The sequence below is a fragment of the Cherax quadricarinatus genome, chromosome 10 (assembly GCF_038502225.1).
Source record: "Cherax quadricarinatus isolate ZL_2023a chromosome 10, ASM3850222v1, whole genome shotgun sequence".
Lineage (NCBI taxonomy): Eukaryota > Metazoa > Arthropoda > Malacostraca > Decapoda > Parastacidae > Cherax > Cherax quadricarinatus.
Genome location: NC_091301.1, coordinates 382,050 through 454,138, shown reverse-complemented (window position 1 = coordinate 454,138; position 72,089 = coordinate 382,050). Strand labels below are relative to the sequence as shown.

The following is a 72,089-nucleotide window of genomic DNA, read 5'->3' as shown; positions in this document are numbered from 1 at the left end:
CCTTGTCCACACCATATCTCACCGTGTCCACACCATGTGTCATCGTGTCCACACCATGTGTCACCGTATCCACACCATGTGTCACCGTATCCACACCATGTGTCACCATATCCACACCATGTGTCACCTTGTCCACACCATATCTCACCGTGTCCACACCATGTGTCATCGTGTCCACACCATGTGTCACCGTATCCACACCATGTGTCACCGTGTCCACACCATGTGTCACATTGTCCACACCATGTGTCACCGTGTCCACACCATGTGTCACCATATCCACACCATGTGTCACCTTGTCCACACCATATCTCACCGTGTCCACATCATGTGTCATCGTGTCCACACCATGTGTCACCGTATCCACACCATGGAAGGAATGGTCCCAAATCTGCACACAGAAATCACCCCTACGAAAGTAAAAGACTGGGCAGGCGATGCAAAATGCCCCCAATAAAAAGTAGGGGCGCCATTGGTACACTAAGAGAAAACACCATAAGTGTCCGGGGCCCAAGACTGTTCAACAGCCTCCCATCAAGCATTAGGGGAATTGCCAATAAACCCCTGGCTGCCTTCAAGAGAGAGCTGGACAGATACCTAAAGTCAGTGCCGGATCAGCCGGGCTGTGGCTCGTACGTCGGACTGCGTGCGGCCAGCAGTAACAGCCTAGTTGATCAGGCCCTGATCCATCGGGAGGCCTGGTCATGGACCGGGCCGCGGGGGCGTTGATCCCCGGAATAACCTCCAGGTAACCTCCAGGTATGTGTCACCGTATCCACACCATGTGTCACCGTGTCCACACCATGTGTCATCGTGTCCACACCATGTGTCACCGTGTCCACACCGTGTCTCACTGCGTCTATGAGACTGGGCACTTTTATTTAACATCAGTTTTGCTTTTTACCAAAAATATTTTAACTACAATTGTAAAATTTTAATTTCCTCAGAATGACAGAAAATTCCCTGAAAACTTGAGAGAAATCGTGGAAATATAAATACAAAAAAAAAAAAATCCCCAAAATATCAGCAGACAAAAATCACGAAATATCAGATATCCACATCCGTAATTCAGAAACAAAAAATTAGCTCGGAAATATTTTTTATCCTACGAGAAGTCAGAACAATTACCCTCAGAGGATCATGTTGTGTATTGATATAGAGAGAGCGCGAGGCAGTAATCGGCACCCAGCTTCCTTAATAGGCACGTGGCGGCTTTTAATTGGTGAACCGTAAATCTGACCCCCGGGGGAGTTGCTGCCCCCGCCACCTGTGACGCACCTGTTTAAGCTGCTCGGGTAAGGCATTTTTTCTGCTCCTATTGAATTCGGATAATGTACGGGAAGGGTAAACACGGCGGCTTGTTAATATCACATCTGTTGGCCTCTTGCAGGTGGTGTGCGTCAAGTGACGTGCTGTAAGTGACGTGCGTTAGGTGTTCTAGTGTAAGTGACGTGCGTTAGGTGTTCTACTGTAAGTGACGTGCTCTGAGTGATGTGCGTTAGGTGACCTGCTGGGAGTGACGTGCGTTAGGTGACCTATCGTAAGCGACGTGAGTCAAGTGACGTGCGTCAGATGACTTGCTGTAAGTGACGAACGTCAGGTGACCAGCTTCGGTTGACCAACTTCAGGCGACCAGCTTCAGTGACTAGCTTCAGGTGACCAACTTCAGGTGACCAACTTCAGGTGACCAGCTTCAGTGACCAGCTTCAGGTGACCAGCTTCACTGACCAGTTTCAGGTGACCAGCTTCAGGTGACCAGCTTCACTGACCAGTTTCAGGTGACCAGCTTCAGGTGATCAGGTTCAGGTGACCAGCTTCAGATGTCCAGCTTCAGGTGTCCAGCTTCAAGTACAGAAATAGGTCGAATTGCTTAGATTATGTTAGACTAGGTTGTTAGCTTACTGAAACCTAGGCAGCGCTTGCAAGAGCACCAGGGAGACGTTCATATATGGACGAATGTCACTCTTGGTGTGCAGGAATTTGTTGCAGATGCATGGGAAGAGCATCAGTAATGGTTGTTAAAATACAGACGAAGACTCAATAGTCGTTAAAGCAAGGTTGAAGCCTCACTGATGGTCGTTAAAACACAGGTGAAGCCACGTTCTTGGTCATTAAAAGAAGGTTAGTGCCTCATTGGTGGTCGTTATATTAGGACTGAGAAAATTCTATTTGCTAAGGCCACACCAGACCTGGTCACTAAGATCACGTCAGACCTGGTCACTAACGCCATGCCAGACTTGGTCACTCAGACCACACCAGACCTTGTCACTAAGACCACACCAAACTGGTCACTAAGACCACCCCATCAGACCTACTCACTAAGACCACACCAGACCTGGTCACTACGCCCACACCAGACCTTGTCACTAAGGCCACACCAAACTGGTCACTAAGACCACTCCACCAGACCTACTCACTAAGACCACACCAGACTTACTCACTAAGACCACACCAGACCTGATCACTGAGACCACGCCAAACTTGGTCACTAAGACCACACCAAACTGGTCACTAAGACCAAACCAAATTGACTAAGCCCACTCCACCAGACCTACTTACTAAGACCACACCAGACCTAGTCACTAAGGCCACCCCACCAGACCTGGTCACTAAGACCACACCAGACTTACTCACTAAGACCACACCAGACCTGGTCACTAAGACCACACCAGACCTGGTCACTAAGACCACACCAGACCTGGTCAATAAGACCACACCAGATCTGGTCACTAAGACCACACCAGACTTGGTCACTAAGACCACACCAGACCTGGTCACTAAGACCACACCAGACCTGGTCACTAAGACCACACCAGACCTGGTCACTAAGACCACACCAGACCTGGTCACTAAGACCACACCAGACCTGGTCACTAAGACCACACCAGACCTAGCCACTAAGACCACACCAGACCTAGTCACTAAGACCACACCAGACCTGGTCACTAAGACCACACCAGACCTAGTCACTAAGACCACACCAGACCTGGTTACTAAGACCACACCAGACCTGGTCACTAAGACCACACCAGACCTGGTCACTATGACCACACCAGACCTAGTCACTAAGACCACACCAGACCTGGTCACTAAGACCACACCAGACCTGGTCACTAAGACCACACCAGACCTGGTCACTAAGACCACACCAGATCTGGTCACTAAGACCACACCAGACTTGGTCACTAAGACCACACCAGACTTGGTCACTAAAACCACACCAGACCTGGTCACTAAGACCACACTAGACCTGGTCACTAAGACCACACCAGACCTGGTCACTAAGACCACACCAGACCTACTCACTAAGACCACACCAGACCTGGTCACTAAGACCACACCAGACTTATTCACTAAGACCACACCAGACCTGGTCACTAAGACCACACCAGACCTGGTCACTAAGACCACACCAGACCTGGTCACTAAGACCACACCAGACATGGTCACTAAGACCACACCAGACATGGTCACTAAGACCACACCAGACCTGGTCACTAAGACCACACCAGACCTGGTCACTAAGACCACACCAGACCTGGTCACTAAGACCACACCAGACCTGGTCACTAAGACCACACCAGACCTGGTCACTAAGACCACACCAGACCTAGCCACTAAGACCACACCAGACCTAGTCACTAAGACCACACCAGACATGGTCACTAAGACCACACCAGACATGGTCACTAAGACCACACCAGACATGGTCACTAAGACCACACTGGACCTGATCACTAAGACCACACCAGACCTGGTCACTAAGACTACACCAGACCTGGTCACTAAGACCACACCAGACCTGGTCACTAAGACCACACCGGACCTGATCACTAAGACCTCACTAAGACCGCACACAGACCTGGTTACTAAGACCACACCAGACCTGGTCACTAAGACCACACCAGACCTGGTCACTATGACCACACCAGACCTGGTCACTAAGACCACACCAGACCTGGTCACTAAGACCACACCAGACTTGTCGTACAATATAAAAATTACATCATGTGGTGTTAATCTCTCAATAAATGGGAAAAAGAGAAGTATAATTAGTTTTTTATGTTAGGGATAAATTATTGGCTCAGACTCACGACAGAAGACCAACACCAAACACTGATCAGTAATAAATAATAACAGTAGTAAGTATAATTTACAATAAAAAGATATGACATGACCTCACATATGAAATGTATATCTATCTATCTATCTAACTATTTATCTATCTATCTATCTATCTATCTATCTATATATATATATATATATATATATATATATATATATATATATATATATATATATATATATATATATATATATATATATATATATATATATATATATATATATATATATATATATATCGTACCGAATATGTGAAATTGGTCAATTAGCAAGAAATCATTTCAAATTAAGTCCTTTCTAAAATGATCTTTTATACGTTTAAAGATATATTTTTTCATTTATGTTAGTGTAAAAATTAATAGTTTTGTACCAATAGAACCTTAGAAACTTACCTAACTTAGCCTAATTTAGCCTAATCCAACTAAATATATTTTAGATAAGTTTACAATAATTAATAATAAATAAACACAATGAAATATATTTTTTTCGTTAAGTTCGGAATAATGGTTACAATATTCTCACGTGGTCGTTGTTGATATAACTCCTTTCGATAAATATTAAATAATTTAAAAATAAAATTCTAACCCTCATTAAAACTATCTGTATATACAAATTGTCACTACATATACACGCGTTTTGGCTAAGTTCCCAGATATTTGAGGGTATGTATGCAATACCTCACAAACTTGAGCCAGTTTGAAAAACCTAGTTCCTTTCTCGAATTCAACAACCACAAAATACCCTAAATACCTTCAAATATCTCTGGCAATGACATTTATCTTTTGTTGGCCAGTGCAATAATAATACTACCAACAAAAATAATAATAAATTAGTACCCCACCTGTGCCAGTGAATTTTTGCCTGGTCTGGTAGCGGGCCTCCTGGGCGGTGAATATCAAAATGGTATACAATACCGACAGGTTGGTAGGTAAGACATATAGGCAACAGTTAGGCAACTTTATTCCGAAACGTTTCGCCTACACAGTAGGCTTCTTCAGTCGAATACAGAAAGTAGGGAGGAACAGTAGAAATGTGAAGACCATGTAATCAGTCCATCACCCTTGAAGTCGTAGATTTGAGGTTGTCACTCCCTCAGCCTGGAGGGACTGACAACCTCAAATGGTATTGGTACAACTTGGAAAACTTTTTCAAGTGAGAATTGTTTGATCTGAGAGGGACGTGACCTCTCAGTGGCTGCGTTCTCACTACTACTGCTCTGCACCTCTCCTTCCGACAGTATTTTAGTCTCCGCACTGTCGCTTCATCTTCAGATAGTTCCAGACTATGGAACTGAACTTCTGCAGGCTGGGGGAGTGACAACCTCAAATCTACGACTTCAAGGGTGATGGACTGATTACATAGTCTACACATCTCTACTGTTCCTGCCTACTTTCTGTATTCGACTGAAGAAGCCTACTGTGTAGGCGAAACGTTTCGGAATAAACTTGCCTAACTGTTACCTATGTGTCTTACGTACCACTCTCCTGAACGGTCTTGGATATTCCCCCAAATTCTTCCCTGCTCACCCAGGAGCTGGCGTCACCTCTCCTAACCTTACACTTATTTCTCCTGCCCACCCTTCCTCAGTCATGGTAAGTACATACTTACTATAGATTTCCCCCTCCCTCACCCCTCCCCCTCTATCACCACTTCCCTCGGTGATGTTACTAGATTATATTTTAGTATAATTAGTCTTTATAGGAGTATAATAATTTTTAGTGAAGTGCGTGCATCCCTTAACTAATAAATCCCTTTCTGTTAGTTAAGTGGATTAATAGAGAGGTAAACAAGAGAATTAATCCCTATTTCGTCCCCTTTCCGATTAAACTGAAATCCCTCTGCCTTACTCCCTCACAGGTTGTTAGGGGGAGGACAGGGAAGGGGGTGTCGAGAGGTGCGTCAAGAGGGTGGGGGGGCTATGGGAGAAAGGTGATGGGTGGCATCATGGGAGAGGAGTGAAGGGTGGCATTATGGGAGAGGGTCATGGGAGGGTGTGGAGGGTGGGGTCAGGGGCAGGGGTGGAGGGTGGCATCATGGGAGAGGGGTGGAGGGTGGCATCATGGGAGAGGGGTGGAGGGTGGTATCATGGGAGAGGGGTTGAGGGTGGTATCATGGGAGAGGGGTGGAAGGTGGCATCATGGGTGAGGGGTGGAGGCTGGCATCATGGGAGAGGGGGTGGAGGGCGGCATCATGGGAGAGGGGTGGAGGGTGGCATCATGGGAGAGGGGTGGAGGGTGGTATCATGGGAGATGGGTTGAGGGTGGTATCATGGGAGAGGGGTGGAAGGTGGCATCATGGGAGAGGGGTGGAGGGAGGCATCATGGGAGAGGGGTGGAGGGTGGTATCATGGGAGAGGGGCTGAGGGTGGTATCATGGGAGAGGGGTGGAAGGTGGCATCATGGGTGAGGGGTGGAGGCTGGCATCATGGGAGAGGGGGTGGAGGGCGGCATCATGGGAGAGGGGTGGAGGGTGGCATCATGGGAGAGGGGTGGAGGGTCGCATCATGGGAGAGGGGTGGAGGGTGGCATCATGGGAGAGGGGTGGAGGCTGGCATCATGGGAGAGGGGTGGAGGGTGGCATCATGGGAGAGGGGTGGAGGGTGGCATCATGGGAGAGGGGTGGAGGGTGGTATCATGGGAGATGGGTTGAGGGTGGTATCATGGGAGAGGGGTGGTAGGTGGCATCATGGGAGAGGGGTGGAGGGAGGCATCATGGGAGAGGGGTGGAGGGTGGCATCATGGGAGAGGGGTGGAGGGAGGCATCATGGGAGAGGGGTGGAGGGAGGCATCATGGGAGAGGGGTGGAGGGTGGCATCATGGGAGAGGGGTGGAGGGTGGCATCATGGGAGAGGGGTGGAGGGTGGCATCATAGGAGAGGGGTGGGGGGTGGCATCATGGGAGAGGTGTGGGGGGTGGCATCATAGGAGAGGGGTGGAGGGTGGCATCATGGGAGAGGGGTGGAGGGTGGCATCATGGGAGAGGGGTGGAGGGTGGCATCATGGGAGAGGGGTGGGGGGTGGCATCATAGGAGAGGGGTGGAGGGTGGCATCATGGGTGAGGGGTGGAGGGGGGCATCATGGGAGAGGGGTGGAGGGTGGCATCATGGGAGAGGGGTGGAGGGTGGCATCATGGGAGCGGGGTGGTGGGTGGCATCATGGGAGAGGGGTGGAGGGTGGCATCATGGGAGAGGGGTGGGGGGTGGCATCATAGGAGAGGGGTGGAGGGTGGCATCATGGGAGAGGGGTGGAGGGTGGCATCATGGGAGAGGGGTGGAGGGTGGCATCATGGGAGAGGGGTGGAGGGTGGCATCATGGGAGAGGGGTGGAGGGTGGCTGGGAGATTAGTGAGGGCGGATAGAATACAATTAAAAATGAGAGAGGAAAAAATGCGACATTGTATATATTTGCAATAAAAGATAACTGAGTTTCATTTACACTGTACCTCCATTTTCCTATTTATTTACTTTTTGCCACATATGTTCCTTTTTATTTATTCTATTTTCTCTGTTAATCACCGACAGGAGAAAAACAAATCATGTAAGAAGTTTTTAAACGGTGGCACCCACATAGAGACATCAGGTAAATAAGTCACTTCGTCTGACTTTTTTGGGATTATACTAAGTAATCTACACATATGCTGCTATGGATGATAATTTATGTAACTGTATTTATGTGTACCTGTACCTGAATACACTTACTTATTAATGAAACACGACGTCAGAGGCAGAATACTTGACCCTCTCATTGACTCACAATTATCAAGAAGAGAGAAAATGGTAAATGACCATCAGTATGGATCCATCATAATAACTTAATAAAGAGAAACCATCTGACTAATAGAACAGTCTATCGTGTGTTTGTTTTGGTTTCAGTCGCCCCAGACTTGTTGTGTTTGATGATTTACGCACCAGCAGATGTAATCATGTTACGCCTTTATGTCAATATTTGGCGCACAGGTCATCATCTGGCCAAAATATTAATCCAGGACTGCATATTAGAGTTGCAATATGCTATTTTCTCATATATCTGAAACTGAAAAGCCTTCGGAAAACTGATTAATCACTTTGTGTATATATCTTGATGTGTAAGATAAGATTTTGTTCGGATTTTAATCCCGGAGAGTTAGCCACCCAGGATAATCCAAGAAAGTCAGTGCGTCATCGAGGACTGTCTGTCTTATTTCCATTGGGGTCCTTTTACCATATTATTATAAAATAAAGGTGATATTATCTTATTATTATTCTATAATGGAGATAACAGCTTATTATCGTACTATTAAGACAATCTACAATACGAGGGTCATTAAGACTATCTACAATACGAGGTTCATTACTAGGAATAAAGTAAAATTACACGTGTGTTAGCTAAAAATAAAAATAAAAAATAATTCACCTCCCTTTCTGTAGCTACATTCATCAGACACTTTTTGTCACTCTTCTTGAACTGGTTCATGCTATGACTGGCTTTGACATGTGCGGGCAGTCTGTTCCATTCCTTTATTACCGCTGTCCAATAAAAGGTGTTTGAAGCCTGGTTGTAAGTATTATGAGATACAGATGTCTTTATTATATATACAAATGCAATTCATTATTATATAGTACTGCCATAATTAAACCTACATATATATGAAAATACAGACACTTCGTCTATGACTCCCTCCACCCTTACCTTTGAAATGGATTTTGATAATAATAATAATAATAATTATAATAATAATCTTTATTTTTACAAGTACATACATGTACAAGGTATATAGGCCAAGTTGACATTAATGACATACTACTATATAGAAAGCCCCTTGTTATGCAGGGCATTTCAGGCAAATTAGGTGAGGTTTTTACCCTAGGATACGACCAACACCAGTCGATTAACACCCAGGTACCTATCTACTGCTAGGTGAACAGGGACATCAGGTATCTTAAGGAAACACGTCCTGATGTTTTTCATCACTGTCCCAATTAATATGCAAACTACTGTAGTCGAGAACAGATAGTAACCACTTGATTGAGTTGTCGTCCTGACTTTTAGGCAGCAAACAAAGGGGTCTCGTCCATTTCCTATATGGTATACACACACACACACATACAGGGCCAGGAGCTAAGACTCGACCCCTGCAACCACAAATAGGTGAGTACACACACGCAGCACCAGTCTGGAACCCACACCTGGTCAAGCACGTCAAGAAGTTAGAGAAAGTACAAAGGTTTGCAACAAGGCTAGTCCCAGAGCTCAGGGGAATGTCGTACGAGGAAAGGTTGAGGGAGATCGGACTGACTACACTGGAGGACAGAAGGGTCAAGGGAGACATGATAGCGACATACAAGATACTGCGGGGAATAGACAAGGTGGACAGAGATAGGATGTTCCAGAGAGGGGACACAGGGACAAGGGGTCACAACTGGAAGCTGAAGACTCAGACGAGTCACAGGGACGTTAGGAAGTATTTCTTCAGTCATAGAGTTGTCAGGAAGTGGAATAGCCTAGCAAGTGAAGTAGTGGAGGCAGGAACCATACATAGCTTTAAGAAGAGGTATGATACAGCTCAGGAAGCAGAGAGAGAGAGAGGACCTAGTAGCGATCAGTGAAGAGGCGGGGCCAGGAGCTGAGTATCGACCCCTGCAACCACAATTAGGTGAGTACACACACACACACACACACACACACACACACACACACACACACACACACACACACACACACACACACACACACACACACACACTCCGAATGCTCAGCCAAATCCCCATTTTTTCCATATTCAAAAAATGTGTTCCGTAATTGACGAAGAGGCGAGAGGTAGACCTAATTTACGCTTCTAGAAAAAAAAAGTGTCGTAATAGGCTTGTTCGACACCAATTCCATTAAGCAAATAGGCTGACTCCTCCAGAGGCAGCAGCTGCCAATTATAACTTGACTATAATAATGTTGCCTTGACGGGTTGGTAATCTAACCTTTGTGTTATGACGACGCTCTCTCTCTCTCTCTTTCTCTGTCGCACATTTTATATTCGCATGAACTGTTATTGTAAATACTTGTCTTCATTCACCGGGAATACAAATGTTTTTTGTATTTTAAATTTGTTATTGATAATTTCCTTAGAGAGAGAGAAGATAGAGATAGAGAGAGAGAGGGGAGCGAGAGAGAGAGATAGAGAGAGAGAGAGAATATGCACGGCGAATCAATGGACTGAAACAGCGCTTGTACAGTAATTGTTCGACTTGAAACTGGTCACTAGATCCCCCATCCCTCGTTGCAGTTGCAGGAGTCATGATAGCAGTGCTTTCTTCCTTTCTCTGTTCCCTTTGTCGTTTCTGTCACATCGCTGCCACAGTTATGTCTCAGCTACGGCATGATGTATCATAGTAATTTTTATTTCGCGAGTTCGTGGTGATATACAGAATTTCGAATTGCAGAACGAGAGATGGATGGTGGCGGTGTTTTGTTTCTCAGGAAACACGACAGCACCAGCATCAAAACTACTCAGGTCTTTGGTGAATTCCTGTGTAATGTGAATTCCTATGTAGTGTGAATTCTTATGGAGATAAATGGTATAAAATACCGACATGATGGAAAAATATACATAAATGCAGTATATTGCGATCCTTTATTGACTACGTTTCGTAGTCAAAATGTAGTTACAGTATTATAATCGGCTTAAAAAGACACGTGAGCAAATACTACGTCATATTTATAATAAAACGTTTCGGTCCTGGGACCTTGACACTTGATACACTAAATCTCCAACTCTCAGATCTCTACTCAATCATATATCCTTGAAGAATAACTCACCACAGTCATTAATTAAACATTCCACAAAACGTTAAAATCATTAATATTGAAGAAAGAAAATTCTTCAAGCTGTAGACATGAGGATCCGATAATCTCTAAAACCACAAATCTACGAAGTCCCGTTAATCCCCAACAGGAGCAAGACTTCAAGGACCATAAAGTCCAGGGAGAGCAAATCCACCGTGCCGCCTCCAAGATGTGAGAAACTCGCAGCAATGTCCTTAGTTTCCACTCCATTGAGATCGAAGGGACAGGGAGGGAAGGAAGAAGAGAGAGGAGGCGTGGAGGGGTAGAGAGAGAGAGAGAGAGAGAGAGAGAGAGAGAGAGAGAGAGAGAGAGAGAGAGAGAGAGAGATGGAAGGAACCAGTGATGGTTTGCTGGGTCTTAAGTGGAAACCAAGATGGCTATTGTTCCTCCACTTCCCCCTCACTCTCTCTCCATTCCTTCCTTCTCTGCGATGCTGACAGTTGCGTTACCGCCTGCGAAAGGCAATTTTCGATAGACACTAGGCCTGTTATGTGTTGCAGTTACCTTGGTTTTGTCTGTGTGTATGTATGTTTTACCTTTTCGTATGCAGTTCCTAGTTCACTTCTTGTAGTTACCTGGGTATAAATTTCACTAAAAGCTGAAGGTTAGGTTAGGCAAGATTCGTCAGGAAATAGGACAAGTGTTTCCAGACGCGGGGACTTAGTCATATGATGACTCACCAGTAGAGTTTTTAGTCACCTGACCGAGGCCTTCAGGGTGTCTGCACAGTGTGCTCTGTCTAACGAAGATAATGAAAGAAAATATTCTATTATATTAATTAATCAGGTCTACATCCTTGTCACTTCTATATGTCTATCCATGAGGAAGTTTTATCTGAATTTTTTTTCTTATCACTATTGGTGTCTTTAATTTTTTTTTTTTTATTATCACACCGGCCGATTCCCACCAAGGCAGGGTGGCCCGAAAAAGAAAAACTTTCACCATCATTCACTCCATCACTGTCTTGCCAGAAGGGTGCTTTACACTACAGTTTTTAAACTGCAACATTAACACCCCTCCTTCAGAGTGCAGGCACTGTACTTCCCATCTCCAGGACTCAAGTCCGGCCTGCCGGTTTCCCTGAATCCCTTCATAAATGTTACTTTGCTCACGTAAGCCATGCGTGTCGTATGAGGCGACTAAAATGCCGGGAGCAATGGGCTAGTAACCCCTTCTCCTGTATACAATTACTAAAAAAGAGAAGAAGTCTTTAATATTAGAAATATTTTACAGAAAGTAAAAAGGTTACGTTAAAAGGTTACGTTAAAAAATAAAAAAAAAATATATAACTTCTTTAATTATCTTTGTGAATCGCTGAGTAGTTTATGGGCATGTTTATAATCAATATGCATTGCCTTCTTCCTGCTAAGGAAAACTGCATTGATTTTAGACAAGATTTTATACCATTTTTTCATCTGAGAATAAAAACTTGAATCTGATGTTCTGTGTCATATAGTATATTGTATCTAGTTGCCAGTAGTCAGCTGTTTTAAATGTGTATACACCTAGGGTGCATATACACCGAGAGATGTATATACATAATGTAGACCTTATTGGTCGGCTTACATATTGAAGCAAATATAAGGATGTATATTCCGCGTTAACTGGGGAAGCGAGGCGGTGGCGGAGAGCCTCTGCAATGCTAAGGTCTGATCGAGGTGTGTGTCCACTGCCAAAATGGGAGCAATTAGGGAAAAGGTTCCTAGAGTGATGTGCTCTCACAGCTTGGAGACGAGCAGTCTCCCTGTTCGAAGTTACAGCAGCAAGCAGTTTGGTCTACAACTTTTCAGCAATGGGGCTATACCACCTGAACTGTTTGTAGGCTAGTTATCAATATAACGGGTTTCGACGCTATACATTATTTCATTAATGGTTCTGGCGAGGCATTCGACCCATATTTTAATCCAAATAATTATTGAATTTATACATTTATAATCATAGGTGACGTGTACTTAGCTCTCAGTGGTGACGTGTACTTAGCTCTGAGTGGTGACGTGTACTTAGCTCTGTGAAGACCTGTTTGTGTGCTCTCTGTGAATCTGAACCAGGATGCCCTCTCTTGAGCAGCTTTACCAGCAGCTGAGAGAAGAACTCAGAGTTGCTAAACTGGAGATACGGCGATTAACGGAGGAGAACAAGAGGATTCGTAGTAATCCTCCTGTTGTGAGTCCCCAGGTTAAGAGGGGAGCTTGGTCAGTGGCCGGGCAACATGGAACCAAGCTGAAGATCAAGAAAACGGTTGGAGAGGCGGAAACAACGAGAAACCAGAAGACTACCGTGGAAACTTCCAACTCATTCTCGGTGCTACCTGACGAATGTGAGTGTTCTGCTGGGAATGCCACAACGAGCACCAAAGAAGCATTGGCAGACGTGAGTAAGACATCCCTAGAAACCCCAACGAAGACCATCGAGAACGTCTTGACGAATTCTACAAGTGGTGTAATGCTACCTGGCGAATGTGAGTCGACTACTCGGAGCATCACGACGGACGACGCCAAGGAAGGTAAAAACATTGTTGTTGTTGGGGATAGCCAGATTAGGTACATGGATAGGGCATTCTGTTTGAAGGATAGGAGTAGGAGGCAGAGAGTGTGTTTTCCTGGGGCTGGGATGAAGGATATTGTTAGCCGTCTGGATGACATCATGAGAGGTAATGGGAGCAATCCTATTATCTGTCTCAGTGCTGGAGGCAACGATGTTGGCAGACGTAGGAGTGAGGACCTGATTAGCAGGTATAGGTCAGCAATAGAGATAATTAGGAGGAAGGGTGGGAAACCTGTCATATGTGGCATTTTGCCAAGGAGAGGAGTTGGAAATGAATGGTTGTCCAGAGCAATTGGTGTCAATTGCTGGCTGGACAAGTACTGTAAGGAAAATGCGGTAACATTCATTGACAACTGGGACCTCTTCTATGGCAGAAATGACATGTATGCCAGGGATGGGGTTCACTTATCTAGGTGTGGGGTGGGAGCACTGGCCAACGCAGTGGAGGGAGCTGTTAGGTCTTTAAACTAGGAATAATTAGTGGTATGGGTTTTGGCGGGAAAACTGTGAAGTCGCAGGGTAGTAACATGAGTACTAGGAGAACTAGTAATAGGCAAAATGAGGAGGATATTGGAAAGCCAGTGGCACTAATTGACAAGGACAGTAATAAGTTTAGTGGAATAACAGAAAGGAGCAGGAAGGGTAAAGAGAGTGGAGGGTCCTTAAGTATATATTACACAAATAGTCGCAGTGCTAGGAATAAGATGGACGAGTTGAGACTAGTTGCTAGTGCAGGTAACATAGATGTATTTGCCATTACTGAGACGTGGTTTAACTCAAAAAGTCGGGACATGCCTGCAGAATGTCACATTCAGGGTTTTAAATTGTTCCAAGTAGATAGAAGTATCGGGAAGGGGGGTGGGGTGGCATTGTATGTCCGAGATCGCTTGAACTGTTGCATAAAAACGGGTATTAAGTCTGAAGTAACACATACAGAGTCTGTTTGGATAGAATTTTCAGAGGGGCATGAAAAATTAATTTTAGGTGTGATATACCGTCCCCCAAATTTAGATAGGGACCAAGGGAGACTACTATGGGAGGAAATTGTTAGGGCCACAAGGCACGATAATGTAGTAATTCTAGGAGACTTTAACTTTAGTCATATTGATTGGAATTTCTTGACTGGGAATTTAGAATCATACGATTTCTTAGAAGTAGTTCAGGATTGTTTTTTGAAGCAGTTTGTGACAGAACCTACAAGGGGAAATAACCTGCTTGACTTAGTTCTGGCAAACAATGAATCCCTTGTTAATAATTTAGAAGTTTCAGAGGAACTGGGTGCTAGCGACCACAAATCAATTACATTTAGAATTGAATGGAAGTATGATAGTAGGGATAACTCAGTAACAGTCCCAGATTTTCGCTTAGCAGATTACGATGGGCTTAGAGAACACTTATCATCTGTTGACTGGGGTAACGAAGAGAGCTATCAATATGACAGTTTTCTGAACACAATACATGCTGCTCAAAGAACGTTTATCCCTTATAAGGAAATTAGATCAAATAGAAATGACCCAAAATGGATGAATAATAGGCTGAAATATCTACTAGGGCATAAGAAAGGAATTTATAGGCGTATCAAAAGAGGCGAGGGTCATCTTATGAATCAGTATATTGACATTAAGAGGGACATTAAAAAGGGGATAAGAAAAGCTAAAAGGGACTATGAAATTAAAGTTGCTAGGGATTCTAAAACTAACCCAAAAAGTTTTTTCCAGGTATATAGAACAAAAGTCAGAGATAAGATAGGTCCCCTTAAAAATAACTATGGGCATCTTACTGACAAAGAGAATGAAATGTGCTCGATTTTAAATAATTATTTTCTCTCGGTTTTTACACAGGAAGACACTAATAATATTCCGGTAATTAATTTTTATAGTGGATCAGAAGAAGATAAATTATGTAACATCACAGTCACTAGTGAAATGGTTGTGAAGCAGATAGACCGACTGAAGCAAAATAAGTCACCGGGTCCTGATGAGGTTTTTTCAAGGGTTCTTAAGGAATGCAAAATGGAAGTCTGTGAACCATTAACTAATATTTTTAATTTATCTCTTCAAACAGGTGCAGTGTCTGATATGTGGAAGATGGCTAATGTAATTCCTATTTTTAAAACAGGGGACAAGTCGTTACCGTCAAATTACCGCCCAATAAGCCTGACCTCAATTGTAGGCAAATTACTAGAGTCAATTATAGCTGAGATTATAAGAAGCCATCTCGATAAGCATAGCTTGATTAAAGATACTCAGCATGGATTCACAAGAGGCCGGTCCTGTCTAACTAATTTATTAACTTTCTTCAGTAAAGCTTTTGAGGCTGTTGACCACGATAAAGAATTTGATATTATTTACTTAGATTTTAGTAAGGCATTTGATAGAGTTCCTCACCAAAGACTGTTGAAGAAAGTAGCAGCTCATGGCATTGGGGGAAGGGTGCTCTCGTGGATCGAATCATGGCTCACAGACAGGAAGCAAAGAGTGTCCATAAATGGGGTTAAATCCGAGTGGGGATCAGTAACAAGTGGCGTTCCACAGGGATCAGTCTTGGGCCCGTTGTTGTTTATAATATATATCAATGATCTTGATGAAGGAATTACTAGTGATATGAGCAAATTCGCCGATGACACGAAGATAGGTAGGATAATTGATTCAAACGTAGATGTTAGGGAACTTCAGGAGGATTTAGACAAACTCTACTCTTGGTCAGAAAAGTGGCAGATGCAGTTCAATGTAGATAAATGCAAGGTTCTGAAGCTCGGGAGTGTCCATAACCCTAGCACTTATAAGTTAAATAATGTAGAACTTAACCATACAGATTGCGAAAAGGACTTGGGGATTATGGTAAGCAGCAACCTTAAATCAAGACAGCAATGCCTAAGCGTACGTAATAAGGCAAATAGATTACTGGGATTTATATCAAGAAGTGTAAGCAACAGAAGTCCAGAGGTCATACTGCAGCTTTATACATCATTAGTAAGGCCTCACCTAGATTATGCAGCTCAATTCTGGTCTCCATATTACAGAATGGACATAAATTCGTTAGAAAACATTCAGCGTAGGATGACTAAATTAATACATAGCATTAGAAATCTTCCTTATGAAGAAAGATTGAAGACTCTTAAGTTACATTCACTTGTTAGACGAAGAATGAGGGGAGACCTGATCGAAGTGTATAAGTGGAAGATAGGTATTAATAAAGGGGATATTAACAAGGTCTTGAGGATATCTCTCCAAGAGAGAACCCGCAGTAATGGATTTAAATTAGATAAGTTTAGATTTAGAAAGGACATAGGAAAGTATTGGTTTGGAAATAGGGTAGTTGATGAGTGGAACAGTCTACCTAGTTGGGTTATTGAGGCTAGGACCTTGGGTAGTTTCAAATTTAGGTTGGATAAGTACATGAGTGGGAGGGGTTGGATTTGAGTGGGACTTGCACATCAGAGCTTATTTCTTGGGTAGCATTGAAAATTGGGTTGGTCAAATGTTTGTTAGTGGGATGAATTGTAAAGGACCTGCCTAGTATGGGCCAACAGGCCTGCTGCAGTGTTCCTCCTTTCTTATGTTCTTATGTTCTTAGGTTCAAAGAACCGACATGTTGTTAAATTAGACACATGTGCAACTCTTGGGTATCTTTATTGAGGAAACGTTTCGCCACACAGTGGCTTCATCAGTCCATACAAAGGATAAACTTGAAGAACAGGAGGAAAATGAGGTAATCAGTCCCTCAGCCTTGAGTCGATGTGGTCAGTCCATCAATCTTTTCCTCAATAAAGATACCCAAGAGTTGCACATGTGTCTAATTTATTTCCGAGTTGTTTCTGTTGATTTAAGAAATTATTCACGACTTACTCATTATGTAACACATATTTAACCGCATACAAGAAAATTATTAAATATAAAAGGTCGGCGACACCTTTGGCAAGGCAATAAAAGAATAAAGAATAAAATTTTATTTCTTTGCAAAGGTTACAATGTGTAATTGCAATTTTGATTTGTTAAGTACAAAGCGACAAACATGCCGGGGCATTTCGGGCATGATAGGGCAATTCCAGGAAACGTTCAAAACTGCATGCCTGTCACTGGTGGTGCGTGACTGGGTTGCTGTCTGATACAGCCGAGTGAGCTAACAAAAGAGATAGAGTAGAAAAAGTGCTACTGAATGAGGACTTCACTGAGACAGAGACAAAAATATAATCAAAGACTCCTGGCTGTCTTTAAGAGGGATATGGACAGACACCTAAAGTCAGTACCCGATCAGCCGGGCTGAGGATCGTATATTGGATTACGTGCAGCCAGTAGTAACAGCCTGGTTGATCAGGCCCTGCTCCACCGGGAGGTCTGGTCTAGGACTGGGTCGCGGGGGCGTTGACCCCCTGAACGCCCTCCAGGTAGGTAGAAATCTAAAGCCAAGACAGCAGTGCCTCAGTGTGCGCAACAAGGCCAACAGATTACTTGGATTTATCTCAAGAAGTATAAGTAACAGAAGTCCAAAAGTTATTTTACAGCTCTATACATCACTAGTGAGGCCTCATTTAGATTATGCTGCTCAGTTTTGGTCCCCTTACTACAGGATGGACATAGACTCATTAGAGAACATACAGAGAAGAATGACTAAAATGATTTACTGTGTAAGGAACCTCCCGTATGAAGATAGACTTAAAGCCTTAAATCTCCACTCTCTGGAGAGGCGTAGAATGAGGGGAGATATCATTGAAGTGTATAAGTGGATGACGGGCATAAACAAGGGAGACATTAATAAAGTACTGAGGGTGTCGAACCAGGTAAGAACCAGGAATAATGGATTTAAGTTGGATAAATTTAGATTTAGAAAGGACATAGGTAAGTACTGGTTTTCTAACAGAGTTGTAGATGCGTGGAACAGTCTTCCCAGTGGGGTGATAGAGGCTAGGACCTTGGGCAGCTTTAAGAAGAGACTGGACAAATATATGAGTGGGAGGGGCTGGGTTTGATTGGTGTTGGGGGGTGCGAGAGTTGTTTCTTGAGTAGCTTTAGGTAGATGTCGTTTTGATAAGGACCTGCCTCGTATGGGCCAGTAGGCCTTCTGCAGTGTTCCTACATTCTTATGTTCTTATGTTCTTAGAAGTCTCCCCCCCCCCCCACACATCAAGAGCTCTCTATGCTGCTCCACTGACTTAAAGCAGCGGAGTTAATTTAAAAATTGCAGTGTAAAAAAAACGCAAAAAGGCGGAGGCACTTTTTTTTGTTTACCTCGCTGCCACAGCCAATGAATGCAAATGATCGAAAAAAAAGAATATTGTCTAAAACAAAAATAAAATCATTAAAATGCACTGTTCGGCTTTGCCAAACTGGTGTGGACGATGCCGCCGCCTGGGAGGAAATGTGGAATGGGCTGAGGGAAGGATCAAGTGAGGGAGGGTTGGAAGCCTGGAAGGAGGAAGGTGAAATAAAGACAGAAATGCAACACTTAAGTTATTTAATCAGGAGACATTTCGGCAATATAAACACAAATGCAGTATAATGTGATCCTTTATTGACTACGTTTCGCCCACACAGTGGGCTTTTTCAAGTCACAAACAGAACTACCTGGGGTGGAAGGAACGCGAGTATTTATAGTCCGGCTGAGGTCAGGTGAAGAATGCTGCATCTGATGATGTACCGAGTTGGGTTGTAGAGTCTAAAAACTTGGGTAGCTTGGAAAGGAGACTGGACAAGTTTGTGAGCAGACCTTCTACAGTGTTCTTATGTGGGATAGCGATGAAGAAGTTTCTTGGCAAGTGGTTCCGCTATGTTATAGAAGCCACTATTCTGGTTGAAGTTGTCGGATATAGAAATAAGTGATGATTCCAGGATTCTTCGGTATTGAGTGTTGTCTTCTGTGGCGATAAGTCTTGAGTTTCTGTAGTTTATCAAGTGGTTGTGTGAATTACGGTGTTGTACACAGGCATTCCTTGTGTCGTCAGACCTGCTTGCGTATTGGTGTTCTGAAATACGTGTTTGGAGGTCCCTTGATGTTTCGCCCACGTATAACTTGTTGCAGTCATTACAAGGGATTATGTATACCCCTGCAGAGGATGGAGGCTTGTCCTGCCTACTACTGGTGATGTCCTTGATGGTCGTGGTTGTGGAGGTAGATACTTGGAATGATGTTTTGGCAAAGATGTTGGAAACATGTTTGGCAATGGAGTTGGTGGGAAGGACTATGTATCTCTTCTCGGCAGTGTCTTCTCTGGGTGTGTTGAAGATGTTTAGTGCTCGCCGTCTGCAGTCTCTGATGAAGTGACGAGGATAGTGGAGTTTGGAAAATACCTGTTCAATTATAGTGCATTCTTCCTCAAGGAACTCGTTGCTGCAGATTCTGAGTGCACGCAGGAAGAAGCCTATAATTACACCACGTTTGGTTTTGGTGTCGTGGTGAGAGTAGAAGTGGAGAAGATCGTTTTGGTTGGTGGGTTTTCGATAGACTTTAAAACGAAGTTCGTGGTCAGCTTTGCAGAGTAGAACATCAAGGAAAGGAAGAGTGTTGTCGACCTCTTCTTCAAGTGTGAACTGGATTGAAGGCTCGACCTGGTTGAGCTTGTCTTGGAGAGCTTGAACGTTGAAGCGTTTAGGAGTTATGAGGAGAATGTCGTCAACATAACGGAGCCAGGTGACAGACGAAGGAATAATGGTGGAGAAACGTTCGGCTTCTAGATGTTCCATGTATAGGTTCGCTAGGACTGCACTGAGTGGCGAACCCATGGGTAGTCCAAAAGTCTGCTGAAATACTCGCGTTCCTTCCACCCCAGGTAGTTCTGTTTGTGACTTGAAAAAGCCCACTGTGTGGGCGAAACGTAGTCAATAAAGGATCACATTATACTGCATTTGTGTTTATATTGCCATTGTGTCGGTATTTTATACCATTTGTTTCCAGGAGACATTTCGCTAATTAGACGACGTTTTCAATAAAATACTTAGAACAAAGAAACACAGAATATGTAGGGGTACTAACTCAGGTGAGCTAAATAGGGTCAGGTAATATTATGTCAGGTGTTTGAGCATTCGGGTAGAATCAGCTTTGTAAGCACTGCTGAAAAGCCATAGCTATCTGAATTTTGGGCTACTGTTGTCTTTCTTCATGAATTACATGACATCTTTCCAGCTTATCAAGTGCTCTTGCAAACTCCTGTGTATTATGCAAGACCCATTGTGTCTACTGCATGCGTTTTTGTGTTCACGAAGGCACTGGTTCAAGTTCCTGTTACTGCTAGAACCATCACTAAAACTACTGGTGCCATTCCTTCCACCACACTACATTGGTAGTGTCAACACCGTTTACACTACCAATTCTACTACCAGTACTACCAGTACTACTTCTACTACCATTATCTTACCCTTCCTCACTACTCACTGTAGCTCCGTGATCACCCTCGTGAGCTCTTCTCTGTTCGTAACAAATTGACCGCAACGGATCAATTAAGAACCGTGGAGACGAGTGTAAAGATTTTAATTACATTGCTAACTCAATTACCTGATGAGCGACTGATGACTGTGATTCTGACCCAACCCAACAGCCTCTTCCAATAGGCCTCTTCTAGTCGCCTTAGAAGCATGCTTCCACACACCTTTCTTTCTGACCTCTTAAAGGTAAGCCTCTTTCAGGCTCCTTATTGGCAGGCCTCTTAGTCACCATAAAGGTAGGTTTCTTTCAACCCCTTTCAAGGTTAGGCTTCTTCTAGACCCCTTATTGGTAGGCTTCTTCCAGTTCATTTAAAAGTATTTGGTAAAGCCTTGTGCAAAAGAAACGTCGTAGCAATAAAGATGCCCATTTGCCAAATTTTTCATTTTAACTAGGCCTCTTACAGGACGTATATTCGAAGCTCCTAAAAACTTATCCTCTTGCAGGCTTCTTTCAGTAGTCTTTCCAAAACGGCCTATGTTAATAGACCTAATACACCAAGGTTCTTTCAGAATGACCTTTCTAAACTTCTTCCAGTAGGCCTCCTCTAGATTTCCAGTTGGTCTCTTTCAACAGACCTATGTTAGCTGTATTTTTCCATGAGGAATCAACAAAGAGGCCTGTCTGCCTGTCGTAGGCTATTAAGCCTTCGCTTTTTAAAACCCTCTTCAGATTTTTCTCTAACCCTTCCTGGTTTGTTCCTTACATCTTGAATTCATATCACATTAATACACCCTATTTATAAAACTTCTATTTTTTTGCTACATGAGATCTAAATGACCAGACTGTCTCAACAGCCCTTACCTGAAGTATACCTGGTGGGTGCTTCGGAGGTCAACGCCCCTGCGGCCGATTCATGACCGAGTTTCCACTTCCTGGAATATTCCAGGGCTTGATAAAGCTCCTGGAGAGCGAAACGTTGCCACAATAAAAATGTCACATTAGTTGCACTTGTGTCTTTTTACTTTACATATTCCAGTCATGCCACTTTACAGACATCATGTTCTCTACATTACACTCACACCATGACAGACATGACAACATTATTATCATCTCACAACTCTCCTCACCACACTTCCCTTTTCGCCACTCTTTCCCTCTCGCCGCTCTCTCCCTATCACCACTCTTTCTCCCCCTCTCACTGTCACTCATTTTCTCTCCCTCTCATTCTCTCACCCTTCTCTCCCTCTCACTACTCCCTCCTCACCACTCTCCCTCTCGCCACTGCCTCGCACTACCGCCCATCCATTCCCCAGGTTTACGACTTACTAATGTAGCCGTAAAAGTAAATCCCGGAGCGAAGTAAAATAAATCCAGCAACACCAGTAATCCCCCCAGATGGAAACTGCGGCAGCCATGATGGATTATTTATTCAATTAAGTCGCTGAGTGAGGCGTGTGGCACGACCTGAGATAGATAGATAGAGAGAGAGAGAGAGAGAGAGAGAAAATGACTTACAATTTTCTCATCTTTTTTGTTATAAGCCTCACAGTGCAGTCTTCTAAGCTCTATGGTTCTCATTTATAACTTGAGAATGACTCATTCGATAGAATTCAAATTACCGGAGCCGGTGTACCGTAACGAAGAAAGGCTTGTTCAACTATTGGTTTCTGCCACTCTGGTTATCGTTACATAAAGTAGAACATTCCAGTTTTTTCTTTTAAACATATGCACATACTATTGCCGGCAAGGTTTCTGAGCTTGCCAGCTGTCACATTAACGTTTAATTGCTGTTTGACTGCAGCATCACCGAGAGTAATGCACTGTGCTCTTAGTGAAGCCTTCATTACGTATGGTCCAGGAGAGGTCGTAGTGAGGGTTTCCCTGCGGTGTCTTTCTTGCTACCTGTCTGTCGACTTACGACTTCGTCTATCCAGCAAGTGTTGTGCTTCTGGTATACGCGGAAAACTTGCATGTTGTTATATCTTGGAGATTGGTTATCCTGTGTTATTTAACTATTGTAAGAGAATATGATCATCACTTAATATTATAGCGCGAAAGTTCCCGTTTATAGCTAAAATAGAGACTTTCGGCATTATATTATTATCTGTTAATATATAAAAAATACCATGGTATTATCACTATTATTTTATTATTGTTAGGTAGGATTTCTTATGTATATAGAGCATAAGTCTCGGAACCATCCGGTGAATTGTTCAATTGTTTATGTCCGGCTGACTGACGTTTGGGTCAGGTGATCCAGCCTGACGACGGGTGGAAATAAATGGTATAAAATACCGACACAATGGAAATATAAACACATGTGCAGTATAATGTGATCCTTTATTGACTACGTTTCGCACACACAGTGGACTTTTTCAAGTCACAAACAGATCTACCTGAGGTAGATCTGTTTGTGACTTGAAAAAGCCCACTGTGTGGGAGAAACGTAGTCAATAAAGGATCACATTATACTGCATGTGTTTATATTTCCTGACGACGGGTCAACAGACTGGCAGGTAGTCAGTCCGCTCCCTGTTCTAGCCTTGACAACTGATCGTATATTGGTTCTCTCTTAGGGTGTACAGTTTGAATGGGTTTGAGAATTAGTCTCTAGAGCTGACTCAGTTTGTTCCTCATTGCTCTGAAGATTGTTTTGATATATATATTCTTGGACAGTTCAGTAATCCATAGAGATACGTCTTCTCAAACTCTTGCTTTCTACTTCCTTTACGGCCGGATTCAAAGGTCTTGTTGAATCTTGTACATTTTGTAGTTTAAGACAAAGACGTAAATGTTAGTGAAGACTTAATTAGAGGAAGAATAATTAATCTTCCTTATTAATGTGATACTTCCATGATTTTGAACTAATATATATTATTGTAAATTTATTGTACAAAGTATTAAGATATAATATTAAGTACAAAGAAAAGATAAAGTATTGTATTTAAATACTTTAATAAATTTGAATATTCTATGGAGTTTCCCAGTTGAAATTATTTCCCCTAGACTCTAAAATACCTTTAACTCTGATCCAAAATCTTGTTGCCTATGAAGAAATTAGTAACAGACCACTTTCTGAAGTTCTTTATAAAAATTTCTTATTCGCAACACATGTCAAGTAGCTGAGAATACTGTTAGTCGGGCATGACGGTGCCGGAGCGCCACTGAGTGGTGGTCACAGCTAAAAATTATTCTTTAGGTACGCCACAATACATTCTTCAGTTTCTTCGTTGTTCTGTTCGTCGTCGTTTTCCATGATGTGGTCTTCAACTTCCGTCATCTTAATTTTTTTATAGGTATTTGCAGTTGTGTCATGGATGCCATAAAATCGTCCGAATCCTGATCTCCAGCATGAAAATTTTGTACCATTGCTTCAGATTTGTTATGAATGCACAAGTAACCCGCACTTAGGAGAATGAAAATTATGACGGCGTTTCAGTCCTTCTTGGACCATTAATTAGCCACCAAAACGTCGCCATGAGTTTCCTTCTATGTGCGGGTTATTTGTATATTCTTCCAGTCACGGCATTCTGCCTCTTTATTCTTTTTGATACGAATGATTTGACACCATCGTCCCACTGGTGCTGCTTCACAAATATCCATCTTGTCAGCATCGTTAGAGTTTTACACGATGAGTTACGAGGAAAGGTAAGCGAAGTGTCTGTCAGACTTAGACATATGATAACTAAGATACATGCATACATACTTGGGTGCATACATATATACAGTCTAGCAAATTCATGTAACTATACAAGAACACAGGTGTACTTACATATACATACAAGAATACATACATACATATTTATACATACAAGAATACATTCATATTAATACATACAAGCATACATACATAGTTATACAGACATCTATAAATATACATGCAGCCATATACATAGGAATACATAAGCAAAGATACACATACAAAGTATACATATTCATACATAAGTATACATGTGCATATATTAATACATACATGTATACATACTATTTGTTGTTCATTAGCATTTTATGACCGACCGCACTATTTCTGTCGCTTACATTGACGTGGAGGGACCTGGGGCTTTTGAGATGTGTGTGGCCATCTCTTTTTTTTTCGGATCGTACCGACACACATTAGCTCAGCTTAATTCTGAGTGGTAGATATATATATCCAGATTCTTAAAATTCTCTAAGGCACAGGTGCGTGTTTACGGAAAGAGAAAAAATTGTCGGTTTCTTGTCGAGGTGATACGACACAATCTGCCTCGGCCAGATTATGACTTGTTATGTTTGAGAGTCACAGGATGGAGAGTCCGGTATTCTACACACTTAACACAATTTCACTTTTAATTTCATGCTACACATTACTGTGTGTGTACTTTGTGTCATTATATTGTATGCGTATATTCGATATAGATAGTATTATTTATCCTTAGGCATCCTCAAAGGACTGCCTTAAAGTAGCGGCCGCATTGTTTTTTTTTCTTCATCTCAAAGTTTTCGCTTATAACTTGAGAACGCCTCTTGCAATCGCGTCAACTTTTCAACGTTGGTGAACTGCAACTACAGAAAGATTCATGCAACTGTTTGCCTGCGCAGGAGCCCGTTGGTGGATGTCATATAGACAGCCCGTAACTGGTTTTGGTTTTCGCGGAATAAATTCTGAACGCGACCTCCCAAGAAGAAAACTGCTGAACACCACATAGGAAAACTATGTTACTATTGTTATTGCAAAGTGTGGGTGCCAGTTTGCCAAACAGCTTTTTTTCTAGAAACGTCTGGTATTTTTTCCGCAAGATATATTGACAAGGTCTCACTTAAGACCAGTATACTAATATAGTAAAAAAAAAAAGGAATCATTAGATTTTTTGCATTCTTGACATTCAGTAACTGAAGAATGCCTAGTCAGATCGACTTCAACGCACATGTATACACGTGAGACAGTAAACATAAACACATGTATACATATGATATATACATATGCACACGTATACATGTGAATATATATATATATATATATATATATATATATATATATATATATATATATATATATATATATATATATATACAAGAGTGAAAGAAAAGGCCTAATTAAAGTGTTTACGCCCCACTTAAGAGTAAGAAGGTTGTATGATTTATTTTACTAAGTGCCCTGAAAAACTTAGTATATTCTTAAATAAAATCCGGAAAAGACCTTAAAGATCTCATTTCGTCTTGTTTGACTCAGATTGAGTAGTGCATCGATACTTCCTAGCACCTAAATAACAAAAAGGCACAATACCGTGACTGGAACGATACACAAATAACCCGCACATAAAAGAGAGAAGCTTACGACGACGTTTCGGTCCGACTTGGACCATTGACAAAGTCACACTAACCAGAGGTGGAGCAGGACGGCTATGTATAGGCAGGAAGAGGTGGAGGTAGTAGTAGTAGTAGTAGAACAAGAATTGTATATAATACCGACAAGATGAAATTAAGACACATGCACAACACCCGGGCATCCCCATCGTAGACGTTTCGCCATCCAGCCAGCCACTGGATGGCAAAACGTCCACAACAAAGACAAACAGACGCCGCACATGTGTCCTAATTTCATCAGTAGTTGTGGTAGTAGTAGAAGAAGAAGAGGTAGTAGTAGTGGTAGTGGTAGAAGTGGGAAATAAGGATGACGAACCAGTCAAATACAAAGGAAGGGGAGCACTGCAAGAGAGCTAGATGCCCACAGAGGGAGAGCAAGCGCACAGAGGTGCGTGAAAGGGCAAGTGGTGAAATAAATGAAGAAGGAACAGAAACACGAGACAGGAGAGAGAAAGACAACCCAGAGGAGAAAAGGAAAGAGGAAAGGGGAAGAGGAAGAAGAAGAAAAAGAAAAAGAAAAAATGAGGATTCAGGTTAAGTCACGGGTGTTCTGAAGTTTGGAGCATTTTACAATGTAGTGGGAGAGGAAGGCATCTACAGAGACGAAGCCAGGGCTAAGGTTCATACAAGGAAAGTTGTGTATTAGAGAGGATTCAACTAGACGGCGACTGTTCGAGTTGGAAGTAGGGAAGACAGTTTTAGCAGAAGACCAGTCAATAGGATGGCTGTGATCTCTGACGTGACAGAAAAGAGCATTGTTAGTGTCGGCAAGCCTAACACTATTTTTGTGCTCCCTAAGTCTGTCAGAAAGAGATCGACCAGTTTCTCCGAAGTATTGAAGAGGACGGGAGGAGCAAGAAATAGAGTAGATACCAGGAACATCTGTAGAGGGAGGAGAGGTATGAACGAGATTAGTGCGAAGAGTGTTAGTCTGGCGGAAGGTAAGCTTGATGTCTAAGGGACGGAGAGAATTGTTGAGATTATGTTATGATAAACACTAAACAAGCCATTGGTCTTTAGGCTAGAATCGTAACAATATGTATCACATGTATACATGTTAAATCGGAGGCTGCCATAGTGAAGAACTCTGTTCCACAAGGCACAGTACTCGCCCCCATCTTATTCCTTATCCTCATATCAGACATAAACAGAGATATACACCACAGCACCGTGTCATCCTTTGCGGATGATACTAGGATCTGCATGAGGCTGTCATCTGCTGAGGACGCGGTTAATCTCCAAGAAGATATAAACAAAGTTTTCCAGTGGGCAACGGTAAACAATATGATGTTCAATGAGGACAAATTCCAACTACTCCGTTATGGAAAACTGGAGGAGATAATAACTAGAACAGAGTATACTACTGACTCCGGCCATACAATAGAGCGGAAAAATAATGTAAGGGACCTGGGAGTAGTAATGTCTGAGGATCTCACTTTCAAGGATCACAACAGTGCCACGATCGCACGTGCAAAGAAAATGATAGGATGGATAATGAGAACTTTCAAAACGAGAGATGCCAAGCCCATGATGATCCTTTTCAAATCACTTGTTCTCTCTAGGCTGGAATACTGCTGTACATTAACATCTCCATTCAAAGCAGGTGAAATCGAAGATCTAGAGAGTGTACAGAGATCCTTTACTGCACGTATAAGTTCTGTCAAGCACCTTAACTACTGGGAACGCTTGGAAGCACTTGACTTGTACTCGTTGGAACGCAGGAGGGAGAGATATATCATAATCTACACTTGGAAAATCTTGGAAGGAATGGTCCCAAATCTGCACACAAAAATCACTCCCTACGAAAGTAAAAGACTGGGCAGGCGATGCAAAATGCCCCCAATAAAAAGTAGGGGCGCCATTGGTACACTAAGGGAAAACACCATAAGTGTCCGGGGCCCAAAACTGTTCAACAGCCTCCCATCAAGCATTAGGGGAATTGCCAATAAACCCCTGGCTGCCTTCAAGAGAGAGCTGGACAGATACCTAAAGTCAGTGCCGGATCAGCCGGGCTGTGGCTCGTACGTTGGACTGCGTGCGGCCAGCAGTAACAGCCTAGTTGATCAGGCCCTGATCCATCGGGAGGCCTGGTCATGGACCGGGCCGCGGGGGCGTTGATCCCCGGAATAACCTCCAGGTAACCTCCAGGTATGTGCATATGTTTACATGCTCACGTGTATACGTGTGCGTTAAAGTCGATCAGAAGAGGCATTCTTCAGTTACTGAATGTCAAGAATTGTGGAAACGTATAGCCAACCAGTGACTTTTTCAGTCCAATACAGAGAAGAATGGTTGAAGATTAGAAGGAATTTGAAGTAATCAGTCCCTCAGCCTGGAGTCAATGAGATCAGTCCAGCTACTGCCAGAGGCTGACAGACATTTCTGACGTGACCCAGATAAGAGACAGTTTTGAAAATGAAAGTTAAGACACTTGTGCAACATCTGGTGATCTTTATTGTAGACGTTTCGCCATCCAGTGGCTTTATCAATACAGATTCTTGGACATAATTAGAAAACAGAAGAACTATATACAAAAGATGAGGTAATCAGTCCCTCAGCCTTGGAAGTGGTGTTTACAGCACCATAGTTGTAGAGGTTCTGAAGCACAGGTAAGGAGACTGGCGCTTATATAGGCGTCAGTGAAGAGGGACGTGTAGCAGACGAGGGCATAGTCACTGGTAGGCGGGATTCCCCAGTGGAAGTAGGTCCTTCCCAAATTGATGGGCTAGTTGTAGAAGTCGTGAAGAAGGTCATGTAGATGTCCTCTGAATCAAGATACCATGATGTTGCAGTGCCTGACAAGTTGTGCAAGACAGGTATACAATACCGACAAGATGAAAGTTAAGACACTTGTGCAACACCAGATGTTGCACAAGTGTCTTAACTTTCATCTTGTCTGTATTGTATACCTGTCTTGCACAGTTTTGAAAATACAATATAAATATTGTTTATCAAACATATGACCCCAAACACTCTTCCTCCCTTACTTCCACAACAGGAGGGAGGATAAAGAAGGGTGCAGGAGAAAGGTCACTGTTCCCTTTCCTTTTATCATTATATACATGGATGCCTTTCAATTAACACATGAATAATTCCACCAGGTACTGGAGTGTCTTACACAGGATTGGAGCGTTTTCTCACATAGAATGTGATTATTATTATAAAAAGCGCAAAACCTACAAGAGTTATACAGCAATAGAATGTGATGCTCCAGCAATAACTGGAGTTTCTTTCACAAGACGAGTATTTTCTGACACAAGATGCGATTTTCCAGCAAGACTGGAGTTTTCTTACTCATTTTTGTGCCTGGATGCTACCCACAACAGCCAACTAACAAACAGAAACCTGTTTTTACTGCTAGGTGGACAGGGGCCGAAGGGATTATGGAATTTTGTTCATATGTTTCTCTGTGAGAGGAAATCGAGTCTAGGACCATGCTACAGGGAGTCGAACGATCTCTCTAGTAAAGACAGAGGATGGTTGGGAAGGAGAGAGCTCAGTTTCCCTCAGGAGGGAAGGTAGTTAGTGAGGGAGGGAGAGAAGGAGAGAGTTCACTTCACCTCAGGAGGGAGGGTAGTTGATAAGGATGGAGGAGGAGAGCGCTTTTCCTTCCAATAGGGAGGGTAGTTGGTGGGGAAGGAAGAGGAGAAAGCTCGGTTTCGTGAGGAGGGAGGGTGGTTGATGAGGAAGGGAGAAGAGGAGAGAGCTCATTTCCCCTCAGGAAGGAGGGTGGTTGGTTGGGAAGGAGAGAGCTCACTTCCCCTCAGGACGGTGGGTGACTGGTAGGGAAAGGAAAGGAGTGAGCTAACTAGTTAGTGAGGGAGGCGTCACTTACATCGTATATTTCACGCTGCATCATCAGCTGAGCATCTTCCAAGTTTATTGTTCTCTAAATCCATTCATTAAATTCGCTCTGCCACTTCATGCGTCGCCGACCAATGGCGTGCGTGAGCGGCCAATCCCCTTTTGCTTCTAAATGACCGCATCATCTAATCGGCCAATATTCCTGGCCACAATATCGACGACTTAGGGAGCAGATTAGACAGTTTTACGTGGGTCTGTAGCTCTCCCAGAGGCGTTGTTTACGTCCGGGTTGCTAGGGTAACTTGGGACGCCACTAGTCTCAGAGCTATTGTTTATTACTTCTTGTAGTTAAAGACACATGAGCAAGCACTTAAAACATTTTATGATGGAAACGCCTCGGCCTTGGGAGTTTGTTCACCTTGTTCAGAGTGAACAAGATGAACACTTCTATAATGAATACCCTACGTGTTCGTTTGTTCCTGTGTCTTTAATGACAGCAAAACTCGTCGGTATTACATACTTATTGCTTGTTGTTATCTTAAGTATGGAAGTAAATTACTTTTCATATCTACAATTTATAACGGATATAATTAATTGATATAAAGTTGAAGCTGTCGCAGTTATTTGCCGACACATCATTACAATTATTGTTATTACTATAACTTTTATTATAATTATTAGATTAATGTGGAAAGAGCTAAAACTGTAAGCTAGCGCCTATTCCTTTGATCAAGAGCCTTCTCCAGCAACAAGGCACCAACCTCAGTAAGTGCTCTAGCAGTCCCTTGAGCATCTCTTGCTCTCGGTCCGTGATAGCTGGTGCTGGTTGTGGTGGCTTTAATGGTCTTTGGTGGCTGGAATGGCTGAAAATGCTGTGATACATCATGTCAGTGCAAGATATATACGGTGTGTTTACATGCGGGGAACTGTGTATTCACTCTTGATTTAACCTTTACATGTAAGTAAATAAACAATAAGTACGTAAGGTGGAATGGGAAGGGGAAATTTGATGCAGACAGGTTCGAGGATAGTTCCAGTTCCTTGGATCAAGAGCCCTTCGCCATCATCTAGCCCCTCCCCCCCCTCTTTTGAAGAGACGCGTCGATGTAGCTGTCAGTTCCTTGTCTCATCTGCCACTAGCATTTTCTCCTCTTACACTGTTTATCTTTTTCTTTCTTCTTGCTTGAATAGAACTAAATCATCTTTCAATTAGACGGGCATGAAGAACAAGGTAAATAGATATTATCGTTATTTTATTATCTGTAAGATATAATTATAACTATTTCGCGCCTGGAGAAAGGAAGGTAATCAGGGTTGATCCAATTAAGAGGGGAAATTCAAATCTATCGGATCAAAAGCATTTCCTCAGGATCAAGGCACGCTCTCATCTTCGGATTATTATAATCGAAACTAAGCGCTAAACCCACCAGGGTCATACAGCCCTGCAGTAAACTTCGGATAAAGACAAAAATCCAAATTCTACAATGAGGAGCTTTTTGAGAACACCCACAACCACCTCAGCCTCCTACCAGCCTTAATATTCCCCATAGAAACGTATGCGAGTGTTATTGTATGTTATAAACTCACAACCCTTTATAACTCAGCAACTACACACGACCATCAAACATTTTTATTAGTTTCAGGTGCGCTCTTCTCAGCAGTTAAAAAGCGTTGCTCAACGTTCATCTTTGTCCGTCAGGTTATCTGCCACATACCATGATTCCCCCGTGGGATCACATACCATGATTCCCCTGTGGGATCACATACCATGATTCCCCCGTGGGATCACATACCATGATTCCCCTGTGAGATCACATACTGTTGCTATTGCATTATTAAAAAACAAAAGCACGACTGTATGAAGGGAAGTCTCAGACAGTGTTGTTTTAACAAACGTTAACAAATATGGCGAACATTACTACTTTTTTGTATGGGTCAGAAAAAAGTGCCACAGCTGGCAGCTAGCGACCACAAAAGACTATCGTTAAACCGCATATTATGGTCGATGAAAAATACAAAAGCCTTCATCATATCCCTCACACCCTGAAAATCACACAAGCTTGAAGAGGGCATAAAAACTTGGATTTTACGAGGGGGATGCAGTGTTTTATAACCCGGCTGTAGGGCCACAACCAGCGCTACTTTCTAAAAAGATTGTTTTAGTATTGCCTCAAAGGTAGTATGCTGTGGAAATTTCAATAAATTTTGTAACTTTAAATATTCGCGAATTTCTACCATATAAGCTTTTACATGTCAAATTTTAGGAGTAATGGAATATAAATAATTTCATAATCATGACACATTTCCTCACTATTTTTCACATTTTGTTTGCTGTCATTCATGTTGTTTGTTTCTTTATAATTCTACGAGAATTTTGAAAACTTATGACAGAATTTAACTTAAAATATTATGTAAACAAAGAAAATAAAAATGGTATGCTGATAAATTTTAACATTTATATTTTATTGACACTTGCTTCATATATTATTTGAATTGTAATGTATGAGACTGGAATTATTAAAATCAGAAAAACTGCTTTTTTTTTGGTTTGTTAGGTTTAATTCCTGTCGCCATTAAAGCTTCGCGTCACTTGCTCCCCAGTTTAAGATACATTATTCCATAACCCCTTCTACTGTATACATTACTAAATTTAAAAAGAGAAACTTTAGTTTTTTTTCTTTTGGGTCACCCCGCCTCGGTGGGATACGGCCGGTTTGTTGAAAGAAGAATTTATGAAACTTTATAGCAGATATTAATTCTTAACATAATTAATCGTGGCTATAATTATTTTTCAGAGTACTAAATGTATATAGTGAAGTGAATATTTCTAAATCAAGAATACGTACTTCAGGAGGTTGAGAGTATACTTTTTATTCCTTATTCACAGGTTACTGTATTCCATGGTGTACATGTGACATGCAGCCTTAATAACTATTGTGTATTCGATAGGTTGTAAACGACATTGTTGAGCTTCTTGGTAACTCATTTTTCATGTGGACGCTAATTTCATTTTCAACCTGCTGTTGACAGTTGTTGATGGTAATACGTTGTTATTTACAGCTCTGGGGTAACCTGAGCTCGGCTTAAGGTGGGAAAAGCTCCTGGGAAGAGATAGCAACGATATGAAGGGATGTATTAGTGGGGATTAAGTTACACGAACAACGTATGTACGTGAGAGAGTCTAAATGTACATACCTTTAAATGTACATATATCTCCATGTACACATTCGTATGTCCATGCCTTGCTGTGTACAAGCAGTCCACTGTGTATGCTTTCCGGTGTACTCGTATTCATATGTAAATGTGCGGATACTCCCTTGTGCACGCATTCGAATGTATATACATTCGTTCGATAGCTTTTTGAACGTTCAAGGTCCCATGGTAGGGGGAAAGACTGGTAGCTTCCATACCACAGGTTTTTCACTGCTTCCATTCCACAGGTTTTTTCACTGCTTCTGTACTACAGTTTTAATAAGCTTCAGTACTACAGGATTTTCGTCACACGGCTGAGTTTCTTTCATAGAAATTAGTCACTATTCTCATTTATTTTGTTATTTCATCCCTCGAGCCTCCTTCTCCATCCCCCCATATGTTGATATCACTATAAATCCTACAGACACGCCATAGACACCTGAACCCAATCAGAGGATCAGTATTCAGTACTCCGTCTTGCAAGCCTTTAAGGAGATCGTATCCTCCGTTTCTGGGATGCTGTATTGAAGTTATGATCAGATATTATGTCGTCTTCAAGGGAGGTTCCGAACGTCTGTGATGTTAATGTTGAAACTTAAGTGTGCTAATCTTCAGTGTTAAAACAGTTGAAAGAGAAAACGGAAGATATAGAGCTGAACGGTGGTAATAACCTTGGCAGGTTGAAGAGGTTTAAGCTCTGCAAAGGAAAATAATTATCTTTATTAAACCAATAAATATTTAATTGCAATGAAACATTTCGACATCCGTATGAATAGGTAGCTAAGTTATTTTTTTTTTTTGCGATTTACACATAAAAATGCAAAAAATATTACATTTATTACACATTTCTCTTAATATTAGAAACCAAGTCCTATGTTGTCCCTTCCCTCCCGTTTACTGTTTTCCAACTATGGTTTCTTTCTGTTTCTGAAATACTCTTAAGTTTAGAAAATGGATCTGATTTACTTTCTCATATTACTGTTATCAGACATGAATACCCAACATCCTTTCAGCCCTCAGCATTTTGTATCGCGTTATGTAGATAAAGTATGCAAGTTAGTTATTATGATAGCCAATTCTTGAACAAAGAAGGAAAATAATTATGACAGTAGATTACTTCAGAATCTTTTTTCCATTTAAAATGTTAAATGATTGATGAGTCCTAGAATCTTTAAGTCTTCTAAATCGCTCAATCAAATCTACTCATTCATTGAACAGCCACATACCCTCTCTGTTCCTCGTACGTTGTACGTTCTGGCATGTTTTTTTAAACGGCCAGCGTTTAACGAGACCTCGGTGAACATTTAGAAAAAAATGTAATTTCTTTTCTGTGGATGTTGGACCTTTCTTCTTATAAAGAAATGTATTTATTGTCTGAATGCTCCCCTAGGTAGATTTTCACTTAATTGTTTATCACTGGACTTTAGATTTTTAGATTTTGTCGCCGAAGCGGCAAGTTTATTGTGCACCCCATATCCATCCTGTGGACGGTAGCGCAAGAGTATATGAATACACAAAAGGCCTAGGATTTAAGAAAATAAAAGGGTTAACAGATACACAAAAAGCTTAGGAACTAGGCCTCCAAAATAAGTTAGCAGAAGTACGTTTGGATTTGTATCTGCTATTGTCTTATCTGTTGAAAGTAAATTTTTGTTAGCAACATTATATAAATTATTAATAAAATACTTAGATATATTACACATGTTATGATGCTTTCTATTTCTATATTCCTCCAAAAGTGGACAATTAAGCACATAATGTTCAAGAAAGTGACAGTATGGTTCACCATGTGCTTTGCATTTAATGTGATCATCATTTGTGCTTCTACCAAACTGCCCGAAGTACTTGTAATCAAGCCTAAATCTGGCTACTAAACATCATTATTGCAATCTTCAATCTTCAACTGTATCCTCAGATTCCTGTTCTTAGCTGACAAGAGAAGAACCTGGCGCGATCTGCTGCTGTATCCCACCTAATGCTAGGTTCAACGTGTTCTGTATTCAGAAGTGCTCTTCTTCACACCACAGTTGTAATGCATGTGTATTTGAGTTTTCTCCAACAGAACTGCTGCTCTAGACATTGTTGTATGGAAATTGTGAATCAGCAGTTTCTGAGATACCCTGCATGGCACCAACAATCATTCCACAGTCAAAGACCCTTAGGATCACATTTCTTGCCTTTTCTGGTGTTCAATCTGAACAAACAATTGAATCTCTTGATAATGTCTGCATGTGCTGCCACGTGATTGGCTAATTAAATATTTGCGTTGACTAGCAGGTGTACAGGTGCACATTATTAAGTGGCCAATATATATATATGTCGTGCCGAATAGGTAAAACTTGCGATTTTGGGATAAATAGCAACGTTCTTTTTGATAAAAAGAACAAGAGAAAATTTGTGTTTGCAATAATTCCGCAAAAATCATTCTGAACCAAACGAAAAAAAATATTTCATTATGTTTGTTTGTTATTAGATTATTGTAAACTTATATAAAATGTATTTAGTTGGATTAGGCTAAATTAAATTGCGCTTGTTATAATAAGGTTAGGCAAGTTTTCTAATTTTTTTTCGGTACACAAATTATTAATTTGAACATTAACATAAATGAAAAATATTTCTTTATAATTAATATATATATATATATATATATATATATATATATATATATATATATATATATATATATATATATATATATATATATTATTTATATATATATATATATATATATATATATATATATATATATATATATATATATATATATATATATATATATATATATGTCGTGCCGAATATGTAAAACTGGTCAATTAGCAAGAACTCATTTAAAATTAAGTCCTTTCTAAAATTTTCTCTTATACGTTTAAAGATATATTTTTTTCATTAATGTTGATGTAAAAATTTATAATCTTGCACCAAAAGGAACTTAGAAAACTTACCTAACCTTATTATAACAAGCGCAATTTATTTTAGCCTAACCCAACTAAATATATTTTAGATTTGTTTACAATAATTTAATACTAAACAAACACAGTGAAATATATTTTTTTCGTTAAGTTCAGAATGATTTTGGCGAAATTATTGCATGCACAAATTTTCACTTGTCCTATATGGCAAGATGAGCGTTGCTATTTAAGCCAAGATCGCAAGTTCTGCCTATTCGGCACGACATATATATATATATATATATATATATATATATATATATATATATATATATATATATAATATATATATATATATATATATATATATATATATATATATATATATAATATATATATATATATATATATATATATATATATATATATATATATATATATATATATATATATTTCATTTTTTTAAAGATTGGGGTCCACCTCTGGTGTAAATTGTGGGACCCATAGCCTCGGAGAAGTGGATAAAAAGGCTTCAAGGAAGAATATTTGGATTTCTTCCTGAAGCCGTTTAAATATTCCACTTCCCCTACCACCCCATCTTTTCATTCTTTTTTTGCAAATAGGAATATTTTATTACATAATATGGTACAGAAGATTTAAGAGATACATTGTTGATATAAAGGTGGCATATACAGTACATGTTGTTACGTGTGTATCACCGATTATAATGCGAAAATCTCATCCAGCTCCTCAGAACTGGGGCGCGTGCCCAAAATACAACAGGCATTACCCCTTTGAACAGCCGCACTGAGCCGCTGGAACAGAAAACTAGCTGCCCTGGGATCCCTAGTTACCCTGATGAGTCTTTTCCCCAGCTCGTTAAGGAATTTAGATGCACTCTTTCCCCATGAGCCAAGGGTCTCTGAGCCTATGGGAACGAACATATAATGATGGGCAAGTTCTCCATATTTTCTAAACTTTTGGGACTCCCTGAAGCTGGCAGCTACCCCTCCTTCCTCCCTGGTGTATTGGAGATAGGAATCAGCCAAGGTAGATGCACATGTATAGTCCCAAACCACCTGCTTCCCATCTGTCCAGGCTTGAAGGGTGATACCATCTGGATGCTTCTGGCTGCCATCAGATCTGCATAGCTGAGGTGGCTCCTTTACTGCTGGGCATCCAGCTGTTGTGAGGCTCCTCTTGATAATATTATTAACCTCCTCATGTCTTGCAATCTTTCCCTCGGATTTACGGCACACAAGACCATGGTACCCGAATCGGTCTGGTGCTTCACTGCCACAAATACATCTGTGTTCGGCGAGAATAGGGGCGGCAAGTCGAAAGGCAACACCAATGAGGATGGTCTGTGGGTCGAGGCGTGTGCCAAGGCTGGAGTTGGGAACAGCCAACTGAAAGTCCACTCCTCTTCAAGGGGGGCTCCTTGGCGCGGTGAAGAGGCTCTTGGTCTGAGGAATTAGACCTGTCAGTCTCCTTCCTCAGACCGAACCTAATTACCCCCCAATCCCCCCTTCCATATCCCATCCTCCCCTTTTTTCTTTCCTCCTCCCCACCCCTCCCTTTTGCCCTTCCTCTTTTTGGCCTTTGGGATTTTTCCCACAGGCACACTAGTTCATAGGTAGGGGGAAGGGTACCGGGGTCCATCCCATTCTGTTGAGGTTCTTGGCAGTGGCGTAGTTTGCCGTGGGATCTGGATCGCCTGGGGATGTCCCGATCCCTCTCCGGTATCCCAGAGGGTGGCTTTGGATGTCTTTCGGGCGACGGGTGTATCTCTGGAAGCCACCTTTCGGATTCCGGGGGTGGTGGCTGAAGGAGGTATGCTTTGTGGCGGATATCCGGCCGCCCTCTCTTTTGTCCACCAAGGTAGCTCGGCAGATATGAGGTTGCTATCTCGGATTGCTGGTTTACTGGCATGAAGGGTAGGGTATGGCACGGGTTCCATGCTGCATCTGTGCTACTTGCGGTGCTGAGGTCCATTTGGGAGCAGAGGGAGATTTCTGGCCCTTTCATTCCTCCTAGGAACTATCCCTCCTCGGTCTTCCCTTTTTTTATTCTTTTTTTTATTTTTATTTTCTTCTTTTTTTCTTAAAAACAAAAAGAAAGAAGTAACCTAACCATGGAGTCCCAAATCCATGACCCCGCTACCCCCGGGCCCCTTATTGTTACCGCACCCTGCTCTGACCTCACCTCGTCTTTTGGCCACTCTTTGGACACTCCTAAGGCCCCTGTACCTCTTGCTGGTGCTGTTTCCTCATCTGCTTCAGGTACCGGGGCTTCCACTGACTCTTTCGATTTGTCTGACCTCCGCTCTCCTTTGACTATGCTTCCGGCCTCTCCCTCTATGGTGCGACGATTTTCGAATCGCCAGCCCGTCTCACGATGGACCGACTCTGGTCCCACTTCTAAACGCCAACGACAATCTCCAGACGATGTTACTTCGTTACCTTCCCATTCTACTCGGAAAAGACCGACACGTCATGTACTCCCTCTCCACACTCAGTTTCGGACCACACAATGGACTAAATTCTTTACTTTATGACCTACGCCACGTTGGTAGAGATATTTCCTTTCATGCTCTTATGAGTGGTACGTGCATCATCACAGTCCAGAATTCTACCCAAGCTCATGATCTTTCTCTTCTTTCACATATCGATACTATTCCTATCACTATCGAAAAACATCATTCCCTCAATTCTTGTAGTGGTACTGTTATTCTGCCCCATACCATAGTCCAACAGAATTTCCAGACATGTGGCAATGACATTCTCTAACAGCTGGAACTCCAGGATCTCCCAATTCTCAAGGTAGACACTGATGTTCTTCCTGCCCACGGGTGAAGACGATACCCTTGCAATGTGGCTCCTTTAACTTTTGACAGCCGTGAACTCCCATCCTCTTGTTTATGTAGCAGGACATCGGTTACAAGTTCGGAAGGTGATCCCTACACCGCAACAGTGTAGGAATTGCTGGCGATTTGGCCACCCAGCAAAATATTGCAGATCTATAGCCGAATGCCCAGTCTGTGATGCCGATGACCATTCTAATACATCTTGCAGTCGACCTCCCTCTTGCCTTAATTGTCATGAGGCTCACCCTTCGTACTCTCGTCGTTGCCAGGTCTACTTAAATGAGCGGGAAATTCGTTGCCTCAAAGAGGCAGGAGGTCTCCCTTATGCTATGGAAGTTTCTCATCTCCGCCTCCAAGGGAGACTACCCCGTGTTTCTTATTCTCGTGTTTCAAAACGTCCCCCCACTTCTGGGGTCCCATCTTCTGCAGCCTCCTCTGCGCTTGCCAGTCCCATAGTCAGTCCTGTATCTAATTCTTTTGCTGTCCTGGGCTCAGACGTCTCTACTTCAACACCTCGGTCTGTCCTCACTTCTTGTGTTCTCCCTCACAAACCACGGTATCGACAAGACCTCGTACGACACCTCCCAATCGTCCCTCTACTTCTCAGAGATCCAACAAATCTCCTTTAACCCCTCCTTCCCTTCATCCACCTCCACATTTTCCCTTCCCGGTCTCTGCACCTAGGTCTTCCCCTTTCACTGTCTACGTTACAAGTGTGGAGGTTCATCCTCCTCCTCGTACTGTATTTTATATATATATATATATATATATATATATATATATATATATATATATATATATATATATATATATATATATATATATATATATATATATATATATATATATGTATATAATACTATTTATATACGTATTTCCAACTTTTAGTGGACGACCGACTAAAAATTTCCTACCTTCTCTAATGACTGATTTTTCTTTTTCTCTATCTAATACCTAATTCACCCTGAGGCTAAAGCAACACTTAACAAGATTATTTTTCCTATTAATGTGAGGTTCATCACACAGCACGAATTGAAAACAATCTTCGTCTTCCCTGAGGGTAAGATTGTTCTTTTGTAAAAATTAATTAGTAGCTCGGAAATGTGAAGGATTCTTGTTCCGACACACTTTTTTTTTTTTTTGCTCTCGTTCTGTAGACTACGATAATCATCAACCATTTCTCTCAGTTTTTTGTTTGTTACCCGTCTTTCCACTCTTATATCTCATAGTAATAATGTAGTTTCATTTTTCTCATGCAGTTGAATAGTAATAATACTGTATTTATTGTATTAATGATGTCGTATAAACCTTGGTAATAGATACCAACAAATTGGTTTAGAAAAACACGTGAACAAACACTAGGCCATATTTGTTAGAAAACATTTCGGTCTTGGGCACGTCTCACTCACTTATCACATCATTATTTCTCTCACCTCCTCTATATTGAGAGGGAAGTGGGGGGGGGGGAATACTAGCCACCACACAGGAAAATAAAAAGTTCCTGGGAGGAATATAAAGTGTACCATCTGGGGAGACGCTCCTGCAGCCTAGCAAGCTTGACTCTTTGTTAATGTTACCGACATTCCTTTGTATTGTCAGGTGTTGCGATTTGTGAATCGTATTATATATTACACCATGAATGTTATGGGACACTAAATAATGTTTACTTTAAATGTTTAGGGTGTTACGTATACTTGATGATATCTGGGTGAATTGAGTCCTGACAGACCATTGTGTTGTTTTTAGTAATTGAATAAATACTAACTAAATTAAATCTCTGTGTTTGAAAGTTGATTTATTTTGACACAAACGAAAATAGTATAGAGATTCTGGTCCAAAGTGGCAGGGAAAGAATATCTTTACTATTAAAGTATTTGAGGAGTAGCATGACCTCTAGGATGCTGTGAGTGACATGACCTCCAGGATGTTGTGAGTAGCATGACCTCCAGGATGTTGTGAGTAGCATGACCTCCAGGATGTTGTGAGCAGCATGACCTCCAGGATGTTGAGTAGCATGACCTCCAGGATATTGAGTGACATAATATCCTGGATAATTAAACACTGAAGCCATTCTACTGCATTTTTTCCAATTACAAAGTCATTTTCAAAACATGTTTCAGTATTATATATTTAAACATTTATTTTACTTTCATTAGTAAGCAGGATTTTCTTAGGCTTACTGTCTTACCTCAGTATCCACCAACACTCAGACCTGCCAACTCTCTCAACTCAACAAAGAGCTGGCTTTATCACACACCCATGTGAAGACATCACAGTTCAGTGTAGAAGTGAACTCAAGCCTCAGCCTTGCAATGTTCCTCCTGCATCCTCCTTACCCTCTTCGCTTTCTTACGGGTACCAGGAGGAGAGACAGAGTCAAAATGGTAGATTTACACGTACAACAGGATATTACTGCCTTAAATGTACGCCTTGATACGCTGAAGAAGAGACAACTCTATGCAATGCAAGAACTCTACATGCCAGATAGAGAACATCCTCTCCAAGTTGAAAATACCACTGACTATATCATTAATACTCCTCCTCACAGGACCCAAAGAATGACTCTCCCACAGAGGCTGCGTCGCTTCATCCATAAAGAGGATTACCATCGACCAATGATCTTGAGCAACCTTCCTGCAGATGAAGACGATTGGGTAACACCAGAACCCTTCTATGTCTACTAAGAAAATTATCGCCCCTAATTAGGGAGACATCTTGTATAACAATATACTGATATAAACTCGCTACATTTACTATGGCGGGACACCACCTTGAAAGAAGCTAACATGTCAAGTAATTCTTCATGAGTTCTGTAGACAATTACCGCCTTGCCTTGCCGTTTAAATATTCGTTATGCAATCGCTAAAAAAAAAAAAATTGCAACTTGTATATCTACTACCAATAATTCAGAGTCATGTACCTATATATCTGTTATATCTATGTGACTCTGATGGGTTAGTATTATACCCCTTCAAGAATTTTCTATTATTGCACATACACTTTTTAAATTGCACCAAAGTGGTTGTGTCACTTCCCTTTTATATCCTACCTCACTCCCCCCTCCCACCCTTTTCCAATAATTCTATCCTTACCCATCCTTCTTCCTTACCCATCTTACCAAAGACTCGGGTCATGAGAAGCGAAGCGAAGCCTCCTCACCCACGCCACACAACACTTGTGAAGTCCTTTTCTTCCCGTTACTGCAGTTGTTACCATTTAAATTGCCCTTTCACAAGAGGGCGACTATAATTACAAAAATGATATACCAACTGCATGAGAAAATGCAATTATTTATTACACTAATAATGAAATTATAAGGAATATGTTATTACTCTTATAAGATACGACTTAGAAATATAATTATTTTGAGGGAATAATATAATAATACTTAGGAGAATGCACTGGTCTAATACATAGTTAAAAGAATTTGAGAATACACAATAATACGAAAATGGTTACTTACAGTTAAGTAATCTACTAGATTTCGCTTATAAACCTTCACTTCATCGTGAAAAGGTTCACTGACAGCCGTCGTGCTGTAGTGTCACCGTCAGTCAGGTCATAACCTCTTCTGATTCCCTGTCTCGGTTTTCAGTGCCTCCTTCCCTTCTCCACATAATGTAGGAACAATACACTCCCTTAACTCAGAAGCTCTTAAAAGCTAAGTGAAAAACAGCCAGTGTTGACTTGCAACATTACACGGTGGATGTACACTAAGACATTATTGACTAGTTTGCCTTAGGTCTGTAATACTGACAAGCGAAAAGATGTTGCTCATCGCAGGAAATATCGTTAAATACTGGGTGACGAGTATTGTACAGGTTAACACAGAATTCTCTTCCGTGGCTGTTGTTGGGTTCGCCTGGTGACCAGTCGCTGGTGGCGATGACTCTCCCGTCCAGCCACTTAAACTGACGGTTTTTACTCTCGTCTTCGCCGCCCACGAACACTGTCTTATCATCGCCAATTCCTGTGTTCCGAGAAAAAGTGGGATTCATTATTGGGAATCTAAGATTGCAAATATTCGTGAGGCTGTATACTGGAGAAAGTGCAGAGGTTTACAAGAAGACTAGTTCCTCAGCTTAGCAAAATGAACCATAGAGGCTAAAGAAAATGAATTAGACATATACAAAATATAGGAACCAAGGGAGCCATAATAACGACATGCAAAATTCTCGAGCAGTTGATTGACGCGAAAAGGTTACAGTAGGTACATTTGGAGGGTAAGATACAATAAAATAAGATTTGTTCGTATTTTTAACCCGGAGGTCTAACTATCCAGGATAACCCAAGATAGAGTTAGTGCGTCATCGAGGACTGTCTGCCTTATTTCTATTGGAGTCCTTCAGTCTTGTCCCCCATTATGCGACCCACACCAGCTGACTAATATCCAGGTACCTACTTTCTGCTAGGTGAACAGGACAGCAGGTATATGGAAACATGCCCAATGTTTCCACCCATGCCGGGGATTGAACCACGGACACTCAATGTGTCAGACAAGATCATTGCCAACCTGTATGATGAATAAGTAGAGGCAGGCTCCACACACAGCCTTAAGAATATCTATGACAAGGCCTACAAGCAGTGGTGGATTTACATTTTTGGGGCCCTAAAGTTTGAGCTGTTACGGGGCCCATTGGCAACCAGCAATGAGGTTATCTTCTTCAGTGGGGGTCCAAGACGGATTACCACAAATATTTAAAAAATGAATGACACATCCTTAATTTGAATGTTTTTTCATTTACAGTTAGCCTACATGATACTTTAATAACCTTTTAATTTATATTTTAACTATTATTTTGCATTGAATTACACTATATTGTTATTATTTTTTAAACCCCCCATCTCATATAGTAGACTCAAAAATTTTAAGCAATGTAGACTAAAGTCATTTCTGGGGCCCCTTAGAGATTAGGGACCCTGAAGCTTAAATTAGGATCTGAGACTCAAACCTTGTAAGAACAGAGTAGGATTAAGACAGCGTGGAGGAAATAAAGCAGGAGAGAAAATGTTAAGTAAATTGTATCTTCCTTGACTAAGAAAGTGCTGCGAAAGAAGGCTTTGAATAAACACAAAATATGAGCAGGAAGGAGTAACAAATTAGTCGGGTGGTAAGAGGGATACTTTGAGAATATAAAACTGAGGGGCAATGATGAGAAAGAAATGAGAATATATAACTGAGGGCAATGATGAGATAGTATTGGAATTAGCATGGCTGACAAATGAATTCCCACGAGAGAGAGAGAGAGCGAGAGCGAGAGAGAGAGAGAGAGAGAGAGAGAAAGAGAGAGAGAGAGAGAGAGAGAGAGAGAGAGAGAGAGAGAGAGAGAGAGAGAGAGAGAGAGGGTAAACCCCACATTTATCAGTACAGAAATAATCCGAGTGTGTGTGTTTTCTGAGCCTTGTGATGAGAATGGGAACAATTGTAGTCAGCAGGTTATACTAACTCTTTAAACCAACTACATCTTCACAGGGGCGACTCAAGTCCCGAGTTGGAAATAATCAGCAACATTATTCTGGCGAGGTTATTTGTTGACCTCCGCGTGTGTGCCTGTTCTTGTATATACCGAATTACATTTCCTAGGACTGAAAACCGCATCAGTTACAAAGAATTTTACCGATGTCTTTCAGCAAATTTCTAGATTTATGTTATTTAACTTCATTTAAGTTAGGTTAGATTGTTCTCTAGCAATCAAGTTTAACCAATTAAAACATAGCTGAATGCAAACATAAAATATTATACAGGCGATAAAAAAATGACACGCGAGCGAATTAAAAAAAAACGGGACTTAACAGCGCACAAGAAAGTACGTTATTATTACATAGATAACCATTGTTTACGGCTCGTGAACAGTCACCCACTTGACTGTCTTAGCAACAGTAAAATTCTGAAGGTTATTAAGAGGCTGGACTGGCATGTTAGGTTAGTTGGAAGAAACTTTTCCAAACAAAGATATGTGTGTTAATGTTGCAATAAAAGTGTAATGAACACCTTTTAATAAGAAACATTAACCCACATGTAAAAGAAAATAAAGATCATTGTGTATTTCGACTTTCAATTGAGGTCATCAGCAGACACAAAGAAAAGAGAAAATCGTCATTATCTAGGATGCAGAGAAGGTCCTGTTATCTTAAAGGTGTCATCAGTGAAGTGTCAGGTCACCTGCAATGGGCTGAACATGAAGGGTATAGAACAAATATTTAATGCATAGCAAATAGGAATCCGATAATACAAACCTATTGAGCTTATAATGAAAGACTTGAGAGCATAGGGGTGTTTGGGTGAAGCTAAGTCTCCCAACATTCCCTGGCAGTGTTGGCGTGCCTTCTCCCAGGTGAGTTTGTGAGTACTCAGGTAGAAGCACTCGTCCAGGACCTGTGTGTAAGGGTGCGGGCAGTACGGACCTGGAAAAACTGCAGAAAGATGAAGTGAAATTCCGTAGTTCTTATTGCATAATACATAATTACACTAATCTCTCCGACCGCTACTCCCTCTTTCCTTCACTACAGATTTATACACTCTCGAAGTCATTCTGTTTCATTCCACCCTCTCTACATGTCCGAACCACCTCAACAACCCCTCCTCAGCCCTCTGGATAATAGTTTTGGTAATCCCGCACCTTCTCCTAATTTCCAAACTACGAATTCTCTGCATTATATTCACACCACACATTGCCCTCAGACACGACATCTCCACTGCCTTCAGCCTTCTCCTTGTTGTAACATTCACCATGTATACTTCACACCCATATAAGAGCATTGGTATAACTATACTCTCATGCATTCCCCTCTCCACAGACTCCTAAGTGCACCACCCACCTTTTCCCCCTAATCAATTCTATGATTCACCTCATCTTTCATAGACCCATCTGCTGACACGTCCACTTCTAATTATCTGAATACATTCACCTCCTTCATACTCTCCTCCTCCAATCTGGTATCATATCTTTCGTTACCTAATTTTTTTGTTACACTCATCACCTTACTCTTTCCTATATTCACTTTCAACTTTCTTCTTTTAACCCTACCAAACTCATCCACCAGCCTCTGCAGCTTCTCTTCAGAATCTCCCAAAAGCACAGTGTCATCAGGAAAGAGCAGCTGTGACAACTCCTACTTTGTGTTAGATTCTTTATCTTTTAACCCCACACCTCTTGCCAACACCCGATCATTCACTTCTCTTGGAACCCCATCTTTAAATATATTGAACAACCATGGCCACATCACACGTCCTTAAATTGCTTATCATATAAAAATAATTCCTAAAAAATCAGGTAGCTAGCAAACCTAGAGGCAAAGTCAGTTTGGAAACTCAAGGACATTAATGATGGCGTATTTTTCTTCCTCTCGGAGCTGAAATATGAATTTAATATTAGTGTAGATTATCGATTACCTTCATTACGTTGTGCTGCGTTGACCATCTCTTTTAAGAGTTCTGTTTGTTGGGACAACAACAACTGGTTCACGATCAGTGTAGAATGAAGTTCTTCCAAATTGACTCCCAAGTCACTACGATGAGCGGCCGCCGTTACGCACAGGAGTATAGGTAAGATGCATATGCAACAGTTAGACAACTTTATTCCGAAAGGTTTCGCCTACACAGTAGGCTTCTTCAGTCGAATACAGAAAGTAGGCAGGAACAGTAGAGATGTGAAGACGATGTAATCAGTCCGTCACCCTTGAAGTCGTAGAATTTGAGGTTGTCAGTCCCTCGGCCTGGAGAAGTTCAGTTCCGAGGGACTGACAACCTCAAATTCTACGACTTCAAGGGTGACGGACTGATTACATCGTCTTCACATCTCTACTGTTCCTGCCTACTTTCTGTATTCGACTGAAGAAGCCTACTGTGTAGGCGAAACGTTTCGGAATAAAGTTGTCTAACTGTTGCATATGCGTCTTACCTAACAACCTGTCGGTATTGTATACCATTTTGATGTTCACGCACAGGAGGAGTAGAAGAAGGTACATAGTGATGGTATTTATGATTAGCCTCAGGTCTGAGGATATGCCGTGCTAGACGCCTCTCACTGTGTGGGAGACTGACACTTGAAGCTCTCAAGTGTGTGAGAGAAGAATAAGGTTGGGAGGAGTTATACTCGGATTATATAGTTTGCTCATGGCGTTACAGGATGAGCGTCCGGCATGTTGCCGGTCACCTGTATCAGTGATAGTGTGTACCTCACCTGATTTTCAAAAATCTATTTGTATTGGAGGAAAAATGCTGTTCGTTAGTACTACTACTACTACTAGTAATACCACTAATAATAATAATATTGATTAAAAATATATACAAATTTAATGCTTGTAATAATATCACAGTAAACAGGCGATACCACAAATTTAATGCTTAGTCGTGATTTATTCAATTGATTTTCGGTATTTTCACCAGTCCATGTTAATTGTAATATGCACTGATGTAAAAATTCTGAAGCGTTGATACACTTATTTTCGTTTAAAATGTGTGTTCATATTCTGAAATATAACTTACAAATGTGTGGCCGCGTCTGCGTCCACCTGTTATATTTCATGTCAAGAACCTCCCAATACAAACTGAACCGCCATACTTATTCGTATTACAGGGGGAAAGCGCTAAACCCGCAGGGGTTATACAGCGTCTAAGGTACGTGAGACACTCAAGTTTAATAGAGAGGAAAGGTCCAATTCCTTGGATCAAGAGCTCACCAGCATCCAGGTAGCTCTCTCGAGAGTTTAGTGTTTGGCTACTCGGCTAAGCTCGTCCAGTTATGTATTAACATACAAGTAGTGTTATCCAAACTCAAGCAGAAATAGTTATTTTGTTTATATACAAATAGCTATTTTTGGAGATATTAACTACATAAATATGGATATATTAACTACATAAATAACTTTACAAGGGGAAGAGTATTTGGTTAAATTATCCACAGAACGGGTAGGGATTGACCCCTTGGCAAGTGAGTCCTAAAAGTCCAGTACAGTAGGTAAGACACTGGGCCAGCTGGATACAATAATATTCATCCAACTAGGTACATTTCTATACACAACATAGAAGTTAGCATAGGTCTCTCTGTGACCACAAATGCAAGTTTTTACAAATGAATCTCCCACCAGCATGAGTGTACATATGTGGTTAAATGTTTGCCGGTCCGTCAGTAGCTTCGTAACAGCGACTGAAATTATAATTGCAATTATACTGATGACAGTTGGATGGCTTTAACACTTTTCTGAAATATGGCCTTATAATCACACCGTGATTTTTTTTTATATTTTATTTAAAAAACACAGTATACATGTATGGTATACATAATTGATTTAAAACAAAAAACGTGAAAACTTTATATAAGACAACAACATATACATAGCTAAACAGAGGACTACCGGAACATACCTTAAACACAAAATAACTATATAACCAAAACCTGACAGTCTTATTCATATTGTATATGAAATTTTATATACAAAAACGATGTCTCATAAACTAATGCATTGCACACTCAATGGTACTATGGTTATATAAAATAACTATCAGAAACCTACGTGACTCTTGAAATTGAAATATAGTGTTCTTTATTTTTGTTTTTGTATATATTGAAAATGGAATCAAAATATGCAAAAAGCCTTTAATAATTAACATAAGACTTTTACAGATCTAACATGTATGATTACATATGAGGAAACACTAAGACACCTAATACCCCGACCAACCCCATATTTAGCTTCTTAAACTAATTATAAACCCACAAAAAATATACCTTGCTTGTATACAGTGATATTAGTAAAGGTGCTTAATTGAACATCAACTATGTGCACCATAAATGATAAAAAAAAAAATACATGTGATATCACTGGGTGAGGGAACAACATATCCCGCAAAAGCTGCTGCCCAAGGAACTTGAATGTCCAAAGATTACAATATAGGACATTATACATCTCAACCCCCCCCCCCTCACAGCGGTGACCGCTACTACATATACAAAAACAATCTTAGACAAATGAAACTTTTTGCCCTTCATCAAAAGTTTACAATCATCACCAAAAGGTCTGCTTATGAACATTCCCCTTAAAGGCCAGTATAACGTTGTACTTTCAGCGGTGATATCAGCGTGGCATCCGCTTACAAATGACTAAACTAAACCTAACGGGAATCCCAGGAAAGACCCAACATACTTCACCAAACCCCGGCCATAGTCGGGAACCGGTTCAGCCTTGCAGAGGCTGGAACATATACTGAAATATTGCTTTTTATCTGTATTATCAAGATGCATGACCATTTTAGGATTAATCCAAGATCTCAGTTCCACACAACGCCACAACCATACACACACAGACGCACGGAACCATTCATAATGCATACACGTCACAACCTAAAACCCGCCCTCTACCCTGAAGTCCCGAACATACCGTTTGGTGCTACCACGGGGGGGGGAGTCCAGCCCCCCGTTGCCGTACTCCACCGCCAGTTGCAGCAACCTTTGAACAGTAAGACTTCGATAGTTTGCAGGAAAACTATTATCCCAACTTCTACCATATATGAGTTTATTTCTGCAATACGTTCTGTAGATACCTGCCGCAATTGCCCTGATCCTAACTGATCCCCCGGTTTCCCGCATACCCCACGAGATATAGAGGAAATCAGCCACCACGTACATTATTGCTCTTCGTACCTCACTTGATACTCCGCTAACGTCCAATGTTAAGGCCCTTAAGGTTGAAATGCTTCCCCACTAAGAAAATCGAAAACTCGCCCCAACCACGAACGAACTTTGTCCAAGGTATCACAAAAGTAGACTGCATGAAAAGCTGTTTCTTCTAGACCGCAATGTAAGCAATCTGCCTCCCTTACCAAACCCATCCTATTTAAGACCGATATTGATGCTAAAATCTTCATGACAAATCTGTACACCAATTCACGAACCCTTGGTGCCAACTTAAGTTTACAAAATCCGTCCCATATTTCCCCCCAATTATACAGCGGAAAAACAGACAATCCCTGTACAATTTCCCCACGACAACATATGCTGACCATTTGCCCCACCTGGATCCGTTGCGCATTTCTCAACTTTAACAACAAATGCAGCATGTCCTCACACTCTATTAATTCCGTGCCGCTCCACCATTTACGCATTTCGATCATTACCCGACCCACCCGGATGCCGTTCTCACCGCCCGCCCTGAGGAACTGCTGCTTTACATAGAGGGCCTTCACCCGTGGCCCCAAAGCCAAGAGTCCTAAACCCCCAAGACGAACATGGGTCATGACAACCTCCCAACTTAACCAAGCTCTCCCAAAACCCCAAACATAATGTAAGACCCTTCTCTGCAGTTCCTGAATATCCACATCTCTTAAAGGGTACACCTCAGCCACACTCAATACCTTACTATAAACAAGTGTATTAACCACTACTGTCCTCTGTTGCAATGAGACATCCCCAGCTCTTAACCCCCGAACCCCTCAAGGAAGGTTCCTTGATGTTGGTGAGGGGCTCTTGATTTAGGGAATTGGATCTGTGCTCCAGTTCCCCAAATTAAGCCTGAATGCCTTCCACATCCCCCCCCAGGCGCTGTATAATCCTCCGGGTTTAGCGCTTCACCCTTGATTGTAATAATAATAATTAACCCCCGAAGTCGATCTAAAGCCTTGTTAACCACCAATTCAGAGTTTACCCTTCGGCCCTCCCTCTCATCTGCCATGTACACGATACCACATATTCAAAGTTGCACCACGACTGACCACCCATACCTTTCGCCCAACCCTCCCCCCACCCATGTACCCACCTCCAATAATTTCGATTTTGCCTTATTGACTCACATGCCAGACTCTGCCCCAAAAAACTCAACAATCCATCCCACGATCTGCCAATCTTCCTCCCCGTTTAACAAAATCGTGGTATCATCTACGTACCCGACCACACGCGCTGCATGGTCACTGCTCAGCGTTCCACGCCTCAAACCACCATCCACCAGCTCATAAAAGGGGTTTTGCATACAAGCAAAAAGCAGCTGGGAGAGGGGGCACCCTTGTCTCAAACCCCTTTCCATATGGACCGGCTGCCCAATTTACCGTTTACCTGTATGTGTACCATAGCCGAGACATACAAGGTATCAGCCCATCTTACAATCCCCTCTCCAAAAGCCTGCTTTAATAAAATAAGCCTCAGTAAATCTCTATCAACACAGTCGTAAGCATTTTGCCAGTCAAGCCCGAGGACACCCCCCCCTTGACATTCCTCCAGACACTCCCTAATACGTACATGTCCATCCCTTATGCTCCTACCTGGTATGCCTAGCTGTCCCTCGTGAATAACCGACCCCATAACCTTCCTCATTCTGTTTCCTAAAACTTTTGCAAAGATTTTATAGTCCAAGCACATAAGAGATATTGCTCTATATGCACTCAGACCCCTCCCCCTCCCTTTTTGGGCACCAACACAACTATCCCCGTACTTTGCGACATACCTAACCTCCTCTCCGTGAGCATGCAATTCAATACATCAACCAAACAATGCTTAATACTTCCCCAATGCGCACTGTAAAAATTAATCGAAATGCCATCTATACCTGGTGCCTTTCCTTTACTCATACTAAAAATCGCCTCCTCTACCTCCTCCACTCGAATTCTACCTTCTAGTACCGTTCTATCCCTGTCACTTATAACTTTTCTGAAATCCCTCCCCACCAGGCCACCTGCATGGACCCCCCCGCCATAGCTTTTTCCCAAACCATAGATCAGCATAAAAACTCATGCTGTCTGTGGTGAGGAGTACTTGACCCGGCAGGTAACCACCCAGACCCGTGCATACTTCCAATTGCAAGAGGGACGTCGCCTGTTGTCTGACCCTAAATTTGCGCAAGACACAACTCGAAGGTTTGTCACCCCATAGCACTTCTTCCATACCTGCTCTGACTCTAACCGCATTGAAACGTTCATTGTGAATTTCTGCAAGTTGAGTACGAAGATGTTCAATGTCGTCATACCTACTACTCCCACCCCCCATATTTAGCTGCCCCTCCAGATAGTTTTGTAGCCCATACCTCCACCTCGCCTTCTCCTTTCCCCGCTTCTTATAATAACTCACTATTCCGGGTTTGGCACGCGTTTCCCACCATTCCAACAAACATTCACCTGCCCATCGCGTTTCCCAGAGATTCTTCCACCAATCCTGAAAAGCGGACCCATCCCCCTCCCCCTCCAATAGCCGCACGTTCAGTTTCCAATAACCTGGATAAACCCTGATCATTCCATCCCATCCCAAGTCCGCTAGCACTGCACGGTGGTCTGAAAACCCTACATCAAAGATCTGTACGCGCCCAACTCTAATTCCTTGTGTTACATAAAGTCTGTCCAGATGGGCCACATAGCCAGTGGGAACGAACGTGTGCTCCACCCCCTACCCACCCCTCCCCACCACATCAAAAACCCCTGCATCCCCCAGCATATTCCTTAAGACAGGTAAAGTGCACCCCGCCCCCCTCGGCTCCACATCGCCATGGCGGATAACGCAATTCCAATCCCCACGCATGACGGTAATGAACGGCGAACGGCAAACCCCGAGTGTAAAACGTTAAAGCCTCCCTCACAAATTCTATTTTAACTTTAGGGCTGCTTTCCGCAGGCATGTAAACGCCAATAAAACAAACCCTCACCTCACCCCAGTACCCATCTACCCTCACCACCCTCCCACCTCCCCCCTCCTCCCATCTCAAGACACGCCAAGGGCTGGACTCCTTCACCGCTATAGCTATCCCACCCTTAAATTTTAAAGAACTGCTAACATACATTCGGTAGCCTTTTAACCGTAACTCTCGCCCAAACTTATAATTGTGTTCTTGTATGAAACATACATCCACAGCATACCTGCGCAAGAACCACTCCATCCACACACACACTTAACCTCTGCCCGCAGGCCATTTACATTGATGGTAACGCACTTGAATTCACAAAAGGAGGTTTTCCTCTATATTTGTGGGTCTTTCCCGTTCCCACACGTACATTACACTGACCTTCTTTGACCTTTGACTTCCCAAGGCCCCCCTCACCCCCCTGTGCCCTACCCATATGCTGGGCGCTTGCCACAACCCCGTCTGCAGGAGGCGCCTTAGCCACTTTCGACCATAATTTCTTCCCTGGACGCTGTCCCGGTGTCAAGACCTCGTCCATATCCGACACTCCTGCCGTCCGTTTGCGGGAACCACCTTCCACACACTTCTCCTCACCAGACGAAGCCTCCTGGTGGACTTCCACCACCACCTCATGCAACAGTGTCATTGTAGTTACGTCCAGGTCCCCCATGTTTGGCGAATCATCCTTCATCACTTCTTGACACTCCGGTGGAACGTCTGGGCCATGCTCTGCCCCATCCAGGAGATCGTGTAGCACGCTCTCCAGCAAACTTTCCGGTGACAACTCCAGCAACTGGAGCACTGAGCAGCCATATGGTCATACGAGTTGCATAACCTGCATGTCTTCCGTTGGCCTGCATAGTGAACAAAAACTTGGGTCCTGTAGTGTTCCAGATGAAAGTAAGATGGAATCGGCTGTTTTAATGTCATCTTGAGGGTGCAGGAGCCTTCCGGGAGCCCCTCGTATGGGTTCTCTCTCCACACTCCCTTGGTTGCTGCATGTACCGTGCCGTATCTACCAAAAACTTTCCGAATGTCATACTCCTCCGCCTCGAAAGGCATGTTCCTTACTTTGATCCAGGTGACGTATGTGGAGACGTCATGCAGGCATACCTCTACGGCTGAATTCACCGCCATTTTCCTCTCTTGAAAAGCTTCCACAATCTTGGAGTAAAAGCCGGCATTTGCGAATTTTACAAAAATCCTCGACATCCCATTGAGAGCCACACCATATAATTCCTCAGTGGGGATGCCGTAGATGTCGCAAATAATGGTAGGCAACAAGACATGCATCGTTGCACCACTGAGAGAGCCACGAATGAATTCAACACAGACCGTGTTTACTCTTCTACCCTGACGATCCGCCATCTTGCGTACTGTAGTACACGGTTCGCCACCAGGTGTAAGCAGGAGCAGGCTCAGAAAGCGTCCTCTCAGCCCGCAGGTTGAGAGACGAATGATACCGTGATTAACCTTATGAAGACAGGGCTCTTCGTCCAAGGAATTGAAGATACTTTACCTTTCCTTGAATCGACTTTTGATTGCCTCGCATTCCCCTAGAACTGTATGACCCCAACGGGTTTGGGTTCCTCCAGTGACATATTTTTATTATTTTTTTTTATCACACTGGCCGATTCCCACCAAGGCAGGGTGGCCCGAAAAAGAAAAACTTTCACCATCATTCACTCCATCACTGTCTTGCCAGAAGGGTGCTTTACACTACAGTTTATAACTGCAACATTAACACCCCTCCTTCAGAGTGCAGGCACTGTACTTCCCATCTCCAGGACTCAAGTCCGGCCTGCCGGTTTCCCTGAACCCCTTCATAAATGTTACTTTGCTCACACTCCAACAGCACGTCAAGTATTAAAAACCATTTGTCTCCATTCACTCCTATCAAACACGCTCACGCATGCCTGCTGGAAGTCCAAGCCCCTCGCACACAAAACCTCCTTTACCCCCTCCCTCCAACCTTTCCTAGGCCGACCCCTACCCCGCCTTCCTTCCACTACAGACTGATACACTCTTGAAGTTATTCTGTTTCGCTCCATTCTCTCCACATGTCCGAACCACCTCAACAACCCTTCCTCAGCCCTCTGGACAACAGTTTTGGTAATCCCGCACCTCCTCCTAACTTCCAAACTACGAATTCTCTGTATTATATTCACACCACACATTGCTCTCAGACATGACATCTCCACTGCCTCCAGCCTTCTCGCTGCAACATTCATCACCCATGCTTCACACCCATATAAGAGCGTTGGTAAAACTATAATCTCATACATTCCCCTCTTTGCCTCCAAGGACAAAGTTCTTTGTCTCCAGAGACTCCTAAGTGCACCACTCACCCTTTTCCCCTCATCAATTCTATGATTCACCTCATCTTTCATAGACCCATCCGCTGACACGTCCACTCCCAAATATCTGAATACATTCACCTCCTCCATACTCTCTCCCTCCAATCTGATATCCAATCTTTCATCACCTAATCTTTTTGTTATCCTCATATCCTTACTCTTTCCTGTATTCACTTTCAATTTTCTTCTTTTGCACACCCTACCAAATTCATCCACCAATCTCTGCAACTTCTCTTCAGAATCTCCCAAGAGCACAGTGTCATCAGCAAAGAGCAACTGTGACAACTCCCACGTTATGTGTGATTCTTTATCTTTTAACTCCACGCCTCTTGCCAAGACCCTCGCATTTACTTCTCTTACAACCCCATCTATAAATATATTAAACAACCACGGTTACATCACACATCCTTGTCTAAGGCCTACTTTTACTGGGAAATAATTTCCCTCTTTCCTACATACTCTAACTTGAGCCTCACTATCCTCGTAAAAACTCTTCACTGCTTTCAGTAATCTACCTCCTACACCATACACCTGCAACATCTGCCACATTGCCCCCCTATCCACCCTGTCATACGCCTTTTCCAAATCCATAAATGCCACAAAGACCTCTTTAGCCTTATCTAAATACTGTTCACTTATATGTTTCACTGTAAACACCTGGTCCACACACCCCCTACCTTTCCTAAAGCCTCCTTGTTCATCTGCTATCCTATTCTCCGTCTTACTCTTAATTCTTTCAATAATAACTCTACCATACACTTTGCCAGGTATACTCAACAGACTTATCCCCCTATAATTTTTGCACTCTCTTTTATCCCCTTTGCCTTTATACAAAGGAACTATGCATGCTCTCTGCCAATCCCTAGGTACCTTACCCTCTTCCATACATTTATTAAATAATTGCACCAACCACTCCAAAACTATATCCCACCTGCTTTTAACATTTCTATCTTTATCCCATCAATCCCGGCTGCCTTACCCCCTTTCATTTTACCTACTGCCTCACGAACTTCCCCCACACTCACAACTGGCTCTTCCTCACTCCTACAAGATGTTATTCCTCCTTGTCCTGTACACGAAATCATAGCTTCCCTATCTTCATCAACATTTAACAATTCCTCAAAATATTCCCTCCATCTTCCCAATACCTCTAACTCTCCATTTAATAACTCTCCTCTCCTATTTTTAACTGACAAATCCATTTGTTCTCTAGGCTTTCTTAACTTGTTAATCTCACTCCAAAACTTTTTCTTATTTTCAACAAAATTTGTTGATAACATCTCACCCACTCTCTCATTTGCTCTCTTTTTACATTGCTTCACCACTCTCTTAACCTCTCTCTTTTTCTCCATATACTCTTCCATCCTTGAAGTGACATAAATAAATTAATTATTCAGAGAAAACTGCGTGTTTGCCTGTCAGCGTAGACACAGCTGATCGGAGTCACGTGACCAATTGTTTATGTTAAAAGAGGTAAATGACCAATTCATAGATGAAAGTAAGGAGCTATATCTTGTATTTATGGATTTAAAAATACTTTATGTGAGACTGGATGGAGATACAGAAGTTCAGATGAGACTTTTTTTTATTGACACCTTGATGTAAAATAAAAAATCAAACCACAATGTGAATGCTTTTCTGCGGAATATTAATAAAAAAAATCGGTTGTATGTTTCTCACTTTTAATGTTTAGTGTTTATATACTGATTATAACAAAAATGTATCTTTTAGCATTTCATTACAAAACAGAGATTGAAGAAACTTGAATGAGTCCCATAGACTAAAGTTAAACACAGTCAGTTAACAGTAACTTAAAAGTTAGGTTTATAGGTCTATTTTAGTAGTATGGAGGTCTTATTCTACTGAATGATACTGTAGTTTTGCTTTATCATAACATATCAACATTTCTTATTTATTTTTATACGTATATTAGGTATTTTGCATAATAATTCTAAGGTGCGGGATACGACCCTTTACCGAAGCCTCCAGCATTCTTCTTGTAATTACTTTTAGGTTAATTACGGGCTTAATGACCCTCGTTCAGTCAGTAGGTCTTAAGCTTCACAGAGTTCATTTACATGAAGGTGTATTTCAATATATGTTCAAGGAACGTACTTAACCAATTTCTTAGGAATTAAAGTATTCTTGAAATTATTGTCTTGATAAATTAGACACGTGTGCAACAGAATAAATATACCATCCTTTCTATATTTTTAACAACATTCGTTTTACAGACTAAGAGCTGTTTATTTTTTTCTCTCATTTTTTCTGTGCATCAATTTTTATTTTACCAAATGGCCTGGTCATGGACAGGGCCGCAGAGGCGTTGATCCTAGAACACCCTCCAGGGATACTCCAGGTATACCTCTGACTTAAATCAGCATAAAGCTTAATTCGACGTACCAACGCCCTCTTCAATAGTTCTTAAAGCCACAATATACTAAGAAATAAGAATCCAGGATACGTTAATCCATGAGATTGGAATATATGAAATATATATACACCGAAAGATGTAAATATGAGATGTATACATCTCTCAGTGCGTATATCCCAGAGACGTATTCATTTCTTGGTATGTATATATCATGCCCAATAGGTAAAACTTGCTATTTTGGTTTAAATAGAAACGCTTTTCTTGCCGAATAAGGCAAAGGAAAATTTGTGAATACAATAATTTCTCAAAAATCATTCTGAGCCTAACGAAAAAAAATATATTTAATTGTGTTTGTTTATTTTTAAATTACTGTAAACTTATCCAAAATGTATTTAGAGGGATTAGGCTAACCTAAATTACGCCTGTTATAATAAGGTTAGGTAAGTTTTCTAAGGTTCTTTTAGTACAAAATTATTCATTTTTACAATAGCTTAAGTGAAAAAAAATCCTTAAATGTATCAGAGAAAATTTTAGGACTTAATTTTAAATGAATTCTTGCTAATTGACCAAATTTACCTATTCGGCACGACACACACACACATACACACACACACACACACACGTACACACACACACACACACACACACACACACACACACACACACACACACACACACACACACACACACACACACGCAAACACACACGCACACACACACACACACAACAGGGCAACATGGGTTTAGAGCAGGTCGCTCCTGTCTGTCCTAACTACTGGATCACTACGACAAGGTCCTAGATGCACTAGAAGACAAAAAGAATGCAGAGGTAATATATACAGACTTTGCAAAAGCCTTCGACAAGTGTGACCATGGAGTAATAGCGCACAAAATGCGTGCTAAAGGAATTACAGGAAAAGTTGGTAGATGGATCTATAATTTCCTCACAAACAGAACACAAAGAGTAGTAGTCAACAGAGTAAAGTCTGAGGCGGCTACGGTGAAAAGCTCTGTTCCACAAGGCATAATACTCGCTCCCATCTTGTTTCTCATCCTCATATCTGACATAGACAAGGATGTCAGCCACAGCACGCAGGTACACAGGTACGCAGTGCTTTACCAATCTACCCAGACTGGACAATACCTTGGCGTGTAGCTTGCGCTACACGTTTGATCCAAGGCAGCCAGCTTTCAGGGAGAAGGCTTACAGCTTTTCATCTCATCCCCTGCATGCATCAGCCTTACTAGAGAATTTAACAATGCAAGGAATTCGCGAGAGCAGGCGAAATATACACAAACACTGATCTCTGGCTGAAGGAGACTCGAACCTACGAACCTTAGGACAAGGTACGCAGTGCTTTACCAATCTACCCACACTGGACCAATACCTTGGCGTGTAGCTTGCGCTACACGAACCTTGTCCTAAGGTTCGTAGGTTCGAGTCTCCTTCAGCCAGAGATCAGTGTTTGTGTATATTTCGCCTGCTCTCGCGAATTCCTTGCATATATATATATGTCGTGCCGAATATGTAAAACTGGTCAATTAGCAAGAACACATTTAAAATTAAGTTCTTTCTGAAGTTTTTTCTTATACGTTTAAAGATATATTTTTTTCATTAATGTTAATTTAAAAAAATTTAATTTTGCACCAAAAGCATCTTAGAAAACTTACCTAACCTTATTATAACAAGAGCAATTTATTTTAGCCTAACCCAACTAAATATATTTTAAATACGTTTACAATAATTTAGTACTAAACAAACACAATCAAATATATTTTTTTCGTTAGGTTCAGAATGATTTTGGCGAAATTGTTGCATACACAAATTTTCACTTGTCCTATACGGCAAGAGGAGCGTTGCTATTTAAGCCAAGATGGCAAGTTCTGCCTATTCGGCACGACATATATATATATATATATATATATATATATATATATATATATATATATATATATATATATATATATATATATATATATATATATATATATGCAATAAGATCACAGTAAACAGGTGATTTTAGAATATGCAAAACAACCACTCTGAAAGAATAGAGAAATTCCAAGCGCTTTCGTGACAACTCACTTGATAATGTGAGTAGTCACGAAAGCGCTTGGAATTTCTCTATTCTTTCAGAGTGGTTGTTTTGCATATATATATATATATATATATATATATATATATATATATATATATATATATATATATATATATATATATATATATATATATATATATATACACCCTTCTGTGACTCATTTGTAATACTGACAAGCGAATTGTTCATGCCTGGAACAGGGAAGATCGAGAAGTGGCGGGTGAAGTTGATGGTTGAGGGCAACACAATATTCTGATCCATCGTGGTTGTTGGGTTCGGTACTCGCCCAGTCGCTAGTGGCGATGTGCCTCCCGTCCAGCCACTTAAACGGACGGTTTTCCTTGGCGTTTCTGCCGCCCACGAACCCTGTGGCGCCCACGTACACAAGGGTGTTTCCTGTGTTCCGCAGGATAAGAGGGTTTCATTAATGATAATCCTGGACTGGCAATATATATGTGAGGCTTCATACTTAATCGCATACCCAAATGTGTATATTTTCATGACGCCGCATGCATTCGCACACACACGCACGCAAACCCACGAGCATCCAAGCAAACACACGCACTCTCACTCACACACACACACACGCACACACACACACACACACACACACACACACACACACACACACACACACACACACACACACACACATACACACACACACACACACACACACACACACACACACACACACACACACACACACACATACACACACACACACACACACACACACACACACACACACACACACACACACACACACACAATAAACAAAATTTCATTCATAAAATAGTTATTACCTTTATAATCAAAACGTTCGTAACTTTTGCGTTCGACTCATTAAATAACATTTCATCCATGTTGCCACTGCAAAGTATAGATAAACTCACAAGATTTCAGATATCTCATTATTAACAATGAAGTGATTTACTGTTCCCTGTGTTGAGTGTCTGGATGTGTTTTTGACTGGGTAGCTGTCTGGACGCTGCAGTATAATCATATACGTATGGAATCCATCTCTGTTCATTCATATTATACTTTGTGGTTGATATCTCCATAATAATTGAACTACCATAGATATTTATAGCCATACCTTGGCAGTGACATCGTCATATAGCCATACCTTGGCAGTGACATCGTCATATAGCCATACCTTGGCAGTGACATCGTCATATAGCCATACCCTGGCAGTGATACCGTCATATAGCCATACCTTGGCAGTGACACCGTCATATAGCCATACCCTGGCAGTGACACCGTCATATAGCCATACCCTGGCAGTGATACCGTCATATAGCCATACCTTGGCAGTGACACCGTCATATAGCCATACCCTGGCAGTGACACCGTCATATAGCCATACCCTTGCAGTGACACCGTCATATAGCCATACCTTGGCAGTGACACCGTCATATAGCCATACCCTGGCAGTGACACCGTCATATAGCCATACCTTGGCAGTGACACCGTCATATAGCCATACCCTGGCAGTGACACCGTCATATAGCCATACCCTGGCAGTGACACCGTCATATAGCCATACCCTGGCAGTGACACCGTCATATAGCCATACCCTGGCAGTGACACCGTCATATAGCCATACCCTGGCAGTGACACCGTCATACAGTCTACTGATTCTGTAACTTTCTCCACAGAAATGTTTTACTTAATTCCTTTTATTATGATGAATTAGACACTAGTTTAACACGTGGGTATAATTAATATAGATTCCTGTCAGACACAGCAACATCTTGGGATCTTGATACAAGGAATTCTACGCTTGCCTTATCTATAGACATGACTTAGACATGGCCTGGTGGTTAACGCTCTCGCTTCACACGGCGAGGGCCTGGGTTCGATTCCCAGCCAGAGTAGAAACATTGGACGTGTTTCTTTCCACCTGTTGTCTATGTTCCCCATCAGTAAAATGGGTACCTGGGTGTTAGTCGACTGGTGTGGGTCGCATCCTGGGACACTGACCTAAGGAGGCCTGGTCACAGACCGGGCCGCGGGGGCGTTGACCCCCGGAACTCTCTCCAGGTATCCAGGTACTTCCTGTGCCTTTGTCGAAGGCGACATCGCCTACGACTGCTTCACTTCACCTGTGCACAGTACATAAGCTCCTTCGCCGCACAGATGCTGTACTCTTATCAAGACTGATGGACTGATCACATCGATTCCGGCTGAGGGACTGAGTACCTCAAACTCCTTTTGATCTTCAACCGTTCTTCTCTATATTAGACTGAGGAAACCACTGGTTGACGAAACGGCATCCGCAATAAAGATACCCAAGTGATGTGTCTAGTTCATCGTCCTGTTGGATCTCTCAACCATTTCTACTTTCCATTTATGATATACTATAATAGATCGACTAGTTTTGACCTGCCCTCTGCTTCCTTCAAATTCGTTTGCTAAGTCTTTTATATCATTTGTTTTTATTTATTATTACTATATTCAGCGTGAAGTGGTAAACATGTTAAAGTTCCTACAGAGGCTCGGGGAATGGAAGTCAATTAGGGTCGATAAAAGGGAGGGGAGGTCAGGTCCAGTTTATTGGATCAGGAGCCTTCCAATGGAGTCAAGAAACTTACGTTGAGGGATCAATGATTTTTCAAGTTGATAAATTAGACACATGTGCAACTCTTGGGTATCTTTATTGAGGAAACGTTTCGCCACACATCTACAGATTTTTCAAGTTGTGTTTGAGAAGCCAATATTATATTCGAAAGAATAACTTTATGTTCCCAGTATTCTTTGTCAACAATTTGTTGATGACTGTGTCTGGCCCCATTCTTAAGCATGTTACACTCAGTCCTAATGCTGGTTACAACAACTAAGGATGATACGTTTCGCCCACCAGGGAGAAACGTATCCTCAATCAATCTCTTGTTAATAGCATACCTGGAGTATACCAGGAGAAGGTGCCATAGGTGCCTGTCTCATAACAAGTAATATGAACAGGAAGTCAGAGACAATTCAACCCTGCAGTTTCACACATGTAAGCTTACTTATTATGGCAGTAACATATAATAGTGAGAAATAACATTTGTGTGTTCAGTAATTACATCTACATGGCATAACACTTTAATAGGCTTGCTTTATAACACTTGACGACTTTTGAAAGAAAGCGAAGTTGTTACCCTCTATCATGCGGGTAACTACGACCACCTGACAACAGACTCTCACTTTAGGAAGAAAATATTAAAAGGACCACAAATATAAATCCTTTTATACCAACTATTTTTGTTTATGATGAAAGACTTGAGAGCATAGGGGTGTTTGGGAGTAGCCAAGTCTCCCATCATTCCCTGGCAGTGTTGGCGTCCCTTCTCCATGGTCAATTTATGTGTACTCAGGTAGAAGCACTCGTCCAGGACCTGTGTATATGGGTAAGGGCAGTACGGACCTGGAAAAAATACAGACTGCAGAAAGACGAAAAGAAATTCCTGAGATTATTGTGTATGATACGTGATTACACTAATCTTTTTCATATAACGAACTCCTCTGTTTCGTACAGCATAAACAAACAAGCGTACAGTAGATGTCAAGGAATATATATATATATATATATATATATATATATATATATATATATATATATATATATATATATATATATATATATATATATATACACACACAAACACTGATCTCTGGCTGAAGGAGACTCGAACCTACGAACCTTAGGACAAGGTTCGAGTCTCCTTCAGCCAGAGATCAGTGTTTGTGTATATTTCGCCTGCTCTCGCGAATTCCTTGCATATATATATATATATATATATATATATATATATATATATATATATATATATATATATATATATATATATATATATATATATATATTCAATCGCAGACGGGCGATCTTAACTATGCAGGACAAGCCACGGTGCTCCCCCGTGGCTTGTCCTGCATATATATATATATATATATATATATATATATATATATATATATATATATATATATATTCAACAAGTCGGCCGTCTCCCACCGAGGCAGGGTGACCCAAAAAAGAAAGAAAATGCCAAAAAAAGAAAATACTTTCATCATCATTTAACACTTTCACCACACTCGCACATTATCACTGTTTTTGCAGAGGTGCTCAGAATACAACAGTTTAGAAGCATAAACATATAAAGATACACAACACATCCCTCCAAACTGCCAATATCCCAAACCCCTCCTTTAGAGTGCAGGCATTGTACTTCCCATTTCCAGGACTCAAGTCCGACTATATGAAAATAACCGGTTTCCCTGAATCCCTTCACTAAATATTACCCTGCTCACACTCCAACTGATCGTCAGGTATATATATATATATATATATATATATATATATTATATATATATATATATATATATATATATATATATATATATATATATATATATATATGTATTCTGTTTATTAATAAATGTTCACATAGAATATAAACTATAGGGGGTGGTAGGAGAAGAAAATATTCAAACAGCTCCGGGGAGAACCTTGAGTTTTCTCTGAGGTACGTTTATTGTCTTCTCTGAGGATGAGGGTCCCCAGTCCAGTTATGAAGGTGGTCATTCCCAGATTCGTCTCTCAACCTGCGGGCTGAGAGGACGCTTTCTGAGCCTGCTCCTGCTTACACCTGGTGGCGAACCGTGTACTACAGTACTCAAGATGGCGGATCGTCAGGGTAGAAGAGTAAACACGGTCTGTGTTGAATTCATTCGCGGCTCTCTCAGTGGTGCAACGATGCATGTCTTGATGCCTACCATTATTCGCGACGTCTACGGCATCCCCACTGAGGAATTATATGGTGTGGCTCTCAATGGGATGTCGAGGTTTTTTGTAAAATTCGCAAATGCCGGCTTTTACTCTAAGATTGTGGAAGCTTTTCAAGAGAGGAAAATGGCGGTGAATTTAGCCGTAGAGGTATGCCTGCATGACGTCTCCACATACGTCACCTGGGTCAAAGTAAGGAACGTGCCTTTCGAGGCGGAGGAGTATGTTATTCGGAAAGTTTTTGGTAGATACGGCACGGTACATGCAGCGACCAAGGGAGTGTGGAGGGAGGGCCCATACGAGGGGCTCCCGGAAGGCTCCTGCACCCTCAAGCTGACATTAAAACAGCCGATTCCATCTTACGTTCATCTGGAACACTACAGGACCCAAGTTTTTGTTCACTATGCAGGCCAACGGAAGACATGCAGGTTATGCAGCTCATATGACCATATGGCTGCTCAGTACTCCAGACGCCTGGTTGCACGCATCCGGGAACCTTCTCCTGTGGCCCTAAGAACCGAGGCCTTTGATCTGGGGACTGGTCCCTCACCTGGACAAGGACCTAAGCTTTGGAGTGAGGAAGTACAACAAGAGGAGACGCGGTCTATGGCGTGTGCCACCCTGTCGGTGGACACTACAAACGTGCCCACGCCACCTGTGGGGCCTACGGAGCCTGTGGAGTTGTCACCGGAAAGTTTGCTGGAGAACGTGCTAAACGATCTCCTGGATGGGGCAGAGCATAGCCCAGACGTTACACCGGAGTGTCAAGAAGTGGTGAAGGATGATTCGCCAAATATGGGAGACCTGGACGTGTCTACAATGACACGGCTGCATGAGGTGGTGGTGGAAGTCCACCAGGAGGCTTCGTCTGGTGAGGAGATGTGTGTGGAAGGTGGTTCCCGCAAACGGACGGCAGGAGTGTCAGAGATGGACGAGGTCCTGACACCGGGACAGCGTCCAGGGAAGAAATTATGGTCGAAAGTGGCTAGGCGCCTCTTGAAGATGGGGTTGTGGCAAGCGCCCAGCATATGGGTAGGGCACGGGGGGGTGAAGGGGGCCTTGGGAAGTCAAAGGTCAAAGAAAGACCCACAAACATAGAGGAAAACCTCCTTTTGTGAATTCAAGTGTGTTACCATCAATGTAAATGGCCTGCGGGCAGAGTTTAAGTGTGTGTGGATGGAGTGGTTCTTGCGCAGGTATGCTGTGGACGTATGTTTCATACAAGAACACAATTATAAGTTTGAGCGAGAGTTACGGTTAAAAGGCTATCGAATGTTTGTTAGCAGTTCTTTAAAATTAAAGGGGGGGGGGGTAGCGATAGCGGTGAAGGAGTCCAGCCCTTGGCGTGTCTTGAGATGGGAGGAGGGGGGAGGTGGGAGGGTGGTGAGGGTAGATGCGTACTGGGATGAGGTGAGGGTTTGTTTTATTGGCGTTTACATGCCTGCGGAAAGCAACACTAAAGTTAAAATAGAATTTGTGAGGGAGGCTTTAACGTTTTACACTCGGGGTTTGCCGTTCATTACCGTCATGGGTGGGGATTGGAATTGCGTTATCCGCCATGACGATGTTGAGCCGAGGGGGGCGGGGTGCGTTTTACCTGTCTTTCGGAATCTGCTGGGGGATGCAGGGGTTTATGATGTGGTGGGTCGGGGTGGGTGGGGGGTGGAGCATACGTTCGTTCGCAGGGGCTATGCGGCCTGTCTGGATAGACTTTATGTAACACAAGGAATTAGAGTTAGGCGCGTACAGACCTTTGATGTGGGGTTTTCAGATCACCGTGCAGTGCTAGCGGACTTGGACTGGGATGGAATGATCAGGGTTTATCCAGGTTATTGGAAACTAAACGTGCGGCTATTGGAGGGGGAGGGGGGTGGGTCCGCTTTTCAGGACTGGTGGAAGAATATCTGGGAAACGCGACGGGCAGGTGAATGTTTGTTGGAATGTTGGGAAACGTGTGCCAAACCCGGAATAGCGAGTTATTATGAGAAGCGGGGAAAAGAGGAGGCGAGGTGGAGGTATGGGCTGCTAAACTATCTGGAGGGGCAGCTAAATGATTACTATGTGGGGGCGGGAGTAGTAGGTATGACGACATTGAACATCTTCGTAGTCGACTTGCAGAAATTCACAATGAACGTATCAATGCGGTTAGAGTCAGAGCAGGTATGGAAGAAGTCCTATGGGGTGACAAACCTTCGGGTTGTGTCTTGCGCAAATTTAGGGTCAGACAACAGGCGACGTCCCTCTTGCAATTGGAAGTATGCACGGGTTTGGGTGGTTACCTGCCGGGTCAAGTACTCCTCACCATGGACAGCATGAGTTTTTATGCTGATCTATGGTTTGGGGAAAAGCTACGGCGGGGAGTAGGGAGGGTCCATGCGAGTGACCTGGTGGGGAGGGATTTCAGAAAAGTTTTAAGTGACAGAGATAGAACGGTACTAGAAGGTATAATTCGAGTGGAGGAGGTAGAGGAGGCGATTTTTAGTATGAGTAAAGGAAAGGCACCAGGTATAGATGGCATTTCGAATGATTTTTACAGGGCACATTGGGGAAGTATTAAGCATTGTTTGGTTGATGTATTAAATTGCATGCTCACGGAGGGGAGGTTAGGTATGTCACAAAGTACGGGGGTAGTTGTGTTGGTGCCCAAAAAGGGAGGGGGGAGGGGTCTGAGTGCATATAGAGCAATATCTCTTATGTGCTTGGACTATAAAATCTTTGCAAAAGTTTTAGGAAACAGAATGAGGAAGGTTATGGGGTCGGTTATTCACGAGGGACAGCTAGGCATACCAGGTAGGAGCATGAGGGACGGACATGTACGTATTAGGGAGTTTTTGGAGGAATGTCAAGGGGGGGGTGTCCTCGGGCTTGACTGGCAAAATGTTTATGACTGTGTTGATAGGGATTTCTTGAGGCTTATTTTATTGAAGCAGGGTTTTGGAGAGGGGATTGTAAGATGGGTTGATACCTTGTATGTCTCGGCTATGGTACGCGTACAGGTAAACGGTAAATTGGGGCAGCCGGTCCGTATGGAAAGGGGTTTGAGGCAAGGGTGCCCCCTCTCCCAGCTGCTTTTTGCTTGTATGCAAAACCCCTTTTATGAGCTGGTGGATGGTGGTTTGAGGCATAGAACGCTGAGCAGTGACCATGCAGCGCGTGTGGTCGGGTACGTAGATGATATCACGATTTTGTTAAAAGGGAAGGAGGATTTGCAGATCGTGGGATGGATTGTTGAGTTTTTTGGGGCAGAGTCTGGCATGTGCGTCAATAAGGCAAAATCGAAATTATTGGAGGTGGGTACATGGGTTTGGGAGAGGTTGGGCGAAAGGTATGGGTGGTCAGTCGTGGTGCAACTTAGAATATGTGGTATCGTGTACATGGCAGATGAGAGGGAGGGCCGAAGGGTAAACTCTGAATTGGTGGTTAACAAGGCTTTAGATCGACTTCGGGGGTTAAGAACTGGGGATGTCTCATTGCAACAGAGGACAGTAGTGGTTAATACACTTGTTTATAGTAAGGTATGGGGTGTGGCTGAGATACGGATATTCAGGAACTGCAGAGAAGGGTCTTACGTTATGTTTGGGGTTTCGGGAGAGCTTGGTTAAGTCGGGAGGTTGTCATGACCCATGTTCGTCGTGGGGGTTTAGGTCTCTTGGCTTTGGGGCCACGGGTGAAGGCCCTCTATGTAAAGCAGTGGTTCCTCAGGGCGGGCGGTGAGAAGGGCATCCGGGTGGGTCGGGTAATGATCGAAATGCGTAAATGGTGGAGCGGCAGGGGATTAATAGAGTGTGAGGACATGCTGCGTTTGTTGTTAAAGTTGAGAAATGCGCAACGGATCCGGGTGGGGCAAATGGTCAGCATATGTTGTCGTGGGGAAATTGTACAGGGATTGTCTGTTTTTCCGCTGTATAATTGGGGGGAAATATGGGAAAGATTTTGTGAACTTAAGTTGGCACCAAGGGTTCGTGAATTGGTGTGCAGATTTGTCATGGGGATTTTAGTATCAAAATCGGTCTTAAATAGGATGGGTTTGGTAAGGGAGGCAGATTGCTTGCGTTGCGGTCTCGAAGAAACAGCTTTTCATGCTGTCTACTTTTGTGATACCTTGGACAAAGTTCGTTCGTGGTTGGGGCTGGTTTTAGATTTTCTTAGTGGGGGAAGTATTTCAACCTTACGGGCCTTAACATTGGACGTTAGCGGAGTATCAAGTGAGGTACGAAGAGCAATAATGTACGTGGTGGCTGATTTCCTCTTTATCTCGTGGGGTATGCGGGAAACCGGGGATCAGTTAGGATCAGGGCAATTGCGGCAGGTATCTACAGAACGTATTGCAGAAATAAACTCATATATGGTAGAAGTTGGGATAATAGTTTTCCATCAAATTATCGAAGTCTTACTGTTCAAAGGTTGCTGCAACTGGGGGTGGGGTAAGGCAACGGGGGGCTGGACTTCCCCCGTGGTAGCACCAAACGGTATGTTAGAGACTTCAGGGTAGAGGGCGGGTTTTAGGGAGTGGCGTGTATGTATTATGAATGGTATCGTGGGTCTGTGTGTATGGTTGTGGCGTTGTGTGGCACTGAGATCTTGGATTAATCCTAAAATGGTCATGCATTTTGATAATACAGATAAAAAGCAATATTTCAGTATATGTTCCAGCCTCTAACAAGACTGAACTGATTCCCGACTATGGCCGGGGTTTGGTGAAGTATGTTGGGTCTTTCCTGGAATTCCCGTTAGGTTTAGTTTAATCATTTGTAAGCGGATGCCACGCTGATATCACCGCTAAAAGTACAACGTTATACTGGCCTTTAAGGGGAATGTTCATAAGCAGACCTTTTGGTGATGATTGTAAACTTTTGATGAAGGGCAAAAAGTTTCATTTGCCTAAGATTGTTTGTGTATATGTAGTAGCGGTCACCGCTGTGAGGGGGGAGGGGGGGGTTGAGATGTATAATGTTCTATATTGTAATCTTTGGACATTCAAGTTCCTTGGGCAGCAGCTTTTGCGGGATATGTTGTTCCCTCACCCAGTGATATCACATGTATTTTTTTTTTATCATTTATGGTGCACATAGTCAGTTGATGTTCAATTAAGCACCTTTACTAATATCACTGTATACAAGCAAGGTATATTTTTTGTGGGTTTATAATTAGTTTAAGAAGCTAAATATGGGGTTGGTCGGGGTATTAGGTGTCTTAGTGTTTCCTCATATGTAATCATACATGCTAGATCTGTAAAAGTCTAATGTTAATTATTAAACTCTCTTTGCATATTTTGATTCCTTTTTCAATATATGCAAAACCAAAAATAAAGAACACCATGTTTCAATTTCAAGAGTCGTGTAGGTTTCTGTTAGTTATTTTATATAACAATAGTACCATTGAGTGTGCAATGTATTAGTTTATATGATATTGTTTTTCGTAAATAAAATTTCATACACAATATGAATAAGACTGTCAGGTTTTGGTTATATAGTTATTTTGTGGTTAAGATATGTTCCGGTAGTCCTCTGTTTAGTTGTGTGTTGTCTTCTTATATAAAGTTTTTGCGTTTTTTGTTTTAAATCATTTATGTATACCATCCATGTATACTGTGTTTTTTAAATAAAATATAAAAAAAAAGTTATGAAGGTGGTACCTCCATATATATATATATATATATATATATATATATATATATATATATATATATATATATATATATATATATATATATATATTATATATATATATATATATATATATATATATATATATATATATATATATATATATATATACTGTATATATGTCGTGCCGATTACGTAAAACTTAGGATTTTGGCTTAAATAGCAAAGTTCTTCTTGCCGAATAAGGCAAGCGAAAATTTGTGTATGCAATAATTCCGCAAATATCATTCTGAACCTAACGACGAAACATATATTTCATTGTGTTTGTTTATGATTAAATTATTGTAAACTTATCTAAAATACGTTTAGTTGGATTAGGCTAAATTAAAATGTGATTGTTATAATAAGGTTAGGAAAGTTTTCTAAGGTTCTTTTGGTACAAAATTATTAATTTTTACATTAACGTAAATGAAAAAAATATATCTTTAAACGTATAAGGAATTTTTTTAGAAAAAACTTATTTTTAAATGAGTTCTTAGTAATTGATCAATTTTACCTATTCGAGGCGAAACGAGTAGAGGAATATACAGGCAGAAAGATCGTAGTTAGCAGGATTCAAATCCACGTTTGGAAGGTGTCATAGTTTCCTTTGTAACCCCTTACACCACTCAGCCACAAATGTTGTGATGATCATGTTTTCATTTCTGGGTGTTAAAATAGTGGTTAAATAGTAAAGTAAAAAAAAAAAAAAAGGATAACCTTGGTTGTGTTGTGTGTTGTTGAGCAGCTCCTTCAGGATGTCTGTTTGTTGAGATAACAACAACTGGTTCACAATCACTGCTGAACGAAGTTCATCCTGAGAGACGGTTGAAACTTCAACATCAGCGGCCGCCACGACCCACAGGACGGTAATAAGACGGGTAATAAGACGGTACATAGTGACGGTACTGATACGTCTCGGGTCGGAGTTTCTAAACACCTCTCTCTGAACACATGAAGACACCTTATATATACCTCTCAGTCGCATGGGAGAGGAGTGATGCTATTATATCCCAAAGTTACCATATTTCTCCTGCTGGGAAGAAATTTATCTTTAAAAAACATGGAAGTGAAACCAACGTCACAGAATTGGGCAAACAATGCAGTTTAGCCCACTTTTTAAAAACTACTTTTGCGTAACTTAGACAGTATTCCAGTTGTTCTCTTCATCAATAAGCAACTCTTCAAGGAGGTATTAACTAATATTTCTTTTATTGAAACAAAATGAAGGACCTCTAAAGTTTATAGAAATTTAATCTCGATGATAGTTCTGCATTTTGAACGCTAACTCTAACATGGATACAAATATAAATATGATATGTACCTAAGAATTGTCAACAAGCAACGACAGATGATAAAAAAGGAGATGGACATATACAAGCACGCACACGCACATGAAATCCCAGAGGATGCACATACACATTTATGCACACACACACACACACACTAGCTGGCACACTCAAGAGTGCTCATTCACACCGGCTGGCCCAGTTACACGTCATACGATCTTCCACTTGTACAAGCGCCCACACTCATCGACGTCCACACACTCACTCCCAAGGCTTTTGTTTATAACTTCAGATAAGCTTAAAATATTCAAGATTGGTGAACTATAAGAAGAGTAAAGTTCTTGGAACACTTTATATAGACTTTTCCCGAATTTGGTTTCCATGTCATAACCTTAGAAAGCCTCTTTTGATCGCCTTCAACTTTTGAACACTGGTGGATCCTACTAAGAAAACAGTTGTTATTGTAAATTTACTTTTCTTTCGAAATACTATGGTACTGTTTTCATTCAAAAGCTGGAGTTTGTCTCCTCTAAATGACATCAATCTGTAATAGTTGCTGCATCAATAATGATGATCTGTAATGGCTGAAACGTTTTAGGGTTTAGGCAAAGTGCAAATTTCTTAAATTTGCTAATGTAGCTCATGAACTTGTAATTGTTGGATTATGTGTAACTGAAAAATTCATCTTTTGGTCGGCTTCAAACTTTGAGTGCCGATGTGTTTTTCTTAAAGAACGCTTCGCCTTGATTTTGGGTTTTGTGTAACTTGTAGTTTTTCTGCTAAAGAAACTAATTTCTGAACAATAAATGGAAAACGTCTATGGTGATCGGCTTTAAACTCTAAATGCTGATGAATCTTACCTAGAGAAAACCTAGGATTGATTTTGGTTTGTGTAGGTGCCACTATCCTATTTATCACGTAGAAATTGGGAAAACGGAAACAAGAGTTCATGTGATTATTTATGAATATCTCATCCGATTAGCTTCAGTACTTCAAATAACCTGACAGTGCTACTTTTGA

At 41.8% G+C, this 72,089-nt stretch overlaps 1 protein-coding gene across 1 annotated transcript; it reads right to left on the bottom strand.

Annotated features, from left to right (window-relative positions):
• Positions 1-41,001: 41,001 nt before the first annotated feature.
• On the bottom strand, positions 41,002-70,739 carry LOC128687883 (low affinity immunoglobulin epsilon Fc receptor). The gene is made up of 5 exons (XM_053775449.2): positions 70,501-70,739; positions 62,609-62,776; positions 59,556-59,760; positions 45,173-45,349; positions 41,002-42,905 (listed from the first exon to the last, which is right to left on the bottom strand). The coding sequence occupies exons 1-5, from the start codon at positions 70,676-70,678 to the stop codon at positions 42,893-42,895; spliced, it is 741 nt and encodes a 246-aa protein (XP_053631424.2). The 5' UTR covers positions 70,679-70,739; the 3' UTR covers positions 41,002-42,892.
• Between the last annotated feature and the right edge of the window lie 1,350 nt (positions 70,740-72,089).

Excerpts from the sequence above, each read along its gene's own strand:
- LOC128687883 (XM_053775449.2), bottom strand. The coding sequence starts at position 70,678 with ATGTACCGTCTTATTACCCGTCTTATTACCGTCCTGTGGGTCGTGGCG. Across the intron at positions 59,761-62,608 it reads TTTCATCATAAACAAAAATA|GAAACACCCTTGTGTACGTG; the intron begins GTTGGTATAAAA and ends TGCGGAACACAG. Across the intron at positions 45,350-59,555 it reads CTCGATCTTCCCTGTTCCAG|TTTTTCCAGGTCCGTACTGC; the intron begins GCATGAACAATT and ends ATCTTTCTGCAG.